The sequence below is a fragment of the Protopterus annectens genome, chromosome 2.part2, assembly GCF_019279795.1.
Source record: "Protopterus annectens isolate FY-2018-M chromosome 2.part2, PAN1.0, whole genome shotgun sequence".
In the NCBI taxonomy this organism is placed as follows: Eukaryota; Metazoa; Chordata; order Ceratodontiformes; family Protopteridae; genus Protopterus; species Protopterus annectens.
In genome coordinates, this window is record NC_056730.1 from 175,522,583 (window position 1) to 175,594,671 (window position 72,089).

A 72,089-nucleotide genomic window follows, 5' to 3' on the forward strand; every position below is an offset into this window, starting at 1 on the left:
AAAGGAGACTCTTTTTAACATGGATTTGTTTAAAGAAAAAGTGGTATGGTATACCCCCTTTTTGGACAATATTTTTATCATACTAGATGGGAAATATGAGTTAGCCTTAACACGTGTGAATTTTATGTCTACTTCTACATCCTTCTTGAAATTTACCTTTGATTTTAACATGGAGGCTATCTCCTATTTGGATGTGCTTGTGAAAAAAGACAATATCCGCAAGAGACATTTGGCCCAGATTTTTTGTAAACCCACTTATTCCAATTCTTTTTTGCACTTCAGCAGCTCTCACCCTTTTTATGTAAAAAAGGGTGTTGTTAACGGCCAACTGGTAAGAGCTGCCAGAATGGTTAGCCTTGACACAGATTTCATGGCTGAATGTAACACCTTGAAGGATATGTTTATTAATAGGGATTATCCTGTTACTTTAGTGGATGAGATTATGTCTGAGGTTATTTACAAGAGGAATACTGGATGGTTTAGCCCAGTTTTAAATGGAGCTATATTATCCCCCATGCAGAGATGGTAAGCCCAATTGATGCTGTTCAGGGCCAGTTTGGTGAGAATATGAATTTTCCAGTAATACTAATAAGACTGAGGCCCCTTTATTTAAATTTATAACCGCCTTCTCATTGGATGTGTATTGTTTGAAATATATTATCAATAAGTATTGGCCAACTTTAATGGAGGACCCTATAACCCATCTGAGAGTACCCGAGAAAATGGGGATGGTGTTTCGGTGGGGAAGAATTTTTAAAATTATATTGGAAAATAAGGTATTGTCCTCCTTTTAATGCAGGCATGTGGAAATGTGGTAGATGCAATTTTTGCAAATTTATTGCTGTTTCCAGTTGCTTTTTTCCTTGATAATAGCCATTGTAAAATCAGGGGCAAGTTCAATTGTGATAGTGTAGGAGTGATTTATGTTACCAAATGACAATTGTGTCCTAGTTTCTATATTGGTAAGACCGAAAGGCATTTTAAGCAAAGAATCTATGAACATCAGTACAGTATCAATAAACAGAATATGAATAATGCCTTGGCTAGGCATATATTTGAGTATAATGGTCACTATTTTACATATTTTTTTTATATTTTATTATGGATCAGGTTAAAAAAAGACCTCAAGGGGGGCCATGGGTGGCACTTCTAGAAGAAAGGGAGCTCTGTTGGCAGCTAAGATTTAATGCCTTTGCATATCCAGGGCTTAATGAAATTTGCTGCATTAAGTGTTATTGAAAATTAAATCCTTACAGAGATGAATTGGGTTTTAACATTAATATATATATATATATATATATATATATATATATATATATATATATATATATATATATATATATATATATAAACATTATTTATTTATTTATATTATGTTATTGTTTTTAGGATATGTTATATGTGTCTATATATATATATATATATATATATATATATATATATATATATATATATATATATATATATAGATATAGATATATATATTTATTTTTTTTTTCTCTAGCTAACTGTATTTTCCCTATAGGTTCATAGTAGGCTATCTGCCCTAGGGCATGTATAAGCCAAGCCAGAGTGTGCTTGGCTTTCGCCACCCATTTTAAATTAATTTTGCTATGCCCTTTTTCGAGGTTAGTATACTGTGCCTCTGTCTAACAGTGACACAGAAGTGATACCCGGGGTAAACCTATGATCTCCCATCCACTCATCAAGATTCCTCTTGAAGAGAGTCAATGAGGGACTCTGCCTAACCTGGACTGGGATTTTATTCCAGAGTGAAGGGAGCTTCTGGGTTATGAATCTGTCCCTCCAGCATGTCCTATTTATTTCAGTGCTGAGGTTCAAGTCTCTCGAGCGTGTAGCTCGATGGGATTTGGATTTTCTGAGGTGCAGCATGTCCATTAATTCCGGGTTGGACATGGCTTTATACGGCAGACACAGATTGCCTCTGAGCAGGCAGTATGCCACTGAGTAGAGCTGGAGTTTCTTTAACCGGGCAGCATATGGCATCTATTTGAGCCCTTTGATCCTCTTGGTGAGGTACTTTTGGGGTCTTTCCAGTTGCTGCAGGTGTCTGGTAAGGTACATCCCAAAAGAGGCATTGTACTCAATTATGGGCCTGATGAGGGATGAGTAAAGAGGCACGATGACCTCCCCTGATCTAGATGTGAATCCCTTCATGATTAAGTCGGCTATATAAAATGTTCTTCTAACCACTTTGGCCACGTGGTTGTCAAATGAAAGATTGCTATCAACTTGGGTCCCCAGGTCCCTAATTGCTTCTTCTGTACTTAATGGATTACCACCTATGTGGTAATTTGTGGGCACTTTGTTTTTGCCAAAGGGGATGACTATACACTTTTTGGCATTTAGCTTGAGGCCATGGCTCTGGCACCAGTTGTCTGAGGCCCTTTTGGAGGATGCTTGTGTCGCCTGGAGAGTTGATTATGGCGCCCAGTTTGCAGTCATCTGCAAACTTGGTCAGCCACAGTTCTTCCGTGTTGGCCTGTACCTCCGAGAAATATATACCGAACAAGAGAGGTCCCAGGACTGAGCCTTGTGGGATGCCACTTGTAACTGGTTTGGAGTCTGACATAGCTCCAGCAATTCTAACCATGTGGGTTATGTCCTTGAGCCAGTTTGCAACCCATCTAGTGACATAGGGGTTTATATTTAAGCTGGTGAGCTTATCTATAATGCCCGAGTGGGGTATTGTATTGAAGGCTTTTGCGAGGTCCAGGTAGGCTGTGTGGACCACCTTCCCCTCGTCAATGGCCTTGGTGACTGTTTCAAAGAAATCGACCAGGTTTAAGAGGCAGGATCTGCCCTTAACAAAGCCGAACTGGGTAGGATCCAATGTCTGTAGGTCCCCAATATCTTTATTTATGAGGTCCATGATGGTCCTTTCCATAGCTTTGCAGACCAAGCTAGTCAGGCTTATGGGGCAATAGTTTCCAGGATCCGTTTAGGCACCACCTTTGTGGAGAGGGACCACTGTTGCTGTACGCCACTCTTTGGGTACATATCCTGTAGTAAGGCTGAGATTGAACAGTAGTTTTATGTTTGGGTTTAGCTCTTCTTGGAGTTCATGTAGGATGCAGCCCGGGGCACCGTCTGGTCCCATTGATGCTGTGTTTTTTGCTTTGGAGAGGGCAGCTCTTACCTGAGCATCTGAGATGTCAGGGGGGCAGCACTCTGCTGGGATAGATATTTGCCCTTTTGGTGGGAAGAGGGGGGAGAAGTTTGCGCTGAACCTGTCAGCTAGGATGTTGGCAATGTCTGTGGGTTCGGTGTATTTTTTGTCATTTTGGACTAATTCTGAGCATATCTGGGAATTCCCACCCAGGTTCCTAACATAACTAAAGAAAGCCTTGTGATTATCCTTAGTGTCCTGTGCAATTTTTCTCTCGAAGCTGGCCTTAGATGATTTTATGAGTGCCCATAGTTTTTTGCTAATACTGAGCAGAGATGCCTTCCCTTTTTGGGAGTTTGCTCTATCATGTAGTAGCTTCCTCCTTCTATTGTATAGTTTGTTTATGGCTGGGGTCCACCAGACAGGACGTCTGCCTTTGGAGGATTGGGTCTTGCTTTTATTTGGGATTGCAAGATCCATGCATTCCTGAAGGTGTTCATAGAATACGTTTATAAAGGATTCTGCAGTCTGGGCCATATTTTCCACAGGCCCGAGGGCTTTGAAGGATTCCACCTCGGTTTTGAGGAGTGTGAAATTTGCTTTAGAGAAGTTTTTCACTGTGGTTTTCTGGGCAGGGGGTGGGGTCGGGATGTGAATATCCAGTGAGATTAGTTTATGGTCTGATCTTACCAGTGAGGGATACACTTCTGGTCTGGAGCATAGAGTCCCCATGTTGGTGATGATCAGGTCCAGTATGTTTTCCCCTCTTGTGGGAGTGGTAACAAGTTGTTCCATAGCATTTGAGTTTATAAATTCTAGGAACCTTTGGGCTAGGGTGTTGGAGCTAGAGTAATGCTCCCAGTCTATGTTTGGGTAGTTGAAGTTGCCCAATATAATGGTGTTTGGAGAGACCTTCATATTTATCAGTGTTCTCAGGAAGGCCAAGTGGGGTTCCTGGGTTTGGGAGGGTGGTCTGTAGCAGGCTATAAACTGGAAGGCAGTTTTACCCACTGTTAGTTGCACATGGATAGTCTATGATGCTTTGTGCTGTGCCACCAATCTGGAGGTGTGGGTATCTTTGATGAATATTGATACTCCCCCTCCTTTTGTGGTTTGGTCCAAGTTTTGGGGCTGAAAAGCATGGTATGAGGTATAACCTGGTAGTGCTGGGGTGCTTTCGGGAGCCTTGAACCAGGTTTCTGTTACTGCGCAGATATCGATGTTCTCCATGCTAAGGAGAGTTTCGAGTGTGTGCATCTTGAGGTTTAGACTTCTGGCGTTGAGTAGCATTACTCTTAGTTTCTTATCCCTTGTGATACCTATGGAGGTGGATTTGTCTTTTGAGCCTTGCCTAAAAAAGGCAGTATGGGGGTAGCAAGAGCCTTTGTCAATATCCGAAAGCCCAGGGGTGACAGGTGCAAGCCGTCCCTAGCGAAGCATCGTGGCTTGTCAAGCATGTCATCCCAGGCTGACAGGCATTGGATCCCTTTTGAATGACACCAATACTTAAGCCAATTGTTGAAATTGATCATCTTGTCTTCATATTGTGGCATCATTCTTGGTGAGGGTAAGATGCTACTCAAGGTCAGGGTCATACCGGCCTGGGCTACATGCTCAGAGAGCTCCTCTATGTCTCTTTTCATGTAGTCTAGGGAGGTACATCTCAGGTCATTCACACCAGCATGGACAATGACTGAGTCATATTTGTACTTGCCTTGGAGTGACCTGAGTGCTTGTGTTATGTGGTGGATCCTAGCGCCTGACAGGCAGCTCACCGTGACCTTCTCCTTGTTCAGCCTGGTGAGCAGGACGTCAGTGTGCCTGATGATAGAGTCACCTATTACAAGTGTATCAGGTGTGTTGTTTAGCCTTAAGGGCTGTGGCTGTTCGGCACACTGGCTTTGTGAGCTATGTGTTGCACGTGTTTTGTTTTGGGGTAGTGGTTGCTTGGGTGTCTGCTTTGGAGGTCTCTGCTGCTTAGGCAGATTTTTATTTAGAGCCTCCGAGTATGTTTTTGTGTGTTTATATGTTTGGTTTGCTGTCGTTGTAGGTCTATGTGAGACTGGCATTGTAGTGAGTGTGGTTTCCTTCTCCGCTTGACTGGTTATGCCAGTACTGAGTTGAGAGAGCTTAGCCTCCAGTTTGGCTATATGGTTGCATCTCTCACATGTGTTGGAATTTGTTGGGAGGAGGAGAGGGTTGTCTGTGTACATGAGGCAGTTGTAACATTGCCTCAAGATTCCCAGATTCACCAGCTGGACCAGAGAGGAGATTGACAACTGACCTTTGGACATGCTAGAATAGTATTGGGAATTCCTTTATAATTGAAAAAAAGGGCCAATAGGGAACAAGGTACTCAAGGGGAGTTTGTGAGGGTGTAGCGCTTTTAATTTTTTAGTGCTGACTTAGTGAGCAAGTGCCAGGTAACTTAAATGCAATGTGTTACAGGTAACTTAAATGCAAAAACGACAAACAGTAACTTTCTTTCAAGTGAAACAATGAAATAAGTACAGTAAGCAATGGAGATATCACTAGGGATCCACAGAAGCGCTGAAAAGCCGCATTTTAGGTGAAATTAGCGTTTCAGGGAAATAAGCAAACAAACAACAAGCATACAAACAAAGCTAGATTCAGTAGGCCTGGATCTAGTCTATGCTACAGCAAACAAGGTGTACCAATTTCAGAAAGAAACAGTTCAAATATGCAGGCACTATAAGCCTTTAACCAGAAATTACCAGCTCAGAAGGGCAGAGTCCAGCCTCTTCTCCCACAAGAGTGCAGACCACGAACCTTCTTAATGTAAAATAACTGGCCTGAAGCCCAAGTGCTTAAACCAGAACTAATACACTATGCTGTGCTGTGTGTTTTTTATGTGTGGGACCTTTAAATACTTAATAGGATTTGTGATGTCATGGAGGGAGTATATTATATACGTGACTACTTGTTAATTGTTTTTTTTTTGTCTGAAGAAGTTCACATATCGGATGTGTACGGAAGCACTAACCTTGATTTTTAATACAGTTTTTGTTGGAGTAAACCCTTGCCTTTGTTTTATATTCCCTTCTATCTCAATTCTCAGCTTCTTCTGATTTCCCCAGTTTGCTGCCATTACCACTGTCTTATCTGTGCTTAGTTTCATTCCATGTGCCTTCATTTTTGCATTCCATTGCTCAATACTTTGCTGAAGTTCTTGCTCAGAGTCAGCCTGTAATGCCACATCACCTGCATACAGCAACTTTGTTGATCTGTCCCTTCAAGCTGTTTGCCAATGTAGTGCATTACCAGTATGAACAGCAGTGGGCTCAGTGCTGAAGCCTGATGTGCACCCACTCCCACTGGGAAACCCTCTGTGAGGCAGAACACTGTTCGTACTTAAGTCATTGGGTCCTTGTACATAGCTTGCACTAATTCTACCAATGTTTCGTGGACTTCGAACCATTACAGTACTGCACAGATCAGCTTTCTTGAGACCTTTGTCATATGCCTTTTCCAAGTCTAGAAATGTCCAGTTGGAGTCTTGTCTCATCTCCAGCTTCTTCTCAACTATTTGTCTCACTGCAAACATCAGGTCAGTTGTGCTGCCTCCTGATATGAATCTGAACTGCTCATCTCCCATCTTACATTCTACTACTTTGCGTATCCGTTTATCAGTCACCCTCTGTAGAACTTTCATGCAATGTGATAGGAGTTTCATTTCTCTGTACTGCCCACAGTTGTGGATGATCCCTTTTTTCCTGTACACTGGCATGAGTATGCTTGTTCTCCAGTCATCTGGGATACACATTTCTCTCCACACTGCTATGAGTACCCTCAGGAGCCATTTCTCCCTTATCTCACCCAGCATCTTTGTCATATCTGCTGTGACCTCATCTGAGCTTACTGCTTTCCCTGGCTTAATTTTCCTTACTACATTTTTGCTATAAGGGAAAGTGCCCCAAACTTCAGCAGGATTTACCTTATTCAATCTACTAAAGATTAGGCATTCCCTTGGCTTGTTGACCATAGTAAAGGAGACTTCGAAGGGGGAGACACCTTCATTTAAAAGTGTGATAGTACACTCTACAAAGCTGCAAGACAGGGTGAAAATTGTTTTGTCAATACTAAAAAACACATGCAAAGGGCACAAAAGATGCAACACAGGATGTATAATAAGAAGGCCAGATTCACAGAGTTTAAAACAGAGGACAGAGTATTAGCATTAGTTCTCACCAGTGAAAATAACTGCCTAGGAAGACACCAAGAACTCTTTGAGGTGGCAGAGAAAATCAATAAAGTAAACCACAAAATCATACAGACTAGGCAGAAAAAGACAGAGCAGATATATCACATACATGTGTTAAAACCATGGAGGGAAGCTGAACTTTCTGTAGCTAATGTGGGAGATGGCATAAATACAAATAGCAGGGTGTCAGGAAATTATTAGTGGTATTCATAGTCATTACATGAAACAGTAAAGTCAGTCTGCATTATTTGCACTTTTGCACAGCAAAAGCACAATTCATAGAGGCCATTTACAGTAATGCATGATGGTCACTAATAAAATTAAGCAAAAGAACAAATAATGAAATGCTAATGAGAAATTATGTAAATAATAGTATGCCATTCATAGTCATATTTTCAAACGTTTCCATGCCATGCAGATTTGTTATAAAAGGCAGTATCACATTTTTTTTCGATCTACTTTGCAATCAGTGAAGCTGCTTTCTCTTGCATCTAGCATTGCTATTTCACTGTGAGAGGTACTTGTCTTGGCCGAGCCAAAACTGCTTGCATCCTGGGGTGCTCATCAACCAAGAAGGCAGAGATATAGACAGAGAATATTTCATCATAATTTTGATAATAAGGAAATATTTGATGGATCTAGAGTGGACACATATTGTAAAGGTCATAGTAGGCATGTATGGTCCCCATGCAGGTACTGGGGGGGGTGCTTGGCCTTCCTATTCCTGTGGTTACTAAGGTATATATAGCCCTCACTGTGCTTGACACAGGGACCATCCAGATACAGACTGGGGACTCGTTGGATATCTCACAGGCTTCAGCTGTGAATATACTTCAGGAGTTCTTGGATGTACTCTTGGCACATGTAGATCAGTACATCCAGTTCCTAGTGGCACCTCAAGACCTATTCCAGACTATGCTTGCCTTTTATGGGGTGGCACATTTTCCTGAGATGCTTGGTAAAACAGATTGCACTCAGGTTGCTGTTAGGGTCTCATCTGCTCCACAGGGGAGTGGTACTGCAGTAGGAAGTACTACCATTCCATCATCTGCCAGGTAACATTTTATGCATGGGAGTGTATCCCCAGCACATCTGCCCAGCATCCTGACAGTGCATACGATTCCCATATCTGGCAGACTAGCTTACACTACAACATCACCCTGCCTGGTTGAATGTCCAGTGGTCATGTTGTTGGTAAGTGTAAAATCTTTTTTTTTTTTTTTTTTAGTTATTCATAGTAAAATGTATTCCTAAACACTAAACCACTTTTTCTTTGTTTTGTTCATCTTCTCCCTTTTCTGTCTCTTTTTTTTCCAGGTGATGTTGAAAATCCATTGAAAACATGGCTTATGACACCAGTGAGAAATCCAAATGGTGCTACAAAAGATAATTTTAGTATAGCCCTGTCCAAGACTTGTATTGTGATTGAGAGAGTGTTTTGCATGTTATAAAGCAAATTCAGATACCTGAACAAGTGTGGGTGCGCCTTTTAGTATGTCCTAACTACTGTAAGCAAGGATGTTTAGTGTGTTACATTCTGCACAGCATGGTGATGCACCAATCTGGTGGTGCAGTGATCCATGCTGTCACTGCAGCTCCCAGTTCCAGTCCTACTCTGAATAATGATGACCAGTCAGCAGCAGTAGTAAGAGACCCCATATGTTAGACTTGTGCACAGCATACAGATGCACAGGTAAAGAGGTGACGTCTAGTCCAGAACTATGGAATGGATCATGACATTCAGATTAGTGTTTCCATGTCTGTAAAAAACAGATATAGAATAACTAATACATTGAGAACTGTTTATGGGATATGCTGTGTGGTGCATTGCCCTCTTATCTTTAAATGTATATTTTTTTGCTTCAGAGCAGGTACTAATATTATTGTTTATAAAAGTCATGCATGCATTCTCACTGACACCTGTTCTTTGATGTCATAAGGCATCATAAAAGGAATAACAATGATGCAGATTCAATAAAGCCTACATGGTCCACTAAGACCATGTGCACATCGCGGCATGATATGATAGCACACTGTTCCAGATGCAGTAAGCAGCTCTACATGGCATGTAGAGGAGCACAAATATGGTAAACATTGTGGTATGCAAATTACAGGCTAAGCAACGGAATTATATGCTAATCAACCAATCCAAGATAGAGGAGCTATTCAACAAGCTATACAGTAACTGTGTAGGCTCAGTGCTGGTTTTCCCTGCAAATTCGAAAAGCTATTGGAATGCAGCCATAGAAAGGAGTCTACACCAAAAGAATGCTAGAGGTTGCTGTAGCTTTAATTCATGTGTATGTTCAACAGGCTGAAGTCTATGCTGCTGCTGCTGCTAATAGACCAAGGCCAGGAAGAAGAATGTTTTTTAGACCCCATTTAACATTGCACAATTTGCATGAGATAGAAATTATAGAGCCCTACAGGGTGGATAAGGACACACCACAGGAACTCTGCAACCTCTGTCTTTCTCACCTCAGACCAATGGCAGATGGAGGCGAACCAATACTGGTGGAGACAAGGGTATGTGTAGCACTTAGAATTTTAGCTACAGGAACCTTTCAAAGACCTACAGGGGGCATGTTGGGGATGTTACAGACATCAGCATCCAGGATCCTCTAACAATTCCTGAATGCAAGGCTACAACATGCTAGTGAGTATATATATTTTCCCCAAACACCTGAAGACAGGGCCACAACTATGCAGTTCTACCCTGTAGCACACTACCTTGAACTACTGGGGGCCATAGTCTGTACACATATAGAGATCAAAGCACTCCCAGGGAACAGAGAAGAGTGTACATAAATAGAAAGAGTTTTCACGTCATTAACTGTCAAGTCATGTGTAATGCTAAGAGAATGATCTTGAATGTGTGTGCGCTGGCAACCCAGGCAGTTAGCATGACTCATTTGGCACATCTCCCAAATGTATGACATGTTCACTAAGGGTGATATCCCACAGGGTCATTTACTGTGGAATGCAGGTTATGCATTGGAAACATGGCTGATGATGTCCATCAAAAATGCACACACACCAACTGAAGAATGCCATAATGAGGCACATGCTCAAACAAGAAATATCATAGAGTGTGTGTTTGGGCTACTAAAGTCACTGTTCCACTGTCTAGATACATATGATGGAGCCCTGCAGTACAATCCATGTGCATGTACAAAAATATTCCCTGTCTGTGCCATGCTTCACAACAACATCCTGAGAAAACAGCTTCAGCAGGATCATCAAGGTGAAGGGCCACACACCCCACCACCACTGGCAAGATCACCATAGTCACATGCAGGTGAGGAGTCAGAGGGGGAACCAGCAGCTGCTGTGGGTGTAGGTAGATGTAGGTGTGCTCAATATGCCCTTGCAGTGACTAAGAGGCAACATGTAGCACACTCAATCACCACCTAAGGGGATAAAAACCTTCTTTCTACCAACATACGTACAGTAACATTGATGCCAGGCAATGCTCACATCCTTTACTTATCCATGTAATGGCTTTGTACTCCTAGCATCAGACAGAGTCAGCCTTGAGCTAAAACTGTACCAACTGCCAGATTTACAAGGTAAGTGTTGAACATGGAATATTAAAACAAAAATGTCTGATAATATAAATAATATAAATGAATGTCAGATTACCAAGTAACAGTATGCAAGGATATAAGTAAGTGAAAGGTGGTTGATTTTTATAGAAATGACTTCAACAATGTGATAGCAGTGACTTATGTGAATACATGTGTCCTCTATCAAGTAATAAGCCACAGGCATCAAAATGTTACACAGCCATACCTCACAAAAATACTGATTGTCTTAGAGTGTCCTCAGTGTGGCTTCATACTTTTGTCCTGGCAAATCCTGAAAGAGAGAAATTAGAAGTAAATGACACACATTTCACTTTTAGACGTCATATCCCTCAGAACAACCTTAAAAGATAGGGATGCAAAAACTGTTATTCTATCAACTGTCTACGTCTGTAAGACCAAAATATTTAAAAAGTCTCCCTATTGTTCAGCCTTTTGTCCCACTTTTATTTATGGCTTGCACCAGCTTTGTTGATATAAGAGTTTTGGAAGCATGTACACATTACAAAAACCTGTAAGAAAACAATAAAGTTAGAAAAACAGCATCACAAATACAGATATACTATGCACTAAGTCAGCTATGTACCCTGAACATCAGACAAAAGACATATGTATCCCTGAATCCAAGAGATAGAAAACAAGGATACGGCACAGTTACTATCATCATTTGTACAGGGTGTTGGGAGGAGCAGGAGGCCTACACTGACACAAAAGAGAGTGAGTGTGTGTGAGTAAGTAAGAGAAACAGGCAGGTATTTGGATTAAGTATAAAATGTCCACTGAGACACAATGATCTTTAAGCCTCATGACTAACCCATTTAACTTTTATATGTGATTGTCTGTACAGGTCCTCCAGGTGAAATCAGTGCGTTTGCAAGAGCACAGACAGGTACTGTGCTATCTCTATGTCCTGCTATGTTGTACAGGTGTGAGCCATGCATAGTAGAGGTGTCAGCTAATCATTGTCATCCCTGACACAGAGAACTGGGTGTGCTAGGAATTGCACTGGCATGTCCATGCCCATGGTCAGATGCACTGCTGCTGCCTGAAGGTGGCTGATATCTGCTGGATGAGCTCTCCTTACAAGTATGCCCAGAACCAAGAATCCATGGTCTGCCATGTCTGGGTTTTGACACCTCAACTATTGATGGAGCAGTGGAAGTAGTGCCACTACGGAAGCATGATCCAGCACAGCCACGTCAGCTAACAGATTATGTGGATGACCTATGCCCATATGGATGCCATCCCCTTCCCAGCAGATGTTTCATCACAGATACCGCCCATTCCAATGTGTCATTTATCCAGTCCATTGAATTAGCAACATGATGGAGGCAGTCATGCATGTCAGCCTGTGTCACATCTACAACCCCAAGCATTTCCTTGGAGGCTCTATTGGGGGGGTGCCTGCACCTACATGATGGCCCTAAATATATGTTGAGTGGCACTGAAAGGCACATCTGGATCAGGTGGAGGATGGACAGCAGGCCTCCTCCAAGCAACCCGAACAACCCTCCTGTGCCGCACCTCACCCACACTTTGGCTACAGCCAGAGTCAACAGGCACTGAAGCCACAGTAACCATACTATCCTGATCAAGTGTCTCACCCTCCACCTGTCCAATATCTGAGGGCTCACTGGAATGGGTTTCCATAGGCCTACTTGGCTGTGTCCAATGAAAATACAGGGGATGGTTAAATGTCAGCCTTAGTGTCAAATACAGCCTGTGTTTGGCCACCATCATCATCAGAATCTGCTGATACTCTGACATCAGGTAGTAAGAGTCCTACACTTCCACTGTCAGGATCACCTATGATAATATGCAACAAACAACACAGGAAAGAAATGAATATCTACATTACTACAATTCAATATATTCTAACAAACTGACACTGGTGCCACTATCACAGATAGTACAGCACTACACACACTGTCCTGACACCCACCTCACACATACATATAAATGAATATTTCCGTGAAATGTTCATCAGTACTGAAATAAAAATATGTTTGACTTACCAGGTGCAGATGAATCAATGCTTGCTAGGGAGGATGGTCCTGAAAGAAGTTAAGCAAAATGTAAGGACACCATCATCACAATAACAATAACACAGGGCAAAATAAATGTTGCACTTTATATTTTCATTAACAATACATTTAACTGAAACTTGGATGACACATCCATCCCAAGCCCATGTATAATGAAGAAGAATGTTTTGTTAAATGTATCAACCTATAACTAGTTATCTCCCCCCAAAAACATTTATTATTACCTTCAATATATTTTACTATACAATTCATATTTAAAAATTGACATAAAGGTAAGCCTACCTGGAAGCTCCTCTTGGGACATGCTTGCCCTCCCTGAAACAGAGGCACCAATATCAATCACATGTGGCTGTTGTGCACTTTCCACTGAACTCTCTGGATCCCTGACAGTGGACATGACCTCTTCATTTGGCTTCAGTGGTGGCAGCCCCCCCAGTAGCCAGCTGTCTATGGGCTACTGCAGTTGCTCTCCTCCAAGCCAATGAAATCATGTCAGTGGCTCTATGACTCACTTGATCATATGTCCTGCTGCATCCACCAATAGCATTAACATCATTCACAGTCTGGTTCCAAATTTGCATTATTCCAGACATACCCCCATGTCCTCTCTCAAGCAGAAAGGCACCATGTTGCCAAAACGCTTGAACAATAACTTTATTCTCAGAGTCAGTGAAGGGGGATTTGTAGGGATTATGATGCTTGGGTACCATGCTCCTAGGTGACATAAAAGACAGCCGAAGAATACTACACATTAATATCATTATAAATAAAAGGCCTGCTTAGATATAACATGTATTGTTAGTTTTTTCAACATTACACACTGGAGAAACAAAAAAAACTTCCAGTTATTCAAATATATAAAAAGGGTTATGTGGTTATAACATATCACAGTCACACACAAACCAAGGTTTGATCCAAAACAAAGGAGTAACAATAGCATAGCAAAGCAAACCTCTATAAAAACTTTTTGTTTGTGCCAACACAGAAATGTAACTTGGGTCCCCCACTCCCCAAACAACAGGCAAAGGGCATTTATGTTGAAAACAAAGGAATAAAACATCAGTGAGCTGTTATTAGTGCTATCAAACAAACCGTCCCAAATACACCTGTTCACATTTACCACAGAACAGTCATTTTTGTGCAATTGCCAGTCACCTCTATATATGCCCAGCACTCCCATGACAATAATGCTATCAATAAACTTCTAAGAAGTGCATACAGATAAAAGTAGCATTTGCTAATGCATCGCTCTCTCTCTCTCTCTCTCTCTATATATATATATATATATATATACACACATAGTAAATGTTTGTCCTACTGACATGTGAGCATATCCAATATATACGTGAAGAATTCAATCACACCTTATCAAGATCAATAGTCTTATGTGCAGATAAATCCAAAGTAATAGCAATTTTCTTCTGTGTTATCCACATAAACAAGTCTCCTTCAGATTCTGTAGCTACATGGTTGCCTTTTATAGTGTAAATTCAGGGCTTTGAGCATGGTGAAGTTGCAAATGAGGTGTGAACTCATTAGAACTGCTGAATTCCAAACACTTGGCTCCATGTAGGAGATGTAAACATAGTCCAGGCACTACCTCAGTGTTTATTGCCAATGGAGTGCAACTGTGACTAATTACCGGTAGGGAGAAGGAAAAGACAACAGCAATTCAGACTTCCTGACCTCTAGTGGGTGTGTCTGCCAGGTTAGACTTACAAAGTGTAGAAATAATTGTATCAAGGTTTTAGATGTAAGTAAGCAGGACACATTTCACAATTTCTGTTCAGGAACATCCAACCTCCCCTGCATGTGTTGAAAACTGTATATTATTGCCATTTAATATTCTCACACATTGTAAGGAAAACGATAGAAAATGCCTTACAGTCTGCATATCTCAGATTACTGCTCAGATAAGAGAAGAATGAACACCTGTGATGCCCATACACTGGCCCAGTAATCAAGGAACCTCAGTCCTCACCACTACCACCAGTGAGGGGCATACACATTGGGAAGGATAACAAGTACACACACAGTAAAGTACAATTTCCCTTAACAGCACACAGAGATCACAGTCAGTCTGGGGCTGGTTTCTCTCTTTCTCTCCAGATCCCCAGTAAGACTCCCCACTAACACAGCTATAGAGTGGAGTCCTTAGCCAGTGTAACAAGTCAAGTCCTCCCAGCACTCCCTCTGTCCAACCAGTGCTTCATGTCCCTGCCCAAGTAGCTCACACACACACACACACACACACACACACACACACACACACACACACACACACACACACACACACACTTTGAGATATGATTTATATATACAAACACACAGACACTCCTGGGGAAGGCTGGCAAAGGTTCACTGGGTATGCCCCTTCTGCCCAGGCTGTAAGGTAGTAATCCACTGCCACCAGAACCCCTAATATCAGCTACTAGTAAGGCCCTTCCCAAAGGGTGACCAATATTACTGTGCAATATTATTATCCAAATAGTAAGTGGGTGAACAGCAAGGCTTATTGGAGTGGCATTGTACAGTATCACCAAATTCATGCAAGTACCCTCTAAGAACTTAAATTATCTCTACACAAAACAGCCAGAGTTGAAAGGTTTAAAAATATTTAATAACAAATAAAATCCCAAGACAAAACTCTTCAAGTCAACACAGTGCTAATCAAGAGTTCAGACATCACAGGAAAATGCTTAAAATAATATTGTAGAATACTCTGACATAAATATAGAAAACAGCTAGTCTAATCTTACGGTTTTCTACCTATTTCTCAAAGAAACAATGTTCTAAACAACTTACATACATACAGAGCAAAGGCAGAGTACTGGTGATGTTGTCAGTTCTGAAGAAAAATGGAAAATGCTTATTCTCTCTCTCTGAGAAAGTCTTAAATTGGTAACATAGTACTGCTGACTCATTTTAGATTACATCATTCTTCTCTTGTTCCCAGGTTAACAGAAACTCAGAGTTTAACATATCTTTGATCTTGCAGTTGCCAGGAACCCACAGCAATAAAAGGCATTATACATGTAAAATCTAGCAGTTAACTCTCAAACTAATGGAAGGAATTCCTTAGTCCAGACATCACATCTCCGAGTTTGAGATCAAACAGTCATACAATGCTTGACTTATCAGCATTCTTCCAGCAGAGTGCACTGTGGTTACATTTTTGAATTTCAACATTTAACACAGGTTTCTTTACATTTGTGAAACAAGCCTGTGGATTGTATTAATATTTACAGTGACATAGAATTATTTACAATATTCTATCTGGCTGGGCTGGCAGTCTCTCAGTTTTTCACAACACCATACACAGATAAGACATAGCCGCATTTCTTGTTAATGGAAATATAAAGGGCAAAATTTGTTTTTCCCTGTGTTATTGTTTTTGTAATGATGGTATCCTTACATTTTACCTAAATTCTTCCACGACCATCCTCCTTAACAAGTATTGATTCATCTGCACCTGGAAAGCCAAACATATTTTTTTATTTCAGTACTGATGAGCATTTCACAGAAATATTCATTTATCCATATGTGTGAGGTGGGTGTCAGGACAGTTTGTATACTGTATTGTCTGTAATAGTGGCACTAGTGTTAGTTTGTCAACATATATTGAATTGTAGTAGTGCAGCTATTACTTTCTCTCCTATTAATTTCTCTCCTGTGTTTGTTGCTTATTATCACAGAAGCATATTGCTATTACTTTGGATTTATCAGTAGAAGACTACTGATATTGATAAGGTATGATTGAAGTATTCACTTATATGTTTGTGTGATCACCCATTGCACGACATCTGAGATTAATGCATGTACAAACAACTCAGAAGTCTACAAGTGTCATGCCTTGTTAATACTCCAGATGATTTTGGACTTGCTTGAATGCACAATAATATTTATTCTCTGCTGCAAAGCTGTTTGTCTGGCAAAGAGGGATAAGACACCCTTACTCTGTTTTGAAGCTTCATTTGTGTAAGAGTTCAAATCCAGACTTGTGTAAAATCTTTCATGCATACTAACATTTATTTTGTAATGTTGTTTATTTCATATATTTTTAGTTTTTGTTTTTAATACCAGTGCTTGCTAGATAGGCAACTTAGCAGAAACAGAGGAAGCAGTGAAATACAATAAATGTCATGTAATGTACTTCTGTGATAACCAATAAATCAGCTACACCTGTAAATCACTTGTGCATCTAGCACATCAGCTAAACACATGGTTCCACACACTATGTACTATCTGTAGATCGTAGGTCAAGTCCTACCTTTCTCTTTTAAGGATGAAACCTAAGAAACACTGGTGACAAGGCTAAAACAAGCATAGCTTTGCTTCTCATGTTTGCATGACTCTTACATCTTGCAAACCTGAACTAATGGCACGCACACAAAGCAGACAGAATGTCTGTGAACAGGATGCAGACATTCTTGATTTCAGAAAAGATACATTGTTGCATTTTTTGCTTTCCATCGTGCAACATGAATAAGAGTCATTGTATGGCAGTCAGCAACCTCCCCTAACACCTGCAAGTCTACAACACCTGCAGAGAGGAAGCAGACAGTAGACAATTTCAAAATGGATACATTCTATCAAGTTTGTTGGGTATTGCACAAACATGCTAAGTGGAGGTGCACAGCAGTTAACACACAGAAGCTAATAATGACTGGGGGAGTATTCAGCTGTTGTTTAACTATTCCTGTGACAGCATGTGTAATTGTAGGGCTGCAGTACAGATAGTTCTGGGTTCTAATACAAGAAATTCCAAATATCTTTGCTGTTATTATATTTCACTTTATATGAACATTGAATAAGCATGGATATCGTCATCTATCTTGCCTTTCAAGAGCAACTCATCTATATATAAATCAATTTTGTTAAAAGTGATGTTAATCTCAGTACAAGAACTAAAAACATAAGTCTGAGTATTAAACAACATATCCAGGATATTCTGGGAATACTGTAGGGCGTCAACTATGACTGTTCAACCTCCATTTATCTGGCTTCATAGCCTGAATACTTTATCCTGTTTTAAATAATCTAGAATCTGTCTTTCTGGGGGGGGTCAAATTTCTATGATTTGAAGATTTCTACCCTGCTGCCAAAGCATAATAATCCTTGTAGCAAACCTTTTCAAAAACTTGTATGACCAGGTGGACTGCAGGGGGGGTGGGGGTGAAGGTACTCTTTTTCTTAAACCTGAGCTTATTTTCCTGGGATCCCTCGTAACCTTTGTTGTTATAAAAAAATAGCCAACTTCAGTTTTTTAATATATAATTTAAATTCTAGTAAGGAATTTGCTACATTAAATGATGAACTTGGGATGAATTTAACCCCACTAGAAAACAATTTAAAATGATCAACTGTAATAGGGACTTGACTATAAGTGTAGATTTTAACTCCATTATAGGAGCTGGTGATCCCATCACTGTCTTTCACCATTACCATCTTTATCCCTGCTTTGCCCTTTCCTTTGTCCCTCCTGTTCTGTTGATTGAATTCTATTGACCTCTGAAATTCCAAACTCAGACCTGGGTCCAGGGGATGAAGACTCCGGGATGCCATTCTCTCTGACCTCCTCAATTCTAGAAAATCCTGATCATAAGTAGTGTTATATACTTGTAAAGACCCATCATTCCTCTCAGGGCTAACTGTTTCTAATCCATTCAGGTGTGCATTGTCATTTATGGTGTGGGAATCAGTTTGATTATAAACCACTTTCAAAGGGTAGACCCTGTTTCCTTATACTGTATAATGTCTCTATCAATCTTTTTAAATTAACTTTCCATATTAACTTTATATTTGCAGTCAGTCTATGGAAAAATGTTATTAAAAACCCTTTGTATTGTTTGAACAACAAATCATTTATGATATTCCTGTTAATCTCTTCTGTTTGTTTAATAATCTTTTTGATAACTATGGAATTATGTTAGATAATAAGTTCAGTTAATACAAACTCAAAATGATCAAACACCTCGACAGACTCTTTATACATAGCATCATTGTAATGAAACCCATTGAGAACCTACATAATATTAGCCCCTTGGGTACAATACGCAGTTTGAGACATTCAGCCAAATAAGCATTATCCATTTGTAGGTTTTCCACTTTAAGCAACTTTTCTCAAATAAATGAATGTAATCATATAATGTCCCTAGTCTTTGTTGTAAAAAGTTCATATTCCCCTTGCCTAAAGTGTACAAGAAATTACAAGTCTTGTTCACCCATGTATTACAACTAAACTCAGCCTGTCCTGCTAAGTTAGCCCTATCACAAGAGGAATGAAACACAGTGCCTTGCATACAGTCCCATTGTCCATCCATTCCATTTTGAAAATGATGTAAATCCAACTGTGAATGTGCAGCTCATTGTGTAAAACTCCCAAAGGGTTTGAAAAAAAACAATACTACCAAGTTCCAGGTGCACTGGATGGTTAAACCTCATCATCCGCTGTCTGGGAGGAATTCCTTGAGTGAGTGGATCCCTTCCACTCACATTCAATAATGGTGACAACAGTTTGAGTAGCTGAGTGAGGTCCTGCTTAACATCCTCCACATCCAAAGCCAGTTTCGATATATTCACCTCACTGTGGTCTGCACCTCCAACTGTCTGCAAACTCACCTGGTCCTTGCTGGTATACCAAGGTCAAACTACCAAAAATGACACCAGGGAAAATGCGTGGCAAAAACAAATAACCAGAACAGCTGTAAAGAATGTCACATGGGACACCAGCCAAGCAATGCGTGAATAAAATCCTAGTCACCACCATAAAAGGCTTCAGGACACTGGTTAAAAGTAAAATGTTTTAATCCAGGTATTAAGCACTTTTGTTCCCATTCTACAAATTCATGAGAATACAAAAAATATATATGTCATGTCCTTATAAAATACAGTCCTTAAAGTTACAATGACCCAATAATTCATTTTAAAACATATAAACAACCCCTCAACTAAAAAAAAATGCGTAAATGTATTTATTTGTTGAATTATTTAACATTTGTTAAATATATATAAATGTAAGTATATTGACATTAAAAACTTTAAGCTATAATAAAAGTTTATTAGTTTACTGTTAAATGTATATTTAAAGTGAAAAATGTATGTATGTTTGTTTGCATGGGTTTCATACTGATAAAAATAATTTAAATTTGTATCTAAATGTTTGCAAAATTACCTCCTTACCCCCATCTCACAATAAAGTTGCTCAGATAGTTAAAATAGAATGAAGGGAAATCATATCATTTAAGTCCAGAAAGTTAATGGTGTTAAGTCTAAATTGTCATGTTAGTTCCATCAGTTCCAGTCTTGATTCCCAGTCTCCCCCTGGAGTCTCTAGGAACCTTTTCTGAAATACCAAACTTAAATTTACAATCCCTTTTACAAATTATCTAATGTCTATACTATGCATCATTTGCATTTTTATTTTTTTTTCATACATATGTTCATAAATTCTCAGTTGCAAGGCCCGTACATCTTTCCTATGTAGAAGCTAGAACAGCCCTTACAAATAGCAAGGCACACCATGCCACTAGATATACAGTTGTCCCTCTTAACTTTACAACAATGTGTTAACTCTTTTTCCTGAAGAATTCTGGAACATTCTTTACAGGTACCATATTTTCTGGTGCTTGTGTTCATCCCACTTCAATGCAGACCACTGCTGTTGCTTTCAAAATAACATTTCAAATTTGCATCCATCTTAAACACAAAAATTGGCCTATTCTCAAGAATTTCGACTAAACTAGAATGACTACAAATAATATTCCAGTTCTTAAAAATAATCTTATTGAATTTCTGTCCACAATCATTGTACTCGACTATAAATGCTCTTTTATATTGGGATTGTTGAATAAGCAGAAGATGTTTGCCACCTTCCATGATATTGTTCTATAGGTACAAATGAATGCCAAGTAGGGGGTTGTAAATCAAACCCCAGGGTGGTGCAGTGGTACAGCAGTTAACATTGTTACCTCACAGCAAGATGTTCTTTGGTTTGATTCTCGGCTGGGGTGCCTTCTGTGTGGAGTATGCATGTCCTCCCTGTGTTCACATAGTTTTCCTCTGGGTGCACTGGTTTCCTCCCACATTCCAAAGACATGTGTCTGGAGCATTTCTCCCAAGTCCTCTGCTGAAAATAGGCTCTGTCCTAGTCAGACTTTCCTAGTCACCAAATGTAAAATAAATAAATGTCACATGAACAAAGTTAAACATAATTTTAAATAACAACAATAAGTATATATAGCAGTGGAACTAATATGAATTATATGTATTATCAAGTATATACAGACTGCTACGTTTCTGTAATTATTATAATCTTGCTATCTGGCCTTGGATGGCCTTTAGACTTCAATAAAACTCATATGTACGTGAATGTGTAAATCAGAACCTTGTCAGGTTCTACACATACATGGTTAACCCCCTCAATCTGTCATGTGTATTCATATGTAATTCATGAATCTGTCTGTGAAACACTTCTTCTGTGGAAAACATTTTTGTCTCTTATGCATAGGTTTGAATCCCACATAGTAAAAATTAATTTTACCAGTGTGTAAAGCCACACAATAAATGTGTCAGGTCATGAAATTTATGCCCCCCAGTACATGCCTGCAAAGTTAAATCACCTAACAGTTACAACAGCAAACAGCCCTCAAAGTAATGCCAAGTGTCAGATTAACCTTCCAAATTCAAAAACTGGTTTCCTCTCTGTTGTGGCAGTGTTGCTCTTTGCTTAACATCATGCAAACACAGTTGGCATCATTGTTTGGGTTTGCACACTATCAGTAAACACAATAACATGCATTGGCAGGAAATCATTCTTAGCTATTACATTTCTCTCTAGTTAAACATGTCTAGTGGTAGAAGGGAAGGGGCCCAATTTAGGTGGGGTTTTGAGGAGGCTTTTTCAGGAGACTATACCAGCTCCCAATACAAGTCTGAAGCTTGTAATAGTCTGGTCAAGGCTGTATCCAGTGTGATTGGCATTCCACACACTGGAGAACAGTTTAGGCATCACTTTAATGATCTAGAAAAGTGCAAGAGGGATGCACTCAACCAGTGGCTGGATGAGTTTAGGACTGGGTATATTCCACAGTTGTGTAAGTATGCTAATAAAGAGAATTTGTAGTAGATAGAAAGCTACATATAGGCCGGATGGGTATGCATAATGCTCTTCTATTTTTCTCTTCTCTTTCTTCTACAGCTAATGAAGAGATAACTGCAAATACAGAGGCCCACACTGGGCATATGGAGAGACTGAGAGAATCAAGGGCTTGCATGGATTAGTTTGAGCAATCCTTAATTATATTTAGTACTTGTTAAGAATTATAGTTAATGTAAAAGGCCAGATAAAATACTGTTATTATTGTGATAATGCATTGCATGTCACATATGATGTTATTAATGTTAGCTCTTTTTTTCTCTAACCCTAACCCTTATCTCTTTTTTTAATTTGCCATGTGTTATCAAAATGTTTCCATGTCTTCTATGTCTGACAAAATTACAAAATGCTTTACAGCACAGGGAGGTAGGTGAACTGCAGTGGCTCAGCCTGCCCCACTCTACTGGCTTTGGCACTGAAACTCATCACATCTGGGACCCAACCTGTTAGCACTGCCTTTGTTGCCCCTGCAGTACCTACACCCTCAGGTAACACTACCCCGGCAGCTGGTGCTGTGGTACCCTCTGGGAGTACTGACATGGGGTGGGGATTTTATCACCCACCAGGAGATGCCAGGGTTGGTGCATAGCATCATGCACAGCACCTTTGGTGCAGGCCTACACTGGATGGTGAGACTGCTCTCCCTCATGGTCTATAGGAGGAGATGTCAAGCAGTCCAGCAACCAGCAGAGTAAGGTGACTGTGATGACAGTCCTGCGGGTGTGGTCTAGATTTTTACTATCCCCATGCTTGATGGGCATGAGTATCTGCTGCCCCCTTCCTAACTCCAATAATGCTGCCCCTCAACCTTTTGTGTCCCTCAAAGTCCTTGTGTCATGTCTTGTTTGTCCTGTTTGTTTGCATCTGCTTCCTCACCTACCTACTTACCTGATCCAGAAATATCTACATCCCTTACCCAACATTCCTCTCTCACTGAATTAAAAAAGGGCACTTGTCCCACAAAAAATATCATCCCATGCATAGCTCTCCACTTCACATGTGTCTTTTTGACACAGTTGATTTTGTCCAATTGGTTATACAACATAATTGCATTGTTGTCACCCTTCTTTGTTTAGGTGACAGTCCAAATTCAGCTAATACTCTGTACATATTTTCATTTCACGCTGTTGAAGAAGTGGATAGTTATGATTCCTTCCTACCCCCACCTGCACATTCCTGTATTGCTTTCCTTTTGTTCTTCCCCCTGCTTGTCCCCCATTTCACCACTTTCCTATATATCCCATTTTAACACCATTAATCTGGTCAAAAATATAATCACACACACCACACATAAGTACAAAAAAAAAACAATGCAGCCCTTTAATTTCTGTCCTCTGTGCTTGCACAGAGTTTGGCATCACACACCAATGCAAAGCAATGGTGAGCAGCTTGTCCTTGGTGTGTTTACCTCCATGCAATGTTGCTTGAACATGCTGTGCTAAGGTAACACACAGTGAATATAGACCTGTGGTGCTACAGAGTGAACTAAGCAGCAGGTGTGCTCTATACACTCAGTACTCATAACTCACATAATTTCAGCAATGAGCCTCATGTTTGCTCCCCACTTAATTATGTGCAAACAGGAAAAGCAATAGAAATGTGTATCTTGCATGCAAAAACACTTTGCCATCGATCACGCAAACCCATTGCTTGATGATACACTATGGAAAGTGCACAATAGCATGTATTACTTTTGTTTATTGTTTATGTAGTCTTCCTGCCATCAAAGTATATGTAAAAATACAAACAAGGAGAAGGCACTTTTTAAGAAAAAAACACAAATTTAAACTGGAACCATCTCTTACCTCCTCCCTTGCACTGCAAACACAGTACTTGTTCAGAAATATATCAAGTACACTACAGAAACAAATAACAAATGCTTTCTTATATACCATGTACAGCTTTATAAAGTACAGATGCACATTGGAACACAGCAGAAAATACTACACTTTACACACACCTCAATCTGGTATAATGCAGAACTTTAATATCTTGATAGTTGGAAATGCCTATACATCCAGTTCAGACAGGCCTCCCAACATCTTCTCTCCAACATCCATTGATGATGGCATCCGCTATACATTCTCCTGCAGCCTTGTAAAAGTCACACATGTGCCATGGCACTTGCATTAAGTAATGAGTTCACTAGTCCGTATACTTAGGTAGGGGTTCTGATCTCATTGCCATCAAATGTTGTGTGTCTGTGTATCTGTCTAGTCAGAAGAGCATAATTGTGTATCCTGCAACCATCACTACAATCCCATGGAGTACCAATATTTATACAGTTGGACATGCCTACACATCCATTTCAGACAGGCTTCCCAACATCTTCTCTTCAACATCCAGTGATGATGCCATCCACTATAAATTGACCTGCAGCCTTGCAAAAGTCACACTTGTGCCCTGGTTCTTGCACTAAGTACTGAGTTTTCTAGTCCATGTACTTAGTTAGATAAGGGTTCTGACCTCACTGCAGTCAACTGGGGTTTGTATATGTGTCTGTGTGTGCATGTGTGTGTGTCTGTATGTGCATTTGCTTGACATTAGAGAGAGCATTTTACACAAGCATGTGGGATACTGCTATTATCATCTTCTTCTCACAAGACAATGTTAATGTCATCACTTATGAAGTGTCTGACACTCTACAAGTCAGACTTGTGTTGTAGCATTTGTGTTATATACAGGGGTATCTATTCCATGTACTTAGGCAGAGGTTCTGTTCTCATTGCAGACAACTGGTGTGTGTGCATGCATGCGCGCGTGTGTGTGTGTGTGTGTGTGTGTGTGTGTGTGTGTGTGTGTGTGTGTGTGTGTGTGTGTGTGTGTGTGTGTGTGTGTGTGTGTGTGCACTTACTTGACATTAGAGAGAGCATTTTACATCAGCATGTGGGATATTCCTATTACCATCTTCCTCTCCCCAGACTCTGCTGAAGTCATCATCTATAAAGTATTCTCCAACACTGTAAAAGCAAGAAGTGTGCTCTGATGCTTGTGTTAAGTACTGTGCTCTCTTAATAGGTAGATTTAGGATGATATGTGAGTCCACAGCTTTTTCCAAAATTCCTCAAAACATCATGTTGCAGCTTACAATAACTATGTCATCCTGTGTAATGTACTTTGATAATATTCAAGACAAACCTGTGCTATGGCAGTAAAATTAACTACTGTGTTTGCAATGTACTTTAACTATACATATAGGTGTTCTACTCTGACAGCAAGCTACTTGTGTGTCTATACATACAACTATCACTTATGAAACAACTTTACACAAGGATATGACTACACATTCATGCCATACAGTGCTCACAACATGTTCTCCTCAACATACAATGTTTTCCCTGTCCATCACTATACATATATATTTTATTACTTTAATGAACGGAATCTTGCGGCAAGGTTCCATATTACATACCAAGGATTTTTCCTTATTGGTTTCTTCAGAGACTTTTTTCCTCTAACTTAACAAGTCTTTTTTTTCTGGTAACACACAGGTTCTTCCCTGCTTTCTACCAAGAGCTAAAACTACTTAGCTCCTTTTAATGTTTTGGGACATATTCCTCTTTTACCAGGAATGTGTATTTTAACAGCTTATCAGGCTGACAGTGCCCTTCACAATTCTCAAAAGATATTATTTCAGAACTAAGAGTTCTCATTGTGTTCAACTGCTGGAGTCCTTCTCCATTTTTACTAAAAGTATTTTCAGAACTGTAAGTTCTAAGTTGTGTGTTAGGCTGCTGTAATCCTTCTCAATTCTCACTAGGAGTATGTCAAGACATGAGAATTCTCAGTAATGTGTGAGGCTGCTCATCCATTTCTCCATTCTTACTAGGAGTGTGCTCTCTATCCCTAATCTCTCTTGTCTATCCTTTATAATTTCCTCCACTACTTAGCTCTCTTTCCTGTTAATACACAAGTATTTTCATCCACAATTATACCCTCACTTTTTAATACTATTTTTTACTTATATAACATCCCCATTACTTCAAACTCCTCTCTCCAACCTCAGTTCTAACCCTTATCCTCAAGCACCTATCTCTTCTATTCTCATTCTTAAACCCCCCCCATATTACCTCTACTCATCTCTAATCTTCACCTCTATATTATCCTCTGTAAAACCTCACTGTTAAATAACTGTAAAATCTTGTCTGTAACATGTTGTAAATTGTATATGCCTATGATATTGAAATATGATGTTTAGCTGTTCACTAAATTGCTATTTTTTGACTCTTAAGGAGCTTTTCTCCCCAGGTCACTGCCAAAAAAGAGCTTTCTGCCCAGCCAGTCTAACCCGGTCAACAAATGTAAAATAAATAAATAAATAAATAATATGTCAAGGTGGTGTAACCCATCTTCATTATTACTAGGAATATGTTCAGAAGTGAGTTCTCAGTAATGTGTCCAGCTTCTCTTTTCTTACCAGAAATATGTTTAGAACTGCAGAGTTCTGTAGTATGTTAGGCTGATGTAACCCTTCATTCATACTAGGAGTATGTTCAGAACTGTGAGTTTTTAGTAGTGTTGGGCTACTCGTAAGCTTCCTCATTATTACTAGGAGCATGTTCAGAACTGTGAGTTCTCAGTAGTCACTCAGTAGTTACTCAGTTGCTCCTAACCTTACCCTTTCTTACTAGGAGTATTTAAAGACCTGTGAGTTCTCAATCATGTATCAGACTGCTGGTGCCCTTCTCCATTTTTATGAGGTGTTTTGTTCAGAACTGTGAGTTCTCAGTGTATCATGCTGCTGTAATCCTTATCCATTCTTTATAGGAGTATGTTCAGAAAAGAGTTGTCAGTAGAATTATTCAAGAATTCTTCTACAGGCATAAAAGGAAGCACCAAGATTCCTTTTACAAGCCACCTTCTGGCCATGACAACACTGGTTTCTCATACTATTTCACCCGGCAAAGAGAAACTACAGAAAAAATACCTTCTTATTACTCAGCAAAAAAATGCCTGTGTTATAAATAGGACCTGCTGAGGAGACAGGCATGTATCCCAGAAACCACTCCTTCTCTGGAACAGGCTCCACATTCATGTAAAGCAGAGTTCTTCCTTAACCCAACTGAAGTGTAACTTGGACAAATGGATGGGAACAGAAAATTCTTCCCCGGTTTGGCACCTATGTTTTGTAATGTAAACAAACAGCCTCTAAATGGTTCATCTCCCAGGCCCCTGCTTGTAAATGTTTCATCTCCTAAGCACCTGCTTACACTTATCAAGGGTACCAAAACTTATCATAGATTCAGGATGCATGGCTAGGCTTAATAAGGCCCCTGTGGTCATTGGCCTAGTACACATCTACGAACCTATGAATGCTTTTCCACCCGAATCGGTCTACACTTAGCATAAACCTAACAATGATAGGACTCTATTCCCTCAGAGGCACCTATTCTATGAGGAAGTTTATGTCCTACAGGAAACCAAGAGACCCACTACAAGAAAATCTTAGCAAAGCGGAAAACATTTTCTTTTTGGTGCCGCAAACACAGTCAGGACCCACTGTATCACAGATTCCTGCTGTCCTACACTATCTTTGCAAACTACTTTATTCAGGATTGGTTTTCTCTTCTATCAAAGTTCGCCTATTGGCTATCAGTACCTGCTGACATCAACACCTTCCTATGTCCAGTGGAGCAGACAAGCTATTTTTGAAGGAAGTCTTGCATCTTAACCCACCAAGGAAACCCATCTCTCCTCCTTGGGATCTGAAATTTGTGCTTGAAAAGCTCACATTACCTGCCTTTAAACCAGCATCTTCTGCCACTTTAAAATTCTGCACTTAGAAAACTATTCTACTGTTGGTGGTCACCTCTGCCTGGGGAGATTCTGAGCTGCATGCTGTCTTGCTTATTCCACCTTTTCTTATTTTCCATAAGGACAGGGTGACTCTCATAGCTAATCCATCATTCATGCCTAAGATTGAGGGACAACTCGTTCACTATTAGACTATTCATCTACCCAACTTCTTTCCCATCCCCCAAAACTGAGGGGAAAGAATTCTACATTCTCTGGACATTCACAGACAACTGAGATTTTACCTTTGCAAAAAAAAAACTTTCATGAAGACTGACGAACGTTATGAACTCTAAGCTGGACTAGCCAGTCTCCAAACAAACTGTTGCAACTTGGATCACAAAGGCCATCTACTTTTGCTATTCTCACTATGGTAAGTCCTTGACTTCCTGCCAAAAAGCTCATTTTACTAGACAGTGGCTTCCTCAGGGGCCTTTCATAAAGGAATGGATGCCAGGTGTAGTTTGTAAGCTGCTACTTGGTCCTCTGTGCTCAACTTCACCAAGCACTACAAAATTGATGCTTTATCCAGATCCAGGACTACCTTTGCAAGGTCTGTCCTGTCTTTACAGCTGATCTTCTCATAAGCCAACTATCCCTCTCTCTGCTTCCTTTAGCTCTGGGAATCAGTCATTTGTCAGGAATACTGCAACAGAGATTTCAGTTAGGACATATAACAGTTATGTAAAAAATTACCATAACAGTACCTGTTGTACTGATCACTGCTTCCCACAATCCTTCCATTCTATACCTATTTACTTCAGCTTCCTTCTTCTCCCACTCTATTTTAAGCTGTACTGTCTTACCCGGAAATGGGTGAGTTTACTTACCTTTTGAGCTACACCACTCCTAGCTGACCAGTTTCCCTCTTCTCGGGAGTCTTCAGGCCACTGGCTTGGAGATGGTCTTTGGTATTCATTCATACATCCATCCGTATACCCCTATGCTTATGAGATGAGACCATGCATCAAACATACAAACACCAGAAGCTAAACCTATGGTACCCTGGCCAAACATCAGCAGTGACAACCTGTATGTCAGGAATACTTCAACAGTGACCAGAAGGTCATCTACTGTTATGGTAATTTCTTACACAGGTGTAGTTTCTCAGTAACATGTCAGACCCCTGGTGTCCTTGTCAGTTTTTACTAGGAGTATTTTTAAGAACTGTTGGTTCTCAGTAGTTTGTCATGCTATTGGTACTCTAATCCATACTTAGTAGGAGTGTGTTTAGGATTATGAGTTCTCAGTAGCTTATCAAGCCGCCGATATTCTTAATTCTTGGTATGGGTTTGTTCAGAACTCTGATTCTCAATAATGTCTCAGGCTACTGTACCCTTCTCCATTCTTACTAGGAGTATGTTCAGAACTGATGGTCCTCAGTGTTAGGCAGATGGTAGCCTTCCCCAGTCTAATTTTGAACCTCTTCATGACTATGAGTTCTCAGTTACGTGTTACGCTGCTGTAACACTTCCTCTTTCCTATGTTAAGTATGTTCAGAACTGTCAGCTCTCAGTAGTGTCAGGCTGCTGTAAACCTTCCTAATTTTTACTAGAAATTTGTTCAAACTTGTGAGTTCTCAGTAGTATCAGTAGTATCAGGCTGCTGGTACTGTTCTCCTTTCTCTGTATGTCAAGACCTGTGACTTCTCAGATGTGGGTCAGGCTGCTTCTGTCTCCCTCCCCTGTTTTTACTGAAGTATATTCAGACCACATAGTATCTGTTTTTTCCTTCCTCCCTGTTACCACATCATGTTTTATATCACGTGCTAAAAATACATTATCCAGTACTTTACACAACAGTGTCAATTTCTGCATGTGATATTTTTATTTATTTAAATGTATGTTTGTTAATGGGAATAGTCCAATTGGGAAAGCAAAGCCCTCTTTCAGCAGAGGTTCATGGAGAAAAGTTCCAAACAATGAAAATACAGACATATTCACTAATGTTCTAATACACAGAGTTCTAAAGAAAACACTGCAATAAAAGAGATAGCATACAGTAATTAAAAGTACAGTATAAAGCAGTGGTGCACAACGTCTGGCCTTGGGGGCCAAATCTGGCCCTTGACACAATACCATCTGGCCCCCAGAGAGTAACCAAATATTTTTAAAACAGTGACAAAATGCTATGCCTTACTCCAGTCATGAAAACTTTCCAGCACGTGCTTACTTACCTAATTGACTGCAGTTGCGCACGCCTCTAATTTTAGCAGTGGAAGTAACTATTCTTTTTTGTTTATAACTTGTAAGTCTGTAAACAGTAGTAACTTTCTGCAAGAGTTTGTAATGAGTCATGGCTGTAAGCCAGAATAAAGTTAAATGCAAAGTTGATGTAGAAAGCAGGCAATCTCATGACTGCTGTCAAGTAAAAATGCCAGTCACCTGTACCTATTGTTAACTCGTAATGACTTAATATGTTTTGAGGTGGCCCGCAGATGCATTAAGAATTCATGTAGTGGCCATCCCCACAAAAAGGTTGTGCACCACTGGTATAAAGTAATTGTCTAATCCATAGAATTCTAAGGAAACTTGATACTAATATAAAGATCTTTGACAGTGGTATTCAATTTATCCATCATTAAAATAGTGCTATTTGGTCTTACGGTTGGATTAAAAGGAAGTGGAGTAGGGGAAGTAGGAACAAATACAAGGAAAGTGGGAAGACATAGGTCAGAGACCAGAGAAGGTTAAGTGAGAATTAGGAATTTGAGGGAAAAGAGAGAAATTTGTAGATGAGTAGAAGTGTGATCAGATGTGCAAACGACTTGTGGTTTGTGTTGAAGGTGTCTTTAAGAGTCTTGTAGACGTTGTAGTACTTAAGGGTTCCATATTATCATGATGTAATACTTTAGCAAAGTCAGGGATCAGTCAAGTCTTTTAAGTTGAGTTTGATGCCTTTTAATTTGGCCTTTTTGTTCTAGTAGAAGTGGTAACTTGTTCCAAAGTTTTGTGACATAACTGGAATAGAGAGAATCTACTGTAGCATTATTTGACTTTGTGGTGACCACAAAAAGTTTTTCTCAGGAGCATAACTCTCAGCACAGGGAATACTGCTAAATGATTTTAGGGAGGGGCAGTTATTGGGATAAAGGTAAAATTATGGGCTCTGACGAGCTGGGTGTAGTTTAGGTGTTATGGTAGTTCTAACCATTGTAGTTGTCTTTAGTTAGGGCGCTAGTGAGTCCTATATGAGAGGTTTATAGATTCATAGGTGTATACTAACTTAATGACCACAAGGGCCTTTATAAACCTAGCCACACAACCCAACCCAGTTGTACCCCTATGAATCATGAGCATTTATTAGGAGGGGCTATGTTAAAAAGTTTCTAAAGGTTATGTAGGGAATATGCTAGTTTGGGCATAGTTAATGTCTACCTCTGTCTATTAGAGACATGGATGCCAGACCAGGTGTGAATTTCTCATTTCCCAACCATTGGTCAAGTTTACACTTAAATAGGGTTAGAGAATGCTACACATGGATGGGGAACCTTTTCCATAACATGGAGGTCCACTGGCACACATATCTCTCTTGTTAGCATGTCCTATTTATGTCACATGCAAAATTTATATACTTGAATGTAGTTGTTCTGATGCTCTTTGTTTTGCATATGTGCAACAGGTCTATCAGGGCTGGATCAGAGGATGCCTTGTATGCCAGGCAAAGATTTCCTCTCAGCAGCTTGCAGGAGGCAGAGTATAGAGGTAGGGCTTTAAGATAATCTGTATACAAAAATGTGTTTATACCTTGGATTCTCCTGGTAAAGAACCTTTTTGAGCATTCCAGCTGTTGTATGTCTGGTCAGATACATGTTGAAGGGGGGCATCATACTCTATGATGGGTCGGATAAGGGCTGAATAAAGTGGCATATGACTTCCTTGGACCTGGATGCTATACCCTTTCTTATAAGTTGGGTGACATAGAATGATTTTCTTACTAACTTGGCCACATGGTGGTATAAAGCCAGATTACTGTCTATATTTATTCCCAGATCGCTGACTACCAGTTCAACTTTTAGAGGTGTCTTATCAATGGAATAACTAGCCTGGGTGGCTGTTTTCCCAAAAAGCATTGTAATGCATTTCTTGACATCAAGTTTTAATACATGACTTTGGCACCAATCATTTGGCTGTGTTAAACTGTCCTGTAAGATGTTTGTCTCATGGAGTTTCTATCACGTTCCCAAATTACACTCCTCTGCAAACTTGTCCAGCCAAAGGTCCTTGACCTTAGCTTTTACCTCTGAGAAGTAAATGCTGAATAGCAATGGTTGCAGCTTAGAGCCCTGATGTATTTCACTGGTGACTGTTCTCTTAGTGGAGGTGGTCTCACCAATCCTGATTTCCTGGGTTCTGTCTGTGAGCCAGCTGGAAATCCAGCAAACTATGTGGGGGTTTATGCACAGTTTGGTGAGATTGTCAGCTATACCCAAGTGGGGTATTGTATCAAACACCTTAGCCACGTCCCGGTAGGTGCATGTACCATTTTTTCCTCTCATCTATTGCCTAAAAGTGAACTTCTCAGAGAGCTCCACCAGGTTTAGTAGGCTTGAACTTCCCTTGACAAAGTCAGACTGGGTTGGGTCTAGTGTCTGAAGGTTGCCTGTCTTTGCTGATCATTTTCATGATAATTTGTTCTGTGGCTTTACATATTAGATTAGTCAGGCTAATGGACCTGTAGTTTGTGGAGTCAGTTGATGGTCTACCCTTATGAAGTGGAATAACTGTTGCAGTCCACCATTCTCATGGTACAAAGCCTGCTTTGAGGCTATAGTTGAAAGTTGACTGAAGTGGTCCTGATACCTCATATTTCAAGCTGTTTAGGCGGGATCCCAGGATGTTGTCAAGGCCCATTTAGGCTGTGTTTTTGTCTTTAGCGAGCGCAGCCAGGACCTGCTCCTAACAGTTAAGGGGATTAAGGGGGTTATGCTAGTATGAATTTCACAGATGTGGGAGGAGGGAAGGGGGGGTGAAGTTTGAGCTGAGTTTGTCAGCCAGCAGATTTGCTATGTTTCTCTGCTCAATGAAGGAGGTACCATTGACCACCAGTCTGGCACATTACTGTGTGCTGCCTTTGAGGTTTCAGGCATAACTGTAGAAGGTCTTGTTGTTTAGCCTGTTAGGCTATCTTGACCTTGTAACTGGCATTACTGGACTTAAATACTACTTTTAGTTTAATTTTCTTTATGAGCATTGCTCTTCCTGATTTTCACAATGACTTTTTTCCTTTTATGTACCCTATTAAGGTTGGGATTACACTAGTGTGGTTTGTTTTGGCCTTACATCTAGCAAGTATAGCAGCCTCTGTTCAGCCACAACCATTTACATGGTTGTACGGTGTGTCTGTGAACAATTCTGTATAGACTGCTGTGGACTTAGGGTTAGGAGGGGCATTAAATTTTGAAAAACTATTTAACAGGATATAGTTTGCTTTAGAATAGTTACTAGCTGTTACAAGGTTTGCTGAGTTACCAAGTTGAGGTTTATTTCAAAGGCGACAGGTTTGTGGTCCCATCTCCCCAGTGAAGATGTAACACTAGGGCTATGCAGCACTCTTCTATATTAGTGATTACCAGGTCCATTATGTTTGAACCTCAGGTGGGTGTGCACTCACTCTATCTGGTCAAGGGTATTTGTGTTAATAAAGTTCAGGAGTCATTGTGCCTGTTAGTTTGAGGTAGTATGTTTCCCAGACTACAGAGTGGATAGTTAGTTTCCTATAAATAAGGTATTTGGTTTAATGGTCAGTGTTCTAGTAGGTCTAGGTATGAGCTATGTAATTTTTGGAATGTAAAGGGTGACTTATAGCTTATTAGGGTATGGTATGGGACTATGTCTATATTGATGTGCAATGGGTAAACTGCAGCTCATCTTCCTGTTTAATCAATATAAAGTTATACTTGCTGCTAATGCAGATCAAACGTCTCCACCTTTTGTCCCTCTCTGTGCAGCTGATGCTCTAAATGTGTGGCAGACACGGAAGGCTTGCACTGCCAGAATATCTTTTCTGGATTTAAACCATGTCTCAGTAATGGCACAGAAGTCTGTATTTGCCAGAGTGGGGAGAGCTTATAGTGTATTGAATTTTTGTCTAGACTCCTAGCATTAAACAGTGACACCTTGGTTTCTTTGGGTTTTATTTGCTATGTCGCTAGGTTTGTCAATCTGACATTGTCTAAAAAAGGCTGTAAGGAATTGGATAAAGATTTAGCTAATTTTCAGAAGCCTAAGAGGGGCAGGTGTAGACTGCCGTTTGTGAAGCAACGTAGTTTGTTAACCATGTCCTCTCATGCTGACAGATATTGAATTCCCATGGAAAGATACCAGAAATTAAACCAATTATTGAAGTCAGTCGCCTTTTGTTCATCCTTTTGCTTCATTCTTGGTGAAGGTAGAATGCTACTCAATGCAAGACACATGCCTGCCCAAGATACGTATTCAGAGATATCAATAATGTTTTTCTTCATATTGTCCAGTGAGGTACATCTCAGGTCATTAATGCCCACGTGGACTATTATGGAATTATGCTGGTAACTGTGGTGTAGTGACTTGAGTGTGGACGTGACTTGGTGGATGTTGGCACCAGGTAAGGAACTAATCATTATCTTCTCCTTGCTCAGGCTGGTGAATGGTTATCTGTGTATCATACAATGGCACCTCCATGACAAGATTCCTGGGTAATATGTTTGCATGCCTTATGGGCTTTAGTCTTGTGGTTCCACTGGGTGTAGGTATATATGGTGCTTGATGCTGCTTTTGGTGAGTGCTTTAGAGATTGCTGAGGGTAGTCATTTCCATTTATAGGGTTAGGAGGTCTTAGAGGTTTGGAAAGATTATTTTAGTGCCTCAGCATAAGTTGGTCTGTATGTGTGTGTGTGTGTGTGTGTGTGTGTGTGTGTGTGTGTGTGTGTGTGTGTGTGTGTGTGTGTGTGTGTGTGTGTGTGTGTGTGTGTGTGTGTGCGTGTGGTGGACACTGTGTGGTGAATGTAGTGTGCACATGTTCTTGATAATCTTGCTTGTATGAGAGATTTTTGCCTTCAATTAAATTATGTATGTTCATCTCTCTCTCTCTCTCATACTGTGTTTGTTTCTTAAACTATTAAATGGCTGTCTGAGAACATAAGATAATTACTACTTTGTCTCAGGATGCTCATGTCTACCAAGATGATGACAGAGACATTTGGACATTACATGTTAATGTTGTCCAGACATGTATTTGGGTGGTCTACTGTAGGTAGTTGAATGGGTTATACAGAGGCCTCCTTAAGTGGTCTCTGGGGTTTGGCACTAGATTAGGTTGGATTGTCCTAAAATTTGATAGTACAGCTGTTTAAATTGCGAAATAGCTGCTCAAAGCTTGTCTCCGTGCAATGTTCTTTTAGCCATACTTATTTACATGTTTCAGTTGTAAGTGTAATTTGATAGATAACATTTACTCAAGAGGAATACAGGTCTGCAGGGTTGGCATTAAAGTATTATGGATATATAGCAAACAGTGGGTGAAAAAAGTACTTGCATAGCTTACACACAGACAATAGCAATGAAAGTGGTGTGGGAGAGACTTTGAAAGTCAGATTACCATAAGGGACAGAAGCCAGAGACACAGCCTTTTAAAACCACAACATCAAAAGGGTGAGAGGCTTGGGGGGGATTCAAGTTGCAAGTGGCAGAGAGGGATCTGGTCACATAAAGTCTATATTGGAGCTCTAGTCCTATGGTTAAAATTTCAGAAACTTTATTTTAATAACTTTATATTAATATAGCTGAGGCAGGCACAAAGAACAGGCTAAAAACATAAGGAAAGTAAACACAAGGGCACTGGGATGCAACTTTAAACAAGTAAATAATAAGCATAATGTAAGACTCTAGCAGCAAAACTGGAATTTAAATAGCTGGAAAAGTACTGAAGTACAAATCTGGAGCAGAATTTACAGTACTGCCACTACTGCAGTCCCACCACAGACTATGTAGAAATTTATCAGTAGCAGTGATTATGAAAAAAAGGGCGGCCGTGGTGGTGCAGCTGTTAGCATTTCCAACTCACAGCAAGGGGTTCTCTGGTTGGATCTTCGACTGCGGTACCTTCTGTGCAGAGTCTGCATGTCGTCTCTGTGGTCGCGTGGGTTTCCTCAGGGTGCTCTGGTTTCCTCCCACATCCCAAAGACATGCTGTTTGTGGATTGGACACTCTAAATTGGCCCTGGGCGTGTGTGTGTGTGTGTGTGTGTGTGTGTGTGTGTGTGTGTGTGTGTGTGTGTGTGTGTGTGTGTGTGTGTGTGTGTGTGTGCCTTCTGTGGAAGGTTGGGTGCCAGGCTGGCAACTCGACACCGTAAAACACCACTGCCAATCATGAGCAGACAGGTGGTCCACTGTGGCAACCCCTAACTGGGAAAAGCTGAAAGAAAAGAAGACTGTTTATGAAATAAATGCTGTAATAAATGACCAAATGAGGCTCACATCTGGCAATAGTCCATAGCTGTTCCACAACTGTGAAAGAAACTACAGATTTAAGGCCCAGACAGGGGTCGGAATACAAACAACTAATTATTACAAGTGATTCTACTTATGGAGACAGATGTGCAGCATAGTGTATAAACAATGCTAAAATCTTGTAGTAATACACAGTCTTCCTACAATCCCAGAACAAATTAAAAAAATACAAGGTAGAATTTAAGTACCAACTTTTTCTTCCTTTTGATGAAAAGCTTGTTTCTCACACTTTGAGACCTTCCACCCTCTCAAAGTCATTAATGAAAGACCCAGGGCGGTATTCATACAGATGTCCTGCAACCCATTAGTTCAGAAAACATTCGTGAGACATGTGGTACAGTTTCACATTGCTAAAATAAAACTCACTTTCCTGAACATGACTGAACTGAACATTCATACTTTCTGTGAGACATCTAGCCCTCTACCTGTTTAAGGTGAATTTCATAACACAATAAGGCACCTTCATGCATTTCTTTATGATCTTTCCAGTGATCCCTAAAGGCATCCATTAATGCCTCTTCATATTGATAGTAATATTTGCAAAACAGTTTCTCGTATAAGCTAATGTAATATTTCATTTTAAAAGTTACAAGATAAGCAGTGCGACTGAATTGATGCACATTGTTTAGTACAGGTAGAATGATATTAACTGTTGCTCATTCATTAACTATGTATATCATTATAATTATTTCTGTAAATATTTCAATATCCAAGCAAAATAGGCAGATTTGTTTAGCTTCCTTTGAAAATTCACAGCAGGATGAACAAACATGCTGCCGATAAAATGTAATGTAGCCTGAGTGATTACTGACATATTGCATATTTACAAAACACAAAAATCAGTATTTACAATGTTTATTGTGACTTGCAAAATCCTGGATTAGGAGGTGCTGAGCAGTTTGCATTTTTTGCTTCTTTAGTGACATGTACAGTTATAAAGATTTGAACATATGTTTTTATTCTAATTCATAATTTAATTTTCTCTAAAGGCCTGCTGGAAGTTGTAGTGCAGTTTTCCAGAGCTCATTATGTTTCTCAATTTGAAAAAATACTTTGATCATTCTAACAGCCACATTTATTTGTGACATCATGTTACCATATCTATGAAATTCATTAGTTCTGATATCATGTTTCATTTCCTTCTGGAAATAATAGTACAGGGTTAGGAAGTTGAGTCCCTCATCTTTCTGCATATTGCTTTTTAATTAAGCAGATGCTGCTGCCTCCACTTTATCTAGCTGCCTCGAAGATCAACAATACACTGAGGTTTTTTCACCATAAAAAGTGTGTTAATAGTATGTATCTATTGTATATGACATCCTGACAAATATCAATGTTTGTTCTTTAGAGGAACTATTATGTCAGATTTGCTTCAGCAATGTACATTTTACACAGATGCTTTATATTTGCCTAAATTTGTTTTTCCAGAGTGGCAGATTTCAGCAAGGAGATCTTCTTAAGTTTTATCGTAAAGGTTTCACCCATCATGGAGTAGCAGTAAATGAACATGAAGTGGTCCATGTGGCTAAGGCAGCTAGTGGTAATACTTTTTTCTGTGTACTTAATGAAATGAGAAATAAACTCAGATCAACCAGTGAATTACTGTAGTGCATTGTCTGAGGCCTGTATATTGATTCTCCGTTGCACTGTGTTCTTTGTTTACTAATTTACTGTTGTCCAGGTGCTTCATATTAAATTCTTCTTTGGTTTTAAAAATGAGCTAACATTTGGGCATAAACATGTCCTATCAAATTTTGACAGATGCCCCACCAATTGTACATGCACTATAGTTTAGAGTGAGTGTAACAAGCAAAGGTATTTGTACTTGCCTTCCATGATGGCTGCTTCCTTTAATGCCTGACCAGCCTATGTGTTCTTAAAGATGGTCCTATTTACAGCTGAAGTTTTAAGATAAAACATTAGGTATTTGTAAGTATACTGCAGTCAGTCATGTACATCATCAGTGTGGTGTATGATTTCTGAGGGAATCTGCTTTGAGGTGGCAGTTGAATAGTATATTTTCCATGGGTGCTGTCTGTCACCACTGTCTTAAGTCCTGAAGATTCTGTTTTATGGTGATTCTTTAGCACAGCTATGCTATCTTTTTGTGATTCTTGTTTACCTGGATTTTGTTTCTTCTGCTGCACACTGCTTAAGTTACTTAGGAAGCAATTGCTGTAGCCTTGTGCTGGTTGCAACTTAATTAGCATTTTCTTTTTCATCAGGTTGGGGCTACTGTTCTCTGTTACTTGCAGTGCACAGTAACTGATTTTAGCTTTGATGTCAAAAGGAAGAAGTATCCACTTGTACCATGACCACATTAGACATTGTAAGGGATATCTACTGGTCAAGTGAAAGACTGCTGCTGGGACTTCTACCTGCTATACATTGTCTATAAAAATAATCCCCAGGATTCAATAAACTCTGTGTAGGAATATTATTATCCCTACACAGAGTGAATGGTGTCCGCATCAACATAGCCATCTTAGCAGTGTGCCTTACATATTCATGAAGGCACACTACTGATAATGGACCTGCAGACACGAACACTGAATGAGTGCAGGGGTATGTTCCAGTAGTGCTCGCAGATCCAACACACCCCCTGCACTCTCAGAGTGCCATATAGCATTTTCTAAGTGCTTTCAGTGTCCACAGACACTGAAAGCACCTAATAAAAGTAAAACAGTATCCGCAGACACTGAAAGAATGACTAGAAATAGAAATAAATGCAGGAAGTGTGTGACAGGTACTGTCACACACCCCCTGCATTGTGAAAGTGCTGTACGGCTGTGTGACAGCTAATGTGACACACCCCCCCTGCATTGTGAATGTGCCATATGGCATGTCATACCTCACAACCTCATAGAGCAGAAAATCTGGACAAAACTGAAAATGATGGGGGGACAAATACAGACAGATTTTAAATATTGCCCTTACAATATTAGAACGGTGATGGAGTAATAGGTTTCTCATTAGCATGAAATTTCTGAAGGATGTGGAGTCTTAAACTCAAATGATTGTCATTATTTAATTACTACAATCCTCAGCTATTTGCCAGAAAGGCACAGATTTTAGGGGGAACACACCAAAAATATTAGGCAAAAATCTGGATGTTGTGCGAAGTGACTCCAATCCTGATATTGCCTATACAGACTTGGAGAGTTGATAGAATAACATGTAGTGCATCACCAAATATGAATTACAGTTAATGCTTGTAATAATTATTTTTTCCATTATAAGTGAAGTTTAAGCATAGCTAAGCGGTTTGCGAGTTGGGGTGCTCTGCTAGCATTGCTTAAACATCTCATAGGAGATAAATGCAAATGTATAGCTAAAATCTTCACTGGTGAGATAGGGTAGTGGTTAGAATTCCAGCTTTGCATGCAGCAGGCCACGGTTCAAGTACCAAGGCAGACCCTTCATTTTTACATGTGAAAGCATTGTCAAAACTATTTTTATTTTCTAAATTATGTAGTAATTGATATTTGTCAACCAGTGTAGTGTAACTGATCCAATATTGAAGTGTCAGTGGATAAAATATGTGAAATCACTCATGTAAATAGAAGTGTCCCATACAGTATAGTCACACCCCAGGGTAATATAATGAAAGCACATAGGGGGATGTCATGTAAAGTAAATCATATACACTCAATAATATGGCAGTAATGATTTATTAATTTGCAGTTCTGAAACATATTTTTAAAATGAAACTTGAGCAATGCTTAACAGTGCTTAGCTCTGCTCAGCTGGTTTGAGCATCACTTAGATGTGAACTCTAAGCAGCAGACAGCTCAGGTAACCAGATTTGCACACTGCTAAGCACTGCTCAACATTTAACCCTTTAAGCAGTGCTCAACTCAGCTGAGCGGGTTTGTGCACCACTAAGCTGTGCTCAGCATTTTCAAAATGGTCCAATGATGGCAAATGGCAGGAATATGGCCTTATGTAAACTGCCACAGGTGGGAATACAGCCAGAACCTGTTGTAGTTGATCTGTGCAGGAACTGTGTCAGACGTTAGAGAGGGAGCACACTTTCGGGTGCAGTGCTGGGGCATTCTGGAGTCCAGGATCATGGCTGGACTCCTTCTGGAACACCATTACAACAGACTGCTGCAGGGCCAGTACCAGGGCTAACAGTACAAAGCAGAGGCCTGGGACCATCTGGCACATGATCTCACCAGTGCTACTGGTATTCCCCAAACTGGTGAGTAGGTATGGCATCATTATGCTAACCTAAAGCATAGAAAGGGGGAGCTCTTGGCCCAGTGGATTCAAGCTGCATGGGCGCAGAATGCTCCAGTAGTTTTTAGTATCTGTATCAAGTAGTTTGTACCAAATTCTAGCCTGAGTATGGACTCAAATATCCTAGACCTGGTCATTACCAACATGGGGGATTGATGCTCCACACCACTCCATCATTGGTCAGGTCTGACCATAAGCTAATCACCCTTGACGTCCACATCCCACCCCCACCCCTTGGTAGGGAAACCTCCATAAAAAACTTCTCCAATGCAAACTTCATGCTACTCAAGTCAGAAGTGACAAACTTCATGACACCCATGCAAACAGGAACTGAAAGTTTGACTGCTGAATCTTACACTAAGGCACTGTACGAGCACATCCACTTGTGCATGAATCATGCCATACCAAATAGAACCAAGATGGTCTCCTCCAAAAAAAGGAACCCAATTTGGTGGTCCTCTGCCATAAAAAAACTATATAACAGAAGGAAGAAACTGTTGCAGAAAAGAGGAAAATTCCAGGATGCAAAACACTCCTTTACCAGCCTCAGTAAGAAGCTGAGATCCCTCATAAAATCCTCCAAAGCTAGTTACAACAATAAAATTGCCAAAGATTCCAAGGACAACCACAAGGCATTCTATAGTTATGTCAAGAATCTAAATGGCAATGCTCAGGTCTGTTCAGAGCTACAATAGAATGGCATTAAATATACTGATCACAAGGATATTGCCAATATCCTGGCAGATTGATTCAGTGCCAACTTCACCCCCTCTCATCCCCTAAAGGGCCCAACTCAATACGACAAGATTGCCAAATTCCAGTAATCATGGCCACACAGATAAAAAATGCACTCTTCAAAGCTAAGAATACAGCATCCATGGGACCAGATCACATCCCGGGCTGTGTACTACATGAACTACAAAATGAACTGGCACCTCACCTGAGTGTCATGTTTAATCATAGCCTCACCTCAGGCTTTGTGCCCAGTGAGTGGTGCACAGCTACAGTTATCCAACTCCACAACGGGGGATCCACCATGGATCCTGGGAACTATCATCCCATCGGTCTGACGAGCCTGATCTGCAAAGCCATAGAATGTATTATCATGGAACTTATAAACAAAGACATTGGCAACTTCAAACACTGGACCCCACCCAGTTTGGTTTCGTAAAGGACGATCTTGTCTCCTCAACCTGACTGACTTCTTTGAATTAGTCTCCAGAGCCATGGATGAGAGTAAGGCAGTCCACACAGCCTATCTGGACCTCATCAAGGCCTTCGACACCATCCCCCACTCTGGAATCATATATAAACTTACTAAGCTGGGCATTAATCTCTACGTCACTCAATGGGTTGCCAACTGGCTTACTGACAGAACCTGCGCTGTAAAAATAGCCAGCTCAAAATCCAGCTCCAGACAAGTGACAAGCAGAGTACCTCAGGGTTCAGTCCCAAGACAGCTCTTGTTTGGCATCTACTTCTCTGAAGTACAAGCCAGCACTAAGGGGCTCTGGCTAACAAAGTTGATGACTGCAAACTGGGAGCCATTATTGAATCCCCAAATTATGTGGATATTCTACAAAAGGGCCTTACAGAAACAGATGCTTGGCACCAGAGCCATGGGCTCAAGCTCAATGCCAAGAAATGTATAGTTATCCCCTTTGGGAAAAACCATGTACCCATGAATTACTGCATAAATGACAGTACACTAAACACCGAAAGTGTGATAAGGGACTTAGGGACACAGGTGGACAGTGGTATGACCTTCGATAACAACATAGCCACAACAGTTAGGAAATCCGTCTGTGAGGCACACCTCATCACTAAGTGCTTTTCATCCAGAAAAAAGGAGGTCATTGTCCCACTGTACTCATCCTTCATTAAACCCATTATAGAGTACAACGCCCCATTTGATATGTACCTCACAAGATATCTGCAACAACTGGAGAGGCCACAGAAATACCTCATTAAAGGAATCATAGGCCTAAAGCAGATGCCCTATGCTGACCGTCTAAAAAAACTCCAGCTATAATCTGTCATATATCGCCTACTCAGAGGTGATCTCTGCTTAACGTACAAGGCCATGTCAAACCCAATGCTGTTGGACATGCTACACTTGAAGAAATCCCAATCCCCTCAGAGCCACACACTCCAGGGATCTAAACTTGGTCATCACAATGAACAAAACATGCTGGAGGGATAGGTTCCTGACCCAGAGATTCCACATACTCTGGAATCAACTGCCCTACATGTCAAGCTGAGTGCCTCTTTGGCCCTCTTCAAAAGGAACCTTGATGATTGGATGGGAGATAGGAAATTCACCCCGGGGATCATGTCAGCCACCCTACTAGACAAGGGACCAGGGAAGTAAATATTCTGAGAAGTAATAGCCAGGGAATTGTTATGGCTTGGCTTGTATAGGCCCTTGGGCCAATAGCCTAGTACCAACCTATGAACCTATGAACCTATAGACATGTATGCATAATGTTTGTTTTTCTCCCCTATAGCTGCAGCAGAGAGGGCTAACAATGTTGAGGCCCATGCTGACAGACTGACAAGGCTGCACCAACAGGCTAGTGAGTACAGATCTGTCTTGCAGTATATAGTGCAATAAATAAGGAGTATATTGTTTACTGCCAGTAGGTGTACTGTGTTCTGTGTTTACCAAATAAATACAGTTTGTCCGACTAATATTGATCAACAGGATATGCAGTAATAAAGCACTGTGTCATGTCACTGCAATAATGATTTATACCACAAACTGTTGTGTTTACTCTGGTATGTTGCTGTAGAAATAGAATGTATAGAGTTTCTCCACAGCAAATATGGTTTTGACAGCATGCATTAACTGAGGTTGTTCTGAGAACCAGCTGTTATGAAAAAAATGTAGATTGTGGAGCTGTAAAACAAGATATAAATAAAATATGAAATATATACTGCACTAAGCTCTGAACCCTGAATAGTAACATGTAATGTATCATAGTGTGTCCCCTGCAGCATTGCCTTGTGTTAACCTTTGCTTTCCAGATTGTATTATTTAAAGGATTAATGCACAGTACACTATCTGGCATGCATGTATCTCAGGATTACAAGGTCAGACTGTCTAACCAAGAGAGTATTAGGCAGAAATCAATCAAACAAAAAACAGCAGTTCCCTAGTAACTCAGTGTGATGAGAAATACCTTAGTTGTTCATTTTTGCACACCCAGACACGGTTTGAATCCAGGGAGTGGTACTAAGATGTGTGTATATTTACACATAAGGAATCATGAATATATGTAGAAACAGTTAGTGTTCATAGGTTCATAGGTAGATACTAGGCTATTGGCCCTAGGGCATATACAAGCCCAGCCAAAAAGGTACCCTGGCTTTTGCCACCCAAGAAAATTATTTTCCTGTGCCACTGTCGAGCAGAGCCACAGAAGTGATCCCCGGGGTGAATTTCCTATTTCCCATCCAATCATCAAGATTTTTCTTGAAGAGTGCTAATGAGGAGCTTTGTTTGATATAGATAGTTTATTCCAGAGTATAGGAAGTCTCTGGGACAGGAATCTATCCCTCTGACATGTTCTGTTTATTGTGGTGACAAGGTTTAGGTCCCTAGAGTGTGTAGCTCGGAAGGATTGGGATTTATTTAAGTGGAGCATGTCCAACAGCTCTGGGTTTGACATAGCTTTGTATGTTAGGCAGAGATCACCTCTGAGCAGGCGATATGCGATGGAGTAAAGCTGGAGTTTTTTGAGACGGTCTGCATAGGGCATCTGTTTGAGGCCAGTAATCCTCTTTGTGAGGTATTTCTGCTGCCTTTCCAGTTGTTGTAGATGTCTTGTGAGGTACATACCAAAAGGGGCATTGTAGTCTATAATGGGTCTAATGAGTGATGAGTAGAGGGGAACAATGACCTTTTTTTTCTGGATGAGAAACCTTTTGTGTTGAGGTGTCCATATAGAAGGATTTCCTGACTACTGTGGTGATGTGATTATCAAAGGAGAGACTGCTGTCCACCTGTATCCCAAGGTCTCTTATCACACTTTCGGTGTTAAGCATGCTACCGCCTATGTTGTAGTTCATTGGTACAGAGTTTTTACCAAAGGGAATGACAATGCACTCTTTGGCATTAAGCTTGAGGCCATGGCTTTGACACCAGGCATCTGCCTCAGTGAGGCCCTTTTGTAGGATGTCCACATCGTTAGGAGTTTTGATTATGGCTCCTAGTTTGCAGTCATCTGCGAACTTCATTATCCAAAGACCTTCTGTGTTAGCCTGTACTTCAGAGAAGTAGATACCAAACAGGACAGGACCCAGGACTGAACCCTGTGGCACTCAACTTGTCACTGGTCTGAATTTGGATTTGGAGTCTGCTACTTTTACAGTGTGGGTTCTGTCAGTGAGCCAGTTGGCAACTCAACGTATGACATAGGGATTTATACCTAGTTTAGTGAGTTTATCTATAATTCCAGAGTGGGGGATGGCGTTGAAAGCCTTGGCAACATTAGATAGGCTGTGTGAACCACCTTACCCTCATCTATGGCTTTGGTGACTGCTTCAAAGAAGTCTATCAGGTTTAGGAGACATTATCTGCCTTTTACAAACCCGAACTGGGTGGGGTCCAGAGTTTGGAGATTATCAATGTCTTTGTTTATAAGTTCCATGATGATACTTTCCATGGCCTTGCAGACCAGGCTCGTCAGGCTAATGGAGCGGTAGTTCTTGGGGTCTGTGCTGGCTCCCCCCTTGTGGAGTGGGATAACCATCACTGTGTGCCATTCAGTGGGCACAAAGCCTGAGGTGAGGCTATGATTGAACATGGTACTTAGGTGGGGTGCCAGTTCATTCTGTAGTTCATGTAGAACCCAGCTTGGGATGTTGTCTGGTCCCATGGATGTTGAGTTCTTGGCTTTGGAGAGTGTGGTTTTTACCTGTGCAGCCGTGATTACAGGAACATTGCATTCTTCCGGTATAGAGATGGGCCCTTTAGGGGGTGAGAGGGGGTTAAAGTTAGCACTTAACCTATCTGCCAGGATGTTGGCAATATCAGTTGGGTCTGTATATTTAGTGCCATTGTGCTGTAACTCAGAGCAGATCTGAGTGTTGCCATTGAGATTCTTGACATATCTATAGAATGCTTTGTGGTTGTCTCTAGAATCAGTGGCAATTGTGTTTTCGTAACTAGCTTGGGAGGATTTTATCAGTGAGCGCAGATTATTACTGAGGCTGACCAGGGAGCTCCTCCACTCATGGGATTTTACTCTCTTTTGCAACAGTTTCTTCCTTCTGTTGTGCAGTTTGTTTATGGCAGGGGACCACCAGATTGGCTTCCTTTTTTTGGAGGATAGCATCTTGGTTCTGTTAATGGATATTTCCTCCACAGGTGTTACAGGTAAAGAAATGGTGGTAGTAGCTATATGAAGGGTATACCAATACACCAGTACAACTGATCCACTGTCCAACCCTATGCCTGCAAATGAGAGCAGGATAGGTACATACATCATGCACTCTTCCCGATACATGCCTCTCAAGTGTCATGCTGTCATGACTAGTGGTCACTGCTGCTGATAACCTTTGACACAGATAGGAATCCAGGTGAAGTATGCCAGTAGTACACTTCCATAACAGCAGTGCAGGGTACCCCTTCTTTGTCAGATATGTAACCCTGACAGGTACGAGTCCCCTCTAGTCATGTACCCAGAGTTGTCACAGTTTGCCCCATACCATTCTAGGCTGAGAGACAGGTATGTATGTGCTACAGAAGCTATGGGCCATATGTAGATGTAAAGTGAGGGCAGACCTGTAGAGTACTGAGCAGTACTGTTGTAAAAAATAGAAGCCTGAACAGTTGTTAATGGACCTTTTGTCTCTTCCCCCACCCCTTATCTTCATCAATAATAATCCTTCTTATACTATGGGTATGTTGTTCTTAAAACCTAATGTTGGGACTTGTGTTCTATTATTGTTCATATATTTCATTGGTTGCATGTTAACATACCTTGTTCAAATACCATTGTTGGTGGTCTGTTGCTGTCAGTGTTACTGGCATGCTGTTACAATGCTGACTAACCATTTATGCATGTGTTCTGTTTGCTATGCAATTATTTCACTTTTATTGTTCTAGGTTACTTGGAACACCCACGCATGCTGTTATGACTAATTTTGAAATGTTCTGTTTGTGACTAACTAATACATTTTGTAAAACCTCAACACCATAGCATGTTTGTGAAGGCAGATCCCAGGGGATCCACCTGTCCCACCTCATTTGGCCATGGCACAGGGCCCCAGCATGTCCAGGACACCCCTGGAACATCCTCCTCCACTTGTCCTGCACAAGTTTTGGGTGGAACCGCCTCAGGGGATTGGGCAGTGGGATAGACAGCCAAGCCAGATGGAGGACCACCTGGCACACCTCAAGGGGCAAGCTGCCCCTCCTGTCCGGCCCCCAACACAGCCACCTTTGGGGCCATGAAGGTGCAGTGGTGACTGCCCATGGGTGGGGGCCTCAGTCCCACTGTTTCACTTGGGTTTCATGGGCCTTTGATTCCCAACCACCCTCCCCATCAGAGATGTTTACCCCCATCATGTGTCATATGCCGCCCCTGTAAGCTCTTTTGTGTGTGTTCCCCATTGCCAACCCAGGTTTTCATCAGGCACCCCTCCAGAAACAATTAGCTTACAGCTTCTTCCAAATCTTCATGTTTAAAGTCAGCCAGATTTGTACTATCTGTGACGATTTAAGGTATTGCCAGCAATGCCAGGAAAAGTAGGGCAGTCAATATATAACATATGCCAGCACAGCTAGCTTGAATTTTGTACAGAATTACAAGTCATTTGTATATCAAATTGATTTGTACATGTGCTTGTGCTGAAATGTATTTGTAAAACTGCTTGTGTTAAAATGTACCAACAGTGTGCCTGTTGGACAGAAGAAATGTACATGTATCATTGTAACTGTTGAAATGCATATATTGTAACAGAGGGTACTGTAGGAGAAGAGATTAATCTCAATCCACCTGACTTTAAAAAATAGTAAGAAATAAAATGACTTAATTTAGGTCATAAAGATTGTATCTTACAGTTCTCAATGCAACCAAAGACAAAAAGTTTGTACTGGGAAGCTTTCTGCATTCTCTTTGGGGTGAACTAATTGCTAGTCTGGAATGGTGGAGGTTTGAAATTCTTTTATAACTTCCAGGAGCTGCAGCAGATCTTAACAAGGTTCTGTGTGTGTGTGTAGATACACATATGTGCTAAGTCCTGACAGTTTCTAGCAATGGGGATTGCATGGGAATCAGAAGTCAAATGGCCAGATGTATGTCATTCGGTAATCCATCACTAAAATAAAGTTTTAATACTAGCTGAGACTAAAGTCTCATAGCAGTGTGTTCTTGGAACCTAACAAATAAGGACTCCTCATCTGCTTCAGCTTGCCTTGCTCTAGTAAATGAACCAGGAAATAGTAATCCTTAGCTCAGTCAGGAAAATATAGTGAGATTAGTTAAGTACTGTCTTTCTGTATCTGTTTGTCTGTGTTATTTTAATATCTCCTGTGATTGAAACTCTGGTCTTTATTGTAAATAAATAGATATTTAGTAGTTTCATGTTCTTTTATTACATATATTTAAACTTTTCTTTATGGCTTGTCTTTTAGAGAATATTTTAATCTCTGAGAGTACTTGTATATATTTGTTGACAGCTCTGGCCACTTCCGAAAGCCTTACCACATTAGCCAGACACTACCATTTGCATTGATATTAATTTCACTAAGTATAATTGGGTACCCTTGTAAGTGCTGTGGATTACCTGGCTATGGAGTGTCTGGTCTTGGTGTAACTACCTTATAGTCTAGGCAGAAGGGGGTATAGCTAATAAATCTGTGCCAGCCTTTCTCAGGTGTGTGTGTGTGTGTGTGTGTGTGTGTGTGTGTGTGTGTGTGTGTGTGTGTGTGTGTGTGTGTGTGTGTGTGTGTGTGTGTGTGTGTGTGTGTGTGTGTGTGTGTGTGTGTGTGTGTGTGTGTGTGTGTGTGTGTGTGTGTGTGTGTGTGTGTGTGTGCGTGAAGATCAAATCTCAAAGACTGTGTGTGTCAGCTGCAGGGACACAATGCACTGGTTTCACAGAGGGTACTGGCGGACTTGGCTTGGACACTGAGCTGAGGACTCAACCCTACAGCTGTGCCAGTTGGAGTCTTATTGGGGTTCTGTAGAAAGAAGGAGAGGACCCAGCCCCCAGACTGGCTGTGTTCCCTGTGTGCTCTTAAGGGAAATTGTGCTTGATGCTGAGAGGTGCATCTCGAAATACTGGGTGTATCCATTTTTGTTCCAAGTGAACGTCCTTCTCCAGTGTCAGTGGTGAGGATGCAGGCTCCTTGATTACTGGCCCAGAGTGGTGACATCATACTATCGCACTCACTCTTCAACAGTTTTCTGTCTTGCTGACAGAACCACACTATCACCAATGGAGCAACTCTCTTTTCCCTCCATTACTGTTCTGTTCTAGCTGCTTCTGCTCTAGGAACAGAAGCAGAAAGTGCAGTAAAAAAAATGTTCCCTCAAATATCCAGAAGAGTAGTGGTCCATTAATTATGTACAAAAATAACCATTATTTACAAAATATTTACAAGTGTACAAATATAAAACACACACATGCACACACAAATCTCTGTACACAATCATACTAAAATTTCATCCCTGTTAGACCCCTCTCCTTTTTCCATAACCACCATCTGATTTTTATTTTTTTTTATTTTTTATTTATTTGCAGTTGGTTTACCAGGATAGACCATTGGGCCAAAATGAACCCATTTCCAATGGAGTCCTGGGGAGAAAAGCTCCAAAACTAAATAGGTTACAGTAGGTTATTCATAGTAGTTATACAAATTATACTATTATACAAAAGTTAAAGATACAAGAAAAACAATTTCAAATAATACAGCAAAACTAGAATTAATACAGACTAGTGATGAAATTAATAGATAATACAGACTAAAAGGAATATTGCATGAATGTACTAAGAAATAATAAGATATTAGGAAGCATTGCACGAAAATAGTGAAAAATAACATATTAGGAAGCAAACACTTAGGAGGTGTGGCCTAGTGCATTCTTTCCAAATATCATAGAAATAATAATATGTATGAGTTAGGGATAAATAATAAGAAAAAATGCAGGAGGAAAACAGGGAAAAGAAGAAAGATGGAAAATCCATTTACCATTAAACATAATTTCATTTATTTTTTTCATTCTATATAGTCCATATAATATACAATAACTTTTTATTTATTTTTAACATATTCTTTACTTCTGTTATTATATCTATAGTTAATCATATCCATGTTTATTTTACCCACTTTTATATATTCAAAAAATCTTCTTTATATAGTTTTTTCTATAACTCTTTTATCTCTTTTACACTTCGTAAATACATTCCAGTTTCTTCTTCTTGACAATATAAATGTATTCTGTCATTTTGTTCTTATATGGCATATTTCCTTTTACTGGGAATTTATCTATTACCAGTCTCCCCCAAAAATATTGACATTCTACTTTCTAGTTACATCATTTACTTCTTATTTTTACATCTTTAATTTTTTTCATTTTCCCTTGGTTTTACATGGTAGTGTTTTATCATTACAGTCTTATACAATACTTTTCTATCTTGTTCAGTATCATCAATTTTTATCTTCCACAAAAATATTTTCTTGGTAATATTTTATTTCCTAATTTATACACTCTTTTTCTCTTTTACTCTTTTTTTTTACCATACCCCAACATTTATTATATTTATACATTTTTACTACTGTTTCTTATATTTTTCATGTATCCATTTTAACCCTTTGTGCAAGTTTACTTAAGCAGTGTATACCACTGGGTTGGTTTCCTCTAAACCTCCTTTATTTACATACAAAACTCTTCTTTTTACTGGGTTTAATTTAGAATACCATATAAATGAAAAAGTTATTTGCAATAATTCCTTTTCAAATACTGTTGACAGCATAACTACATTTGCTAAGCATGCTATTTTTCCCATTAATACTGAATTTATCAAATGGGCCTTTTTTGTGAATGATAATTTACATGATCTCCAGAAAAGATAGGTTTGTTTTATTTCTTCTGTTTTTTCCATTAAATTCTATTTACATCTTTATTCCCAAATTGTACACCTACCCATATCACTCAATTGTCCAGTTTTTTGCAGGATGTTCAGATATTTGCATCATATTTTTGGTCCATTTTTCATAACATTGTAGTTTTCTGGCAAATCACTGACAAATCTTTGAGGACTGATGTCAGAAAATAATGGCAGACATTTGATTTTCAGACTTCATATCCTTCAGAAAAATTAATGCAAAAACAAAACCTGTTATTCTATCAACTTTCTAAGTTTGTGTGTCCCTATTTTTGGGCCATTGCCCCCCCTCCCCCCATTATTTGTGGCTTTGTTCAGATTTGGTTTAGAAGTATTTCTTCTAATTTCACTGATCATAGGAAGTTACTAGGCTATTGGCCCTGAGGCCCTTATAAGCCTAGCCATGAGTTTAGCCCATGTTTAGACAAGTCAGCACCTGATACCCCTGTCCAGCAGGGACACGCATGGAATTCCAGGGATGTATTTTTTATTTCCCATCCAGTTATCCAGATTGCACATAAAAAGGGGTAAAGAAGTACTCTCCTTGATGTGGAGAGGAAGTCTGTTCCATAGATGGGGGAGTCTCTGGGACACAAATCTGTCCTGCCAGCAAGTCCTATTGATGTTATAGAGTTGTTGAAAATTGTATTATAAGAACTGAATGCTCCTATTCTACCATAGCTATCTGATTTTTTATTCTAACCAAATGTTTATTAACACGACATAGGACACAATGTTTGTGCAACTCTCAAAGCTAAGTTATCTGAGGCAGTTTGTGTAACTTTGCATTGTAATGTGTAAGTATACAAACTCAATGACAGAGTCTTTCAGTCGAGAAACAGGGATGGAGCAAGATGCTCCAAATGAAATATGATATGAAGTCAAAATGATAAAGAAAATGTATAAAATATATTTTGGAATAGGCACTGACTCATGATTCTGAGTAATAGGAATGAATTCTACTTATAGGAGACATGTTTTTTGAGTTTTTACATTCCTTAATGACTAAACAGGGAGATGAACTGAGAGTGAACAAACGTAACTGAAAACCACAAAATAGTTCACTCCAGAAGTTCCAGATAAGGGTATGAGACCAGTGAACAGTTAAACAGTCAAACAATCCTGTTGTAAACTAGTGAATAGAACCACTGAAAGGTTAAAAAATGATGATTTAATAACGCTTAAAATACAAAAAGTACGTTTTCGAGTACCTTCTTCAGAAAAATCAAATACAACCTCCTAAGAAATACATACACCTTATATACAATTAAATTAATTGGTTTAATCAAATAATTAGATTAATTGTAACTTTTAAAATTAACCACCAATAAATCAGGTTTAGTAGTTAAATCAAAATTGAAAGTTATTGGAAAAAAGTTGTTTTGAAAAACTTCAATGAATTAAATAAACACTAAAAAATATGTTAAAGGTCTATCAATACTATAAAAACATATATAAGCATTTTTTTATGTAAGGAATTCCTTGTATATACATATTTAATATATTAATGCTTATATTTGTGTGCTTTAAAATAGTGTGCTATCACCATCTAGTGGACAAAAAATATATTACAACTTAGCAGCCGTAACTTTAAAACTGGAATAATAGAAAGCATGTCATTCAAACCAGGTTCTTTTGTAGCATCCAGTATCATCTGCCAAAATAATTCCCTGTATTCAAGTTTTGTTTCCCACATGCCACCCCTGATTTCTTTTGGTACAACTTCCAAAACAAAAAAATAAAAAACTGAATCCTTACAAATCTGGGAATGACGAAATAAAGCATTATTTCCATTACTTTTTTTAATCTCATAATAATGCTCATATATTCTAGATCTTAACTTCCTTTCTGTTTTCTCTATATAAAATGAATCACAGGAGTGGCATGTGGCAATATAAACAACACCTTGGGTGTTGCAATTGGCAAATTTAGAACTTGAAATAGACCTATTTCTACTAGGAATTAAAATATTAGAACCAGTTTGAATATAATGGCATTGGGAGCAAGATCCACATTTGTATGTACCTGTTCTATGTGTTGGACCTTTATTTTTAGTAGTTCCCCCAAATTCAAATATATTTTTAAGGTTCATGTCCTTCCTGTATATAAATTTGAGGGGTTGATTTTTTATGTATTCTAGGTCTGTAATATTCCTAAACCTATCCCATTATTGATTAATCATCCTTTTAAGTACCGTTGCATCCCCTGTGTAATCCATAACATATACCTTAGAAAAATTCTTGGTTTCACTGGAATTTACCTTCGGGTCACCTTGGTGGACAAGAATACTAGAATCATCTTGTCCCAAAATGGGGGCAAATCTCCCTTTCCTACCTTCTAGTACTACCTTGTATACTTCTTCTATAAGGTAGGCTGGATATCCCCTTTCTTTAAACATGTTCATAACATATTCACTGTCCTTATAAAAGTCTTCGCCCTCAGAGGTCATCCTACTGGTCCTAATAATTTGCCCCTTGATAATGTTTCTCTTTTGACCAAAGGGATGTCCACTGGAAAAATGAAGATAGGAATTTGAAAATGTAGGCTTTCTATATATCTTGGAAATAAAGTGATCATCATACTTCCTTAGTGAAACATCCAAATAAAAACACTCCTCAAAATTTATATTATACGTAAAATCCAAAAAGGTGGTTGTACTTTTGATATAATCCAAAAATTCAAAAAACCTTTCTACAGTGTCAGTCCAAAAAATGACTATGTCGTCAAGAAAACGTTTGTAAAAGGCCCAACAGTTAACAAATTCACAATTATTAATATATAGTGTCTCCCACCATGAAAGTATAATATTGGCGTAGGTAGGTGAACATTTTGCCCCCATGGCCACTCCCCTTTCCTGCTTGAAAAATTCCCCTTGGAAGTACATATAATTGTTTTTGAGAATCACTTCCATCAATAAAAGACAAGTTCTAAATACATCCACTGAAAAACAGCCATGATAGGCCATACTTTCCTCAAGCCAAAAAAGACTAATGTCGTGTGGAATTGATCCAAATAAATCTACAATATCAAGAGTTATGAAAATAATGTTTTTAGAAAACAAATGGGATTTCACTTGCCTAAGAAAATCCCAAGAATCTTTTAACACTGTGACACCTTTGTTGGATAGTTCCTTTAAATGAACGTCAATATATTTGGCTAAAGGGGTTGTAATGGAACCTTCAGAGGAAACTATAAGTCGCAACAGAGGGTCATTTTGATCTTTATGAGCTTTGGGAATACCAAATACTGAGGGAACCCTTGGATTGTTATTGATTAAAAAATTGTAGGTATCAAAATCAATGGAACCTTCCAATAATAAGTCGTTAATTAATAAATTTATTTTGGCTTTGGAAATATTGACTTCATTAATGGAAGCTCTAGAGTAATTAGCAGTATTTTGTAGACTTTCCTTAATTTTGGACTCATATAAAATATTGTCCATAACCACCGCACCCCCACCCTTATCAGGTTGCATAATTCTAATAGCTTTGTTACCTTTCAAAAATTCAAGTAAATTAAGTTCCTTCTTAGATAGATTTGAAAACACATTGTGTGTACTAACGTTATTCCTGATTTCCTTTTCTATCACTTTCTCCAGGTTTTTTAAATGTGGGTGAAGTGGTGGATTGAAAATACTTCTTTTCTTTAAATTAGGATGTGTATTGGTATTAGGATGTGTACTAATATCAGTACCAGTTCCTTCAAACATGAGTCCCAAATTTTGTTTTCTTAAAAATAATTTTAAATCCACTACTGCCCTCGGAATACTAACCTTCCTTAAGGGAATACATTTAAAACCTCTTACAAACAGTGCAAAATGGTCTAAGGAAATATCCAAGGAACTGTAGTTGAAAATCTTATATTGATTATATTCTAAAACATTTCCATTCCGTTGAATTAGGTTGTCATGTTGGTTTATCTCCTGTAATTTGCCCTGTATTGGTTGGGGCGATGATTGTAATATACAGGGGTCTGATTGCGTATCCTGTCGGACCTGCGAAGGGGGGGGTACATACTCTAAAGGGACTTCCCTATGGTTGACCTCACCATTGTTATTATCAAACACAGTATCAGTATCAAAATCAATGTTAGGGTTAACTTTATTGTGTCCCTCGGGTTCACCCCAATGTGTATTGTATGGTCTGGGTTTGGGATAAGCTGTTCCCAATCTATAGGCTGTGATATTCCCTCTCTAGTTTGTGTGCCTTCCTTTTCATATTTTTAATGCATTCCTTCTCAATCTGAGAAAAAAAATATGATGGTATGAGGTTCTCTCTGATTCCACTGTATGCTTAAGGTCATTGATAATATTGGAATTAATAGTGTTCATCGTGGACACTAAATGGGTCCTGACCCTATCATTTTCTGTAATAATAGCCCTTGCTATATCCAAGCCACATTTGACAAATATATCGATTAATTCTTTGTGAAAGGCAGAGCCTTCCTCAACCCTGTTAGGATACTTGCAAACACGCAAGCCCTTAGGCACAATACCTTTATCAATGCATTCTTGTAAAAATGTAGAGTCACATCCTAATCTTTCATACTTTTCCAGATAAAAATATAAAACATCAAGATTTTCCTTATAAGATTTTGTTTCTACCTGACTAAATTCAGAAAATGAACCACAAGAGTGCATCTTAAACTTTTTGTCCAAAAAACCTTTGAAATCAAAGGGAGTAACAGTTTTTGAAAAGTCACCTTGTATACGAGGCACCCGCTGATTGCGCTGCCCTCGTTGTTCTTTAGGAACGCAAGAATGTCCATTTGGTTGAATTCCATTATCGTTATTTGTAGAACGTAGAAGGAGAGGAAACTCTTCGAAATCATCCACAATAATAGGTAAACCCGACTGAGCTACTTCATCTCCGTTACCACGCTCTGCTGAACCAGGAAGTGAATCGCGTGGTGGTAGGCGAAAAGGAGGTGGATCTCTAGGTTGAGAACGCTGACAATTAGGAATTAAGGAACGCTCTGTTGCAAGAGCCACTATAGATACACACGCAGGCGTTAGAAGCTCCACAAGTTGGGAAAGTTGACCAATAACTTTCCTGAGTTCACCCTTTTCATTAAACGTTGATTCATTGTTGGTCTCTGCCCCTGGTGCCTCTGCCATCTCGAAACTTGACCAAAAAACCAAACAGGGAGATGAACTGAGAGTGAACAAACGTAACTGAAAACCACAAAATAGTTCACTCCAGAAGTTCAATTAAAGTTAATTTTAAAAGTTACAATTAATCTAATTATTTGATTAAACCAATTAATTTAATTGTATATAAGGTGTATGTATTTCTTAGGAGGTTGTATTTGATTTTTCTGAAGAAGGTACTCGAAAATATACTTTTTGTATTTTAAGCGTTATTAAATCATCATTTTTTAACCTTTCAGTTGTTCTATTCACTACTTTACAACAGAATTGTTTGACTGTTTAACTGTTCACTGGTCTCATACCCTTATCTGGAACTTCTGGAGTGAACTATTTTGTGACATTCCTTAATGACCTTTGATTTATGAATGCTGTACACTAAGACTTCAGTATTTTTATGAGCCTCTAGTTACAGATAATGGCATTGGCATTCATGAAGTATATATAATTTTCAAGAAAGAGTGTATTAAATGAGAGAATAAGTGGTCTCTGGAACTCTTTACAGGAATGAATTAGAGCCACTGCTGAGTTGGCATTATATAAACATTATGTGAATTGAAATATGTAGTATAGTAGTTATTATATTTGCAGGTACTACACCTAGAACATGATTAGCCCCTACCAGTACCTGTCCTGGCATCTCTGTACCAGACAAGCTTGGTCCATCCTGGTCCACACTGCCCATTTCTTTTTTCAGTTGTCACAGTGTGGACCTCATGCTTAATGCATCATTAGAAAGTTCTCTCAGTCAGTGCCCAGAAAGCATAAACCTTCTGCTTCTAAGTGTTCCTTTGGAGGACACTTGGGGAATCTAGCAAAAGAAAACAACACATGGACCCAGGAAGGACATGCAAATTCTCTCCAGATGGCATCCCAACTAGGAACACAAGCAGAGAACCAAAATGTGTGAGACTGCAATGCTAATAGCTGCACCACTGTGTCACCTTAGTAAATAGATATAAATGTTGCCCTTTAAATATGGCTAAGTACTGTTTTTGTTTTTTTGTTTTTTTCTGTAGGTGAAGAAAAATGTTCAAAATGCTATATTTCATCTAGATATAGTTCAGCTTCCATAAAAATGCTTGTAATCTTTAAAGATCATTTTGGGGTTGCATTACAAGGCTGTCACAGAAGTAGTGCCCATACTTAACAAGGAGAAAACTGAAACCCCAATAAAAACAAAATAAGACACCATTATTCCAGTATTTAAAGTGTAATTTCTGTGGGAATGGAAAACATCACAGCTGTGTTGATTAACAAACTAAGACATCACCTGAACCACTAGAATTGCTGCTCAAAAGTTCAGCTTAGAGTAGCATTATTGCTGGAATTTGGAAAGGGACACTGATCTTTCTTGCCCAGAAAAGTGATGTAAAACTGACCCAGAGAACTACAGGAAAATTACAGTGTATGCATAAACTATGAATTACCTTTCCAATCAGCAAAGAAATTTATGACTATAGATCCTATGTTGTCTTTTCCATCCAGTGGGACCGAGACCAGACAATTCCAAAGAGCTTAGCCTTGGAGCTCCGCCTCATCTACTCGTAATACACTGCTTCCTTAAATTCTACCCCAGATCTCATATGCTGCCTTCCAGGACTGCAGCTTGATGATGAACTTCACTGTGGAATTTTACTTGTAAACATTGTGTTTTTCTTGCAAATTCTCTCTCTACCCTGTGGAAAGGATATTCCTCAAACTGGGGATGGAATGGAATGGTCAGCACCAATGGGCAACACCCCTCTTCTTCTTCCGGACCTGTGTACATACATCAAAAAGCTCTGGGACAGCCCACATCTCTGGGCCTGAAGGCCAGCCTACATTCAGAGCCCTCTGCCTCTCCCACCCCCCCAACATCCTGGAGTGGGAGACTAATGGGAAGAGGTGATGCAAGAGGAAGCACCTGGATTCCATGTGGAATCCCTCCCTGAAAATACTGACCTTAAGGAAGGAGAGGGATCCCCAAAATCCCCTGTGAAGCTGCCTCTTTCAGTGATCTTTAGGAGCTGCTTTGCCAGTGCAGGGGTTGGACTGAGGTAGCCCCTTCTCCAGACGAGCCAGTATTTCTTGAGGCTTTCACTGTGGACCCTTCCACATCTTGGGTTGTCCCCCCTTCAGACATTCTTAGTGACTTGGTGTCTTTGAGGGCTTGAAGGGATCCTAATACAGTGGAGCCCATATCAAGGAAATACGAGAATCTTATACTCTCCTAATGACCCACAGTATTGGAGTAAGGGACCTGCAGTCAATGTTATTGTGGTGGCGAAGACTTTTCAGAAGAGAGTTCTTTAGTGCATACCCTAAGTAGGGTATTCAGGGCTTGAACTGGTTAGGGAAGCACACCTATGCATTAGTGACTTTAAATTATCTGGCTTACTTGACATGGCTTCAGTGCAATATTATCTCTGAAGTGTCAAGGGTTGTTAAGACGCAACAGGCTCTGAAGACTCAGAAGACCCTAGAGATGTAATTATTGAGTCCACAGTCTATATCTGATGTGCCCATACACCTGCTTCCCAACACAGCTGAAGGCAAGTCTTGAACAGCTTATGCCAGCATTGCCATGCTGGCACTCTTGGATGTGGTTGTGTAATTTTGTGGACTGTTTTAGGGCATCCTTTATAAACATTACTTTTGATGGCTTTTTGCACTGAAAGTCAAAGGCACATTGACCAGGAGAAAACAGGCCAGAAATATGCCACCTGCCATCAGAGTACATTTCACTACCCCTTAATGGACCTTCTCTAGGAACCGGGGGGGGGGTCTCTTTTTCTGAAAAGCCCAACAGTATTTCCATGATGCTTCTGTTGGAGAGTTCCCATTGCAGCAAGGGAGAGAATCTGAATGGTTGCGGCCGCATGGTAGATGTGGTCCACAGAAACAGGGTTTCCACAAAGCTTTCTCTGAGAGGTCTTTTCAGTGTCTCTGAAGCTGTCCTGATCTCAAGGCAGTGGGAGGTCACTTGGTTGTTCACCACAAAGCTTGTCAGGACATCACCTTCGACTCGTGGCTGATGAACTTTGTATCCAGAGGTCACACAGTTTAATTTTTATTTCCACCAAAGGAAGATGCCAAACACCTTCCAGATGTTCCAGCCTGTCAAAGAAAGGAGGCAGATCTCAAGATTCAGAAGCTGCTAGAAAATCAAGTTATCAAAGTGGTCCCACCAGAACAAACAGGATCCAGGGTCTAGCTCAAGTTCTTTTTGGTACCAAAGAAAAACAAGGACCTTTGACCAATTTTGGATCTAAGCAAGTTAAATCTATTTGTGAAACAGGCTAAGTTCCATATGGTCACAATGCAGTCCATTTTTCTTCTGCTGAGGAAGGATGACTGGATGTGCTTGACTGATCTCAAGGATGTCTACCATCACATAAAGATTGCAAGATGGTCCAGGTCTATATGTGCTTCTGGCTGGGTACAAGTCATTATCAGTTCAGAGCACTGCCCTTTGGTCTCACCACCAACACCGGGTGTTTGCCAAGTGCATAGCAGCCATGGCAGCTTGACTCAGGCTGCAGGGATTTCAGGTCTTTCCATACTTGGATGATTGGTTCCACAGTGCCTCCACGAGGGCACCCGTAGTCAGGGACCTGGACTCCTTACTCCAATTGTGTCTTTCATTAGGGATCACTGTGAACATAAAAAAATCCAGCCTCCAACCTGTTCAGGTGCTGGAATTTGTAGATTTCCGTTTAAACATAGTGTCTCAGGTAGCAAAGCTTTAAGTGCACAGTTATTTCACTTCTCACAAAAGTCAGTTTTCTCCATTCCCAGCAGAAATATCCTACTTCCCTGGTTCTGAGAATTTTAAGTCATATGGCTGCAGACATCTGCTTAGCCCATCTGGCAAGATACCATATGAGGATACTGCAGTGGATATTAGCAACTCATTGGAGTTACTTAATGCACCCCATGGATTTTCCCATCATTCTCTCAGAAGCAGGTCAGATGCTGGCTGGAATCTCCCTTGGTTCCAGCCGGGAGACCATTTGTTCTTCCTCTGCCATAGGGCATGGTCACTGTGGATGCCTCCCTTCTCAGGTGGGGGGCATTTTGAATTTAAAACATCCCAAGGGACTTGCCTACTTTCAAGGTCAACCATCGCATCAGTGTCTTTGGAAATGAGGGTGGTCCTGCTACTATTTCCAACTTTCATATTGGCAGAGATAATACACCAGTAGCAGCTTTGAAGATTTCTAAGGCTTTTCTTAAAGGGATGTATGTTCTTATAACCACCTATCTGCAATCCTGGGCTCTCCCTTTCTTGCTCCATATTCTTGCCAATCCTCCTTTTGAACCTTCAGCTATGGCCTCCTTGACGCTATTGTCTTGGAAGACACTTTTCTTGGTGCTGTGACTTCAGTCAGGCATGTGTTGCGACTGCAGGCTTTATCCTCGTTACCTCTGTATCTTGTTTTTCACAAGAATAGTCACTCTTAGAATTGATCCTATATTTTTGTTTAAGGTGGCCTCTTATACTGCTTTGAAATAGATCATTCACTCATCTGTGCTTTTCCCAAAATTTTACTAATAAGGGGGAATATTTGCTGCATTGACTTGATGTTCACAGACAGATGAGATTGTAACTGGTTAGGACCAAGATCTTCAGAAAATCTGATCAGCTATATATATCTTTTTCTAAGGCCTGACTAGGCAAACCAGTATCAAAAGCCAACTTTATCTAAATGGCTGTCCAGTTGCATTTCCTTTGGATATTATTTCAGAGGAAAGTCTTTACGTTATAGATCTAAAAGTCAATGTACAAGAGTTTCCTTTGATGATATTTGTGCAGCTGCTACTTGTGTAGGCACACACACTTTAATATCTCATTACAAACTGGATGTACTGTTGAAGTCCAGGGCCTCCTTTGGTCCCACCATACTACAGAATATTCTCTTCTAGGGACTGGTATGTTACATGGCTGGAGACTCTGTCCCACAAGTGAAGCTAGATGAAAAAGACATAATCAGATATGCAAGTTCTGTACTTACCATAAAAATAGATCCATGTTGTCTGTTTCCATTGGATTCAACCATCCCTCCCTCCTATCCCCCTCTTGTGAAATATGTTGCGCCAGGCTGATCGAGCACCTCTCTTTTTTTATCATGGGGTCAAGTTTTATTGGTTTGGAGTGTTTCCTCTTAGTGAGAGTATTATGGGAATGGCAAGCCTGATTTGAGGTAAGATTTCAGGGAGCATTGTATTATGGGTAGAAGAGGCAGAGCTCCGAAGCTAAAATCTTTGGAATTGGCCTATCTTGGGTACAAGTCAGATTGATAATCCACAGGTTGAACTGGACAGAAACAGACAACATGGATCTGTCATTATGATACTGCATAATTTTAATTTTTCTAAGATGTTATTAAAGGATCATTTTTGTTTTTATTTTCTAATAGGATTTAGTAACAGTTGGTAGAAGGTATACATTTCACGCAATATAGCTAGATGTGGCAAAAGTTCTCAGACATGATACCACTGACTAACATTCTAAGTAGTTTGATGAAACTTAGAATGGTAAATAGCTTAGCTGGCTATATGGACTTGGTAATTGGTTAAGTAATTCACAAACATTTCATACTAAATAAGAAAACACAGCAACATGCAGTGGTACTGTGTTACTGATTTAGGCCACATAGGCTGCTGTTGACAAGGAGGTAAATGTACTGAGTGCTTTTATTTCTGGCTGTGTCGATACTCAAGAACATTTATAGGATGCTAATTAGAGGTCCAAAAATGCAAGGAATGTAAGCTTTAGTTTAGGGACTGGTTGATACATTTCATCTCTAGAGATAAATGTTACTGATTAGATGCAAGGTATCAGTGAAGATACAAAAACTGGCATCTGAATGGAGGATGCATAGCTGTGAAAGCTGCATGCATTTTGCAGCACTAGGAATAATACAGAATGGTAAGTAGGAAAAGTAAAAATGGATTGCATGAAACCTTGCATATTTCCTCGAGTTCAATTGCAATTCAGGTTTGGAGAAGAGTGGAAGTATTATCTGAAGGTAAATGGACTGTGTAATTTTATTCCATCCTTCATACGCACACACACACACACACACACACACACACACACACACACACACACACACACACACACATACACACACACACGTATACATATTTATATCTGTGGGAGCATTGACTATTGTCAACACTACAGCTGGTCGACATCTGTTTAGTCAAAAAAATATGGCTTACAGGTGCATGAGACTGCACAATATTCGGGGTAGGGGAATAGGTCCTTTCCCCAATATTGTGCTATCTACGAGTTACATCTATATATCTATATATATATATATATATATATATATATATATATATATATATATATATGGATCCCATTTAGATTGCCGAAATTACACAAAAACACAAAACAATGAACATCGTACAGCATTTATAGTTTAAAATGGAGATTGCAATATAGTGATGATTGGGAAATATACCCTTTCTATCACTGTAGTGTGATCTCAGAGTTGATATATATATATAATTAGCAGGGGGGTTGTAGGGGATGCAGTGGAGCTTGCCCCCCTGCTAAAATGTTCAAGAGTATGTTGTATTGTTGCTTTTTGCTTTTATGTGTTTTTTTGTTGTTTTGTGTTTTGGGGTACTGATCTTTCACATAAGTGGTCTTTTGGAGATATGGTCTCGGTTATATGTAATTCGGCAGAGTGTAATTTCGGCGATCTAAATGGAATCCATATATGTATGTATATATATATATATATATATATATATATATATATATATATATGTGTGTGTGTGTGTGTGTGTGTGTGTGTCTATACACACACACACACACAGACATATATATATATATATATATATATATATATATATATATATATATATATGTGCATGTTTATATGTGTATATATATATATATATGTGCATGTTTATATGTATATATATATATATATATATATATATATATATATATATATACATACATGTGCATGTGTGTGTGTGTGAGTGTGTGTGTGTGTGTGTGTATGTGTGTACATGTATTCACGCTCGCACCTAGCTGCATGTCTTTAACGTCACTCAACCGCGGGGAGGACATGTAGACTTTACACAGAAGGCGCTCCAGCCGAGAATCGAATGGGAGAACCTCTTGCTGTGAGGCAACAATGCTAACTGCTGCACCACTGCGGCTTGACCCATAGCTAAATCCTGAAATAAACTTCCCCCTGCTTTATCTTCTGCCTCCACTATTACGCTGTTCAAAAACTCACTTAAATTACACTTAATGAATTCCTGGCTATGTCCATGCATTACCTAATCATCACTGTTTCTACCACTCCAGATAGCTTCATATCCAATTATTCCCACTGTAATTTTTTCTACAGAATCAGGAATTTTATTTTCTTCTCAAGTTTCTAATAGTTATACCAGCTCATGCTAAACTTACACTAATTAATTTCTAAGTAGTCTCTGCCTGTCTCTGTAGTCAGTTATAATGCTTATCTAGTATCAATTTCTGTTTCTGTATCGAAAGTTGTATTTTTTTCTAGTGTCTAATTTTGTTTTTTGTATCAAAAGTTGTACTTTCATCTGTTGTCAATTTTTTGCTTCTGTATAGCTGATCATATTGTTATCATATTGTGCAACTATTTGTTTTTCTGTACTGAATGTGAAGCTTTCCTCCTCGGGTCTCCACTGTAAATGGACATGTGTCCAGTCGGACTATCCCAGTAAAGAAATGTAAAATTAATTAATTAATTAATTAATTAATTAATTAATTAGTTAATTGAGTGATTGATTAATTAATTTATAAATATATATATATATATATATATATATATATATATATATATATATATATATGTATATCTTTTTTTATGTATGTGTATGTACATTCTTGTAACTGAATATAGATACATATTTAAAATGTATGCACGTATGAATGGGGAGTATGAGGAGTATGTAGGGACCTAAAGGCAAATTTTTGGAGTAGGCCTGAGCTTGCTATCAAAATGAGATGAAGCTTGCATTTCACAAGTAGTGAAACTAAATGCTGGTGGTGTGGCCTCTTCAGCCTATATGATTTTAATCCTGTTAGGTCAAGTCGGTATTTTACCAAAACCCATTATAGTTTTTGTTACGTGATGATGTATTTTATTTGGAAAATGGATCCCAAATAGCAGGTGTTCAGAGACTGTAAGGAGCAGTGATATTGTTATACATGCGGCATACCAGAAACATACTATTTCTGTTAACAGTAATATAAAGGTAATAAAATGTAATTTGTTTTATTCTATAGTAGAGTACTACTCATATAAGTGCTCTTCTACATCTGGAAAGCTGTAAAGATGGCCTCACCTTAATGTTTTGGTTTCCTTCTTTGTAAAATAATTATTAGGGTTATGCTGTTAACTATCTATATAATAGTTATTTGTGTTTGATTCTAATTGTTTCTATATGCAGACTAAACTATGTCCTTTTTCTTGGATCAGTGTGATTCTGGATTCTGAAGTCATCGTAAAATCATAAATGGTTTTGCAGCTGTTTTATTAAAAATGACTGGTTTGTGTACTGTACCATATCTCAGTTGCACCAACAAAAAAGAAGAAATAACAATTGTCTAAGCATGCAGTGATGGCTTAGCATACTTTCTTGTTCTTTCACTGATCTTGTACAGCTCAGTGTCCTTTGAAAACTTTCTTGTCTTTCAAACATCAGAAGAGAAGTATATATACAAACTGCATGAAGTAATACAAATCTGTTACATATTAAAAATGATGCATTTTCTTTGTTCAGATAGGTAATTTGTTTCAGTAATTATCTCAGATGCTCATCTTGACATCACCTTCTTTTGACATTGGTGTTGCTAGTATATATATATATATATATATATATATATATATATATATATATATATATATATATAGCTTTATACTCTTTTATATGTCTCCTTAGTTGGACATCCACTTTTCACGATTGAACTATACATTTGTTGAACTCGTAGATTTAATTATATAGTATAACATATCTCGCTGATTTTTTCATGTACACAGCAGTGATAATCGACACATCTTGCCAAATGAGGTTGATATATTAATCTGCACCATCCTTTCTCTGTTTTCCATTTATTTCATTGCACATAATATCAAACTAGTTTTATTAATGCATCTGTATTAACTATTTTGTTTCCTTGCTGCTTTACTAATAAAATTCATTATACTGTGATGCATTTATATCAAGAGTTTCTAGCCAGTGTTATCCCACTTCTGTATTAATAGTGAACAGGAAAACTATTGTCATTAGACAATACATTGCTGTAAACTTATCTTTATTTTCTCTAATACTCCTTCCTATCATGTATAACTTCCGCACCAAAAATACTTTACCTTATCCTTCTCCCAGGTGTGTGTAGTCTAAATCTGGACCCATTGATTTCTACAGATGACTCTCACCAAGAAAATACTGTTGAATGCAGCACTAGTATGTTATTTTTATTTGAATCTTTTTGCACAGTCAAATCACTTTGGATCACATAGACAACTAATAGGTAAATATACTAGGTTATCAGTTTGTAGACTACTACAAACAAACCCAAACAATGAGAAGTCAGAATCAAGCCATGTACCTTGTAGTTGTAAGGTAAGGATCTTAAGCATTATGCCATGTCCTTCCCTCCAAATGCCAGCCACTCCATCTACAGACCTTTACATGCATAACCAATAACCAGATGGTGACCTAAGGTAACAATCACACTCTCTACCTTGTGTATGTGAGGTGATAACATTGACACCTTGGCCATTATACCAAACCCCAATTCTTCATTCATCTTAATGCTAGTCCATCATCCACTGGTAATGTCAAGCATTAAACCTAGTCCATCATTCATAAAATCAAGAGGAGAACCAGATTTCACCTGCCCACGTTCTTAATTCATATTTCCACAAGGCTATTAACATGAAGATGAGTTTTTAATTTTTTTGTTGTGTTTCTTTTTGTTTTTGAAAGTGGAAACAAGTGTAACAAAAACCATCATAAACCGTAAGCCATTCACCACTCCACCAACATGACATCCTTCAGCAAACATTCAACTTACTATATATATAAAACACACTGTGATAAAATAAATTTTGTCTCCTCCTGTTTATATAAAAAAATGAATAACCTACTCTTATTCTTGTATTGTCACAATAGTAGGTCAGCCTTTGACTTTTAAGCAATACTTTGTTAATGAAAAGGCTCAGAACATGGAAACAGTAGTAAAAAAGCAAACATAGGGACTATAGGGGGCCTAGCCAAATGCACCTTTAAGATGACACACGTAAATGTTCTTGCACTTATTCCAGAAAATTAAAATAAAACATATCATACATAGGACTAGACATTTATCTATTGCATTTGTGTGGTTATTACAGTAGTACATAGTAGTAGTAGTACAGTAGTAATATGAATTAAATAAAGCACATTTTTCGTTACTATCAAAAGGTCTTAAATTTGTTCCTAACACGAAGGCAGATATTAGTAAGGTGTTGATTGACCTCAAGTTATTTTTAAGAAATAAAAATTTAGAACTGTTTTTTCAGGGACATGCTAGTACTGGGGAGAAATGTGAGGTTTTGAAAAGGAAAAGTTTGTTCAACCCACCTTTACACCCACAATTAAGAAATTTTGAGGCCTTAATGGAGAGTAGACTTAGAGCTGAGCTCCCAAGGAACAATATTACATATAACCTTACTAAGGAAGAATATGGGTTATTAAAGGAATTTAGGGAGGACACTACAGTGAGAGTTATGAAACCAGATAAAGGTGGAGGTTCTGTTATTATGGATAATATTTTATATGAAGCTAAGATGATGGAAATTTTAGATGATTTAGACAAATATGTCAGAGCCTCTTTAAATGAGATTAATATAGGTAATAAAAAATATATGTGGTTTTAAATGACTTGCTTATGGAACGCTCTATTGATGTTGAAACTTTTAAATACCTTCATGTTGAGAAACCTAAGGTCCCCTCTATTTTTGGGATACCAAAAGTACATAAAGACTTGGAAGACCCCCCCTTTGAGACCTATTGTTGCTTCGGAGGGCTCAGTTACTGCACCACTGGCGAGATGGTTGGATGTAAAGCTAAAGTCTTTATCTATGGGAGGCCAGGGGACTGTTAAAGACTCTTGGGACCTCTTGCGTAGTTTAACTCAGGATTTGTATGATGACAATATTACTTTTATAACTATTGATATAGTGGACCTTTTTTCATCTATACCCCATAATGAGGGGATGATGTGGTTTGAAGAAGCCCTGATAAATTATGGTAAATTTAATAATAATGAATTTTATTTGATCCTAGTTTTTATAGTTTTAAACAACAACTTTATTCATTATGAGGGAGAATTTTTTAAGCAGATTCAGGGAGTAGGGATGGGTGCAAGATGTGCCCCCACTTATGTTAATATTATTTTAACAGCTTGGGAAAAAAATTATTATTAATTCAAAATATGCCCATAATTGGAAATTTTACAAGCGTTTCTTGGATGATATGTGCTTTTTATGGGTGGACACGATGGATGAATTTTTAGAATTTTTTAAGTATATCTCAGAGTCCACTGATTTTTTAAAATTTACTTATAATAAGGATAAAGAATTTTTTAATTATTTGGATATTTCTATAGGCAAAAGTGAGGGTTGTTTTTATTCTAAGATTTTTAGAAAGACAACATTTTCGAATTCTTATTTGGCTTTTAATAGTGCTCACCCTTACCATCAGAAAAAAGGTATTGTTAAGGGACAATATGTGAGGGGTAGCCGTATGACATCAAGGGAGAGTGATTTTGAGGTTGAATGTAAGATTTTGCACAATATGTTTATGGATCGAGGCTACCCTAAAGATCTTATTGAGCCTATAGAAAGAGAAGTTAGGGAAGGTAGATATGACAAATTTAAACCCATTTTGGGTTCAAATTTTGTCTTGAATGAGATGAAATCTACAAAGCTTAACAGTGAGGGTACAGGCAATTTTGTAGTTGATTATAATGGTGGTGCACCTAGAATTAGGAAGATTTTGGAGGAAGAATGGTGTAGGTTTAGTCAGATTTCGGATTTGAAATGTATCTTTGAAGAACCTTTGAAATGTACATATAGAAGGGGCAAAAGCTTAAAGACTATTCTGGAAGGTAAATATGGTATGAAAAAGTTAAGGAAGGGAAACTAGGAACCTTTAAATGTGGAAGGTGTTCCCAATGCCCATTTATTTGTACTAAGCAAACAATTTTTTAGAGAGCAGGGACAGACTGATCCAGAGCAAATATTTTGCGAACTGTCACACCTCTGGGATAGTTTATTTAGGTTTGTGTGATCATTGTGATGCATTTTATATAGGGAAATCGGAAAGAAAGCTAAAAAATAGAATTTATGAGCATTACTATGAGATAAAAACAAAATGTACTAATAATGCTTTATACCGACATAAATTAATTTGCCAGGAAGCTAAATTTAGCTTCTTTGTGTTGGAAGTAGTGGAAAAGGATGTAAGAGGTGGGCTATGGGAAACTTCGATTGAGTATAAAGAGCTGTTGTGGCAGCTTTCCTTGGAGGCGAATAAACCTCCAGGTCTAAATGATGCCATCTCTTTAGCACATGTACTCAAGCTGAGATCAGCTAAGCTTTAAGTGTTTTCATTTTATGTTTTTTTATTTATTATTTTTTTCTATATTTATCTTATTTTAAATGTGTATTAAAATCAGTTTACATTAAAGTGTTGGTCTATAGGATACCACAAGCTGTAATGCTTTTGCTGGTTGTATTAAAGAATTTAGTTTGTTTTATTAGATTAAGTTATTATAAAGTTTTTATTAAATTTTGATAATAATATTAATTTATTAATCCATTAATGTATCAGGTCAGTGTGGGGGGAATCCATTACAATATATTTTAATGTATGTGTTGTATGCATTATGTCTTACCCCTTTAAATGTTTAAGTATCTTGTTCCCTTTAATTAACTAATTGTTTAATTATTTTGATGAATATATAAGGAGTGTTTTTTGTGTAGGTATGCATTTGTCTCCATCTGATGAAGTGGTTTAAACGAAAACGCAGTGCTGGTGAAATCGCGTTAGTGGACTGTATAGTCAAACTTATTGTTTCTGCGTTTTATTGGACTGAAGAGTCGTTTTAATAAAGGAATTCGTGTGGATTACGGATTTGTGCCTCTTCCATCTGTTCTGTATTTTTGGTGTTTTGGTGAACATTGGAACAGTGATTCTTTTTGGTTTATGTTGGGTTATTACAGTAGTCCCAATACAAAAAAATGGGAATACCCCTGTTTGCATGCCCGTCTTACTTATCAAGTGGCAGCCAAATTATCTCTTCATTAGCAAATAAAGTATCCCCCGGATTCATGAAGCTCGGCGCAAGGCCGGTGTAAGGCCTGCGCTGGCCGTGCGGCGTATATATGGTGTAGTAGCGCCATATGCATATTAATGAAGGTGCGCTGCCACCACATCCACGTGCATAGGACACGTGCGCGAGTGCATGGGGCGTTACTAAGCTGCGCCCGGAGGCGTGTCAATGTCGGCTGTCGATGAGCAGCCTAAACTGCTGAATATTATAGTCTGCCTGCAATAGTAATTGCACCTATCAGTGTCCGTGGATAATGAAACGTATGCAAAGCATGCAAGACAATTCCCGGCCACACAAAATTGAGAACCAAACAGAAATACACGCAACACAATATGAGTTTCCGTCCATGGAACAAATGATATTTAAAATCGTGTGTCCGTAATGTACTGCACTGTAAGTAGTTATACCCAGTGGAAGTGAAGCGCATCATGTCAGCGCGCCGCCAATACACACGTCTAGCCCCATGGGCAGGGTCACCAGCAGTCCCACAGTGGTAGTGATAGTACACAGCTGGGCAGTTGTGGCCATATAACAACCGTAAAGAAACCTGACAGTCCATTTTGTATACCAAACTCACACAAACATATGAATATTAAAATGTGCTATACACATGAACAGGAACGTAACCGGCACATACACATAGGATGCTATATGCGGAACCGGGACATCCAAATGCAGAACCCATGCATGCAAATGCAATACGCAACATCCCCTGTATAGCACATAACCCGCACCCATGTCCGAATGTCCACCAAATCCAGCTACCAGCCTTGCGCAGCCGTACACCTACACATAGCGAGTATTCCCCATATGTAGTAGGAAGTATCATCCTAGGCAGTGTCAGGATTGCAAATATGTATCCCACGTTTGTAAACATCCCATCACAGTTACGTAAATCCAAATGCTCGCGTGTTAATGTTTTGGCAAAATGTGTGTACATCCCGCGTGGGATAAGTAACCTGTTGAAACATCAGAGTTGTTTGCACGCCACGGTGTCTAGTACTGTACACATCTGGTGTAGTCACGGTACTGTTCAGTTTCTAGACAGACATGCAAAACATACTACGCAGGATGGAACACCTGTCCACCATACAGGTCTCCCCACTAGGGTTGCCACCTGTTCAGATGCCCAAGGTGGGACATCTTTTGTAGAAATGTGAGAATTTGCAGGATAAAACATACCCCCGGCCAGTGCAAAGGACAGAATTACACTTGTTTGCCAAAATAAAAGCTTATTTCATAGCATTTGAATTGCTTATGCTATCCCAAATAATAGTTATGTGTTTCAGATACAAAATACCTGTATCATGCAACTATTAAAGAAAATAAGAAATATACTTTTGTCTTAAAATCACAGGACATTTGCCATGTCTTAGGTTTCGTCGCAGGACACAACTGTCCAAAGTGGGACTTCCCCTCACAAAGAGGAACAGGTGGTAACCCTACTTCCCACTGAATTATCGACAGTATGTATTCAACTCAATCACATACCGACACCACCTCTCAACCTATTACAGCAACAAAATCTGGTCAAAGCCTAAAATGATGGGTGGACAAATAGGGACAGATGTAAATACTGCTCTCACAAACTTCGAAAGTTCACAGAATAATAGTATGTACATTAGCATGAAATGTTGTGAAGGATGTGGGGTAGTCCCCGAGTATTACAGAGGTCCGTACATTTTCACTGTAACAAACCTTCACATATGTTTACTGTACTACTGCATACCTGTAGTTAATTCATAGTTAATTCATGTCCAAAATATTAATCCTCGTATGAATGAATACAAGAAATAGTCAAATGTGAATGGGAACACCACTCACTGTGGATTATGTATTGTAACCACCCCCACCGATATTATGTATTGCCAACATTATAAGCTGCTGACAGGTGCCCAAACACCTGTGTCTGTAAACACAGGTAAAATAATGTGAATGGGAACACCACTCACCGTGGATTATGTATTGTAACCACCCCCACCCATATTATGTATTGCCAACATTATAAGCTGCTGACAGGTGCCCAAACACCTGTGTCTGTAAACACAGATAAAATGTTTAAAATGGACAAACTCTGTCCATGTGCTTTGTCTGACATTTGAACATGGTCAGGGCAGTTCCGTTCACCAGGCGGACAAGCCTAAACCCAGATCACCACATGAACACCCTAACAATTAAAGACTTGAATGTGTCAGGACTATAAGCCTTGGGGTTCTGAATATCCCTGCAGTGATTAAATATGCAGCTTGGGTCCAGAGCAGTAGGGAATAGGGAATGTGTAATATGTAGTACCGCATTTTTCCCAGCAGAAGAATGGATGCCTGTGTCGTAAGTGAAGCGGTGAGGCATATGTTAATGTAGCTATGTACTATGGGTATGCATATAAATGAGTCAGAACACCAAAAGTATAGTGGTTACAGCATCCGGCCAACGTGAATGCAGTCCCGGTTCAACTACGACTACAGCACATATAATGTTAAAGTGTAATGAATGCGTCTGTGCTGTACAGACATTTAAATATGTAAAGGTGAACGTGTGTTTCACATATGTCCATTAACCGGATTACAGATATTTTACTGGTACTGTCACAAGTAATAAAGCCCACGTAAGCACAAAGACTTGGTAAACATATGTAACCCACAATAAGGATATGCAAGTGCGCCTGTGCGTGTGTAATCCGCTCACAATATAGCAAATGAATGCTAGTTTCTACACGTAATGTCTATATATGGATATATACATTTGTGTATAGATATATATCCACAGACTTAAACTAAATAAATATATGAAATAA